The sequence below is a fragment of the Alnus glutinosa genome, chromosome 1, assembly GCF_958979055.1.
Source record: "Alnus glutinosa chromosome 1, dhAlnGlut1.1, whole genome shotgun sequence".
In the NCBI taxonomy this organism is placed as follows: domain Eukaryota; kingdom Viridiplantae; phylum Streptophyta; class Magnoliopsida; order Fagales; family Betulaceae; genus Alnus; species Alnus glutinosa.
The window spans coordinates 15385856-15456259 of record NC_084886.1 but is presented as its reverse complement, the minus strand read 5'-3'; the positions used below and the strand labels follow the sequence as shown (position 1 = coordinate 15456259).

Genomic DNA, 70404 nt, shown 5'->3' with positions numbered 1-70404 from the left:
TTATGGCATTAGGTTCCTTAGTTTGGCCAATCACTTATGGAATCCTCCCACTCAGATAAGAAATGTTTCACACGAATCATGGCGGTAAAACCATTATAAAATTAGGTCGTCCCTTCCATGTATCACGATGTAAAACACTCCTTACATGAGTACCTTATGGATAATCAAGCTTTATGAATGAACTTCCTATAAGTCATTCGGGTCCAACTTTATTTATCCTCATGGATAAAATAACAAAATGTGCACAAAAATCGTTATTACAATAACTTTATGTCTATAGACCAAAAAGAGACAAACCAAGCGAAAATGAATTAATGAGTCTCATATATTCCGCATGACTTTATTCTTTCTTTACCGGTAAACTTTAAGTCATGGAATCCGCAATCATTAATTCAGCACTTATATGCTCAATAGACCCTTTATGTCTCTTAATGTTATATCTCGTACTGAGATACTTGATGTCGATTTACTTCTGCTTCTACTCTTTATTCTTATAAAAGAAGATTATAGTAGAATTACCGCAGAGTATCTTTATGGTCTAACTGAAAAAATCGACAAGATTGAGACTTTCAACAAATGTCTCAACCATCATGCCTGTGTACTAAATTCATAGCACGCTAGACTTTTAGCTTTCTTGGTAGACGTAGCAACTATAATCTGCATACTGCATCTCTAGGATATATCCTTCAATAAAAAGATATATACCCTAAAGTAAACTGTCTACTATCTACACAATCAGCAGAACTTAAATCTGAACAACTAACCACTTTCAAATGGAAAGTGTATCCTTAGGTTAAGTTGTTCTTCTTGGTTCCTTGCATATACCGCAAAGCTTTATTTGCAGCACTTTATTGACTCAATATACTTATTGTCAGTCATATGGTTATGTATAATGCAGACCCTTAAAACTTTTCATCTGCCCTTATTCCAATACCTCTTGGGACATTGATCTGTATTTAATTGGTCCCTCTTAATTGCTACTGAAGGTTTCTAAATCTTCCCAAAACTTTTTCAATGTAGGCCTTCCGAGACAATGTTAATATTATTTATGTCTCTGTGAATCTCTATGTCAAAAGACATAAGAGGTTTCACCCAAATTCTTCATTTCAAAGTTTTGTGAACTTTATGTAGCAAACCTAAATCACCACTTGCAAATATAGGACTAGAAAGATTACTGTACTCCCACTGACCTTAAGGTATATATACTAATCAACAAGGTTTTCTATAAACAATAACCTTGTAAAAAGTATCTTACCATTGAGAGATCTATCACAGCCCATAAATAGAATTCTTTAATTTGCAAGCTTTCTGACTGTTATTTATAAAACCTTTTGATTGTTTCATGTAAACCTCGTCTTTAAGATCCCTATTCAGAAAAGTCGTTTTCGCATCCACTTGATGTAGCTCTAGATAAAAATGAGCTACTAATGCTATGATCATCTTGATGAACCATCCTTAGACACTGGAGAGAATGTTTCAATGCCTTCCTTTTGAGTAAAACCATTGGCTACGAGTCTAGCTAGACTGTTGAGCAATGGATTTAACTCTTACTTCATGGCACTGAATCTCAATGTGGAGTTTTCTCCACTCATAGCATGTGAAAACAAACTTGGATCATCTTTATGTCCAATGTCAACATCAGACTCTGGGAGATATACAACATGATCACTAAGACTTGTTGATCTCCTTATTCTATAGGATTTTCTTAATTCTACTTCCTCTGCATTTTTTGCAATGGGAGAATAGACTTTTGAACCTGTTCTGTATGAGTTGGTTGTTCTATAAGTGATTGTGGCTCAGGATAATCAATCTGATTTTCCCTGAATACAATCAATCATCCTCTATGAGGAGGAGATTTGGCCAACTCTAGTGCTTCCTCAAATTCCAATTTATGTTAATGAGCACTCCCACTAGGTTCCGTATCCTCTAGAAATTTTATAATCAACAACCCTAGGATTATATGAAGGATAATAAAACATTAAAACCCTTTAAAGTTTACTAGATAGCTTATAAAAGATCCGCTGGTTGTCCTTGAATCTAATTTTCTAAGGCGAGGATTATAAATCCTCTCTTTAGCAAGGTAACCCCATATGTGTAAATAATTTAAACTAAGCTTCCATCTATTTCATACTTTAAAAGGTGTCTTATGGACAACCTTAGATGAAATCCTGTTTAACATATACACAACGGTCTTTAAAGCTTTACTCTATAAGGGTAATAGCAGATTAGTATTACTAATCATTTCCCCTTTGTGTGTACCTATCTTAATACTCTATGCCTATATTAGATCTTATGATCTTCATATTGTTTCTCTTCTTCTTCCTTATAGATATTGAAAGCATTCAATACCCCAGCTTTAATATTTAGAAGATAGAGATACATAAACTTTATATGGTCATCACTAAAAGAGATAAAAATATCTCTGACCATTTAGGCAGTGAGTATGAAAAGGTCAACACCTTTCAATGTACATGATCTCAAAAATCTCAAAATGCTCTCTTTGGCACCTCTAATGGTCTTGTTGGTATGCTTTCCTTTATGCAGCCCACACAAGAACCAAAGTCAGTAAATTACCGACTTTTATTTACTGTATGGAGATATATTTCAATCTCCAAAGCCATAACCAGAGCATTCTAAATTCTCAAAGACTCTACTTTACGTCAACATCACTATGCAGAAATAAACAAATAATTTTGTTTAAAAAATTGGGACGTAAGTCAATTTTAAATAGACTTTAAATAAACCCCAACCAATATTCCACCAAAAATAAGAAAAATTTCAAGTTTAAAATAAAATTGAAATTTTTAATAAGCCAAACTAGAAAATGGATTTCAAAAAGATTATGGAATATAAATCATTTTTGAGGTCAAAATTATAACTGAATTTTAAAATTAACCTATAGATCCCAACAAACTCAAATTATAAACACGTGTTATTCATTTTAAAAAAAACTCTGCAATTGTGTTGACAACATGGATTGTTAAACCATAATCAATCCACAATATATTTGAATGAGTCACTAAAAGAGATTCACGACATACTAGATTTATGAGATTATCTTTATTTTAAGTCATTTCTTATACTTCATGCAATCTTTCTTTATATGCCCTTAATTTTCCTTATTGCATGAGAAATAGGTATCTTGATTGCCATAATACTTTATTGGCACTTTATTTACATGCTTTAAGTGTTGGACATGATTGCATTTATTGGTCCTTCCCTTGACATGAGTAATCATGTGAACACTTTATAAATTCTCTCATATCCTTGAACACACATGGTTAGAAGTTTATTTACTAACCATTTATCCTTACGTGTGTTACAAGATAAAAAATTCTACACTTAGAAGAGAGAATTCAAAAAAATTGAAATAGACCAATAATGACTTAAAAATCTCAATATTTAGGGACTTAAGCTAAACTACAATATCCTTCATTCCCATAATGGAATTAGAAACGCTCAAATGAAAAAGTATATTAATCTTTTTCCAGTCAGAAAAATATTACCATAATGTATTGGAATATAAAACCACCAAAGTAGAGTAATATGAACAGCTGCAATAACCAAGAAAATAAAAAATAAAAATACTATAATGCTATGAAGTAATTTTATTTCAAATTGGCCAATGCCAATTTAAATAGTAAATAGTAAATTTCAACCTACCTGTGGGCAAAGGTTGCATCACGCATGAAATTTACTCTTTATTAACAAGACTAAAGCAAATTTAAATATTAATAAATAAAATTCTTCGTACCTTTGGGCAACCGAAAGAAATTTTACTTTTAATACTAAATTTGTTATCTCATTCTAATTAAGCCATAAAAATAAAAACTTCCCTTTGGGGATAAGTAATTAAATTTATGAATTAACTACAAGACGATGTTAATTTTTCTATATGAAGTTCATGTGTATGATCCTTATGCAATTATTACAAAATTAGGATGTTTTGGCTCTCCCAAAATCATAATAATCACGCTGTAATTCATGAACATCTAATAAATCTTTATGAGGTTCATGCGTGTAATCCTGATGTAATTATCATACAAAGATGGGATGCTTTGGCTCTCCCATAATTATTATGATAATTACGTGTGTGTAATCTTGATGCAATTATTATTCAAAAATTGGGATGCTTTGGCTCTCCCAAAATCATAATAATAATTGCGACTTCATTAACATCTAACAACTTTATAGATGCCCTCTCAATAGCCCAGGAATATAACAAACTAATACTTAAATGGGGTAAACAACATTTTCCAAGGTGCATGCAGATGAGCTCCCAGGAAAGTGAGGGGGGTCACACCGGACACACTTAAATCCCAAGACTTTCCTTGCCAGAACTTTCCCCGACATTGAATTCTTAGATATTACTGTAAACACACCAATATTTATGGTATTGTTGATTATTCTTAGGTCTATAGGCATCAAACAATTTATATATAACAATATAAATTCAACAATTAAAATATATTCCTCAATATATGTATTAAAGAACCAATAATCTTAAAATACAACACTGTAAATAATAAGTGAAATAAAACTTCAATATGAGGACATAATAAATCACATGGCCTAATGGTTTAGTAAGTGGCCAAGGCCCTTTACACCTGGTGAACCCAGGTTCTAAACTCCATAAGGCCTAAATTCCCCTTTTTAAAAAGAACTTGATGGGTTACTAAAAAGGGTTGTTGTATTGGGCTAACCCAATTGGGTTAACCCACTTAATTGGGTTGGGTATCTGTATTGGGCTGACCAAAATAAATCAGCCCACTTTATGGGCCCTTTTTTTTTTCTTTTTTCTTTTTTAATTGCAAATACTGCAATTGGGCTGACCCATTTGGGTCTGCCCAGTGCCCAGACCGGTTCGAAAAAATAACCCGACCCGACCCGTATTCACCCATTCGGGTCGGCCCAGTGCCCTGCCCGGTTCAAAAATAACCCGACCCGGATTCACTTGATGGGCTGAAACCCTACCCATAACCCGAATGTCGACCCGACCCGTCATTTTCTTTTGGGTTGATGCCCTAGAACCCTAGCCACCACCACCCTTGCCGCCGCCCCTTTTTTTTTTTGCCGCCCCTTATGCGGCGGCCAAGAGAGGCCGCCACCCTGACGACCACGGCGACCCTTGTGGGTCGCCGTGAACTGAAGAAGCAGCGGCCAAAGGGCCGCTGCTGTCTGGGACAGCGGGAACGGCGACCCAAAGGTCGCCGTTCACTGCACAAGCAGCGGCCTTTCGGCCGCTGCACAGAATGCTGTAACGGCGACCCAAGGGTCGCCGTTTACCGCAGAGGCAGCGGCCAAGGGGCCGCTGCCCGGGTGCTGGAACGGCGACCCTTGGGTCGCCGTTTTCTGCAGAAGCAGCGGCCTTTCGGCCGCTGCTTGTAGCACCGAAACGGCGACCCCAGGGTCGCCGTTTACCCAGAAGCAGCGGCCAAGGGGCCGCTGCTTAGGTGCTGGAACGGCGACCCAAGGGTCGCCGTTCACTGCAGGAGCAGCGGCCTTTCGGCCGCTGCTTGTGGTGCCAGAACGGCGACCCAAGGGTCGCAGTTTTACTGCAGAAGCAGAGGCCTTTCGGCCGCTGCTTGTGGTACGCATCAGAACGGCAAGCATAGATTCTCGTGGGTTTGAAGGCATGGATCTTCTCCAATGGGTCTCACGGCAGTGCACAGTGGATTTCACAAGTGCAAACAATAAATATGAACAGAAAATACCCATATGTTTTTCATCCGTTTGTGAACGATAAATATAACATCAAATAAATTATGTTCACAAAAATATTAATCCAACAAAGACTTAATGCTAAACAAAATAGCATAGAGGTGGCTCTGATACCACATATTAGAAATAATCAACATATTATTTAATCTAACATGCGCAGCGGAAAACGAATAAACAGGATTCAGGCTTACCTCTAGCCATGTTTGCTCAAGCGTCTCCACGATCCATCTCAAGAACAAGAAAATATTATTTGGGGATCTTCTAACCTATGCCTATGACTGTATTGCCGTACTGATGGTGTACACAGGCTGTTTATTTATAGGCTAGGTCAGGGACCCTCAAATATGGTAAGTACCGTATTGTTCCTCCCATCAAGGAAACAATATTATTAATTGATTTTGAATCAATTAATCGATTTCATTACGGTAATTTAATTAATTAAATTACCTAACCGTAATACCGTATATACTATTTATTTATTAAATTATTAATAAATGCTTCCTTATGTGGCATATAGGCCATATATGGAGATAAAATCTTACAAAAAGGAGATCGAGAGAGAGAGAGAGGGAGACGCAGAAGAGAAAGAAAGGGAACGAAGAGGAAGAAAAGAGAAAGAATGTAATCAGTAGTTGTGAGTGTTTATTTAATTGTTTTACAGATATAGGGATTTTGAGTTCTATTCTTGTTGAACGTGATTTTTTTGGATGAAGGAAGATTTGTTGTTTACAATTTTAGAGAGAGACGAAATATGGAGTAAGTGGATGAGGTACGAGTTTTTCAGCAACTAGAAGTTTAGAAGAAAATGAAGGTGAAAGAGGGGGAAAGAGAGCTTACAGATAAAGAGATTCACGTGTGGGGAATGAGAAAGTAGAGAAGAAAAAGACAAAAACAAAGAAGAATGAGTTTAAAGTAAATTATTCTAGTGATTAATTAATTATACGTACTAGTGATGTTGAAATCATAAAGATTAGAAGCCATCCCTTGAATGCAACTCTCAACTCGCGTATAATATGTAAATTAAGGTGGAGGGAATAGAGGGGATTAATCATTAATGAGCCCTTTACCCACCCAATTTTCTAATATACTATACATATAAACTGTTTTGCCCATCTTAAGACAAAAACAATCACCCCATATGACTTGACTAGCTACTAACATTGTACAGTTATACAAAACTAAGCAAGTTTGATTTGGGTTATTAAAATTACCTTCTTCTTTTTTTTCTTTTTTCTTTTTTCTTTTTTTATATACAAAGAGTAATAGAAACTTGCCTAGCGTAATTGATGTTGATGTGAGTTTTATACAAAAGTAAAAGAAAATATGCCTAGCCTACTTTACGTGAGAGTATTAAATGTACTCTATATTGTCAAAAGTAAATTGTTTTGCTGCCGAGCCTGCCTCTGTGAGAATTTTTATTTTTTTCTTTTTTTTTTTTTTAAAAAGAAAAGGTTGCCACACAACCAAATCTAAAGGTTCCAATTCCTCACAAAATATCAAGCGTCGTTCTATAAGTTTTGGAAAATTTGATGCAACCTTATTCAGTTGCTTGACCGCACTAGATATCAAAATTAAAAGTTTTACAAGCAACCCAACTGTAATAAATATGAAGATTTTGTGAAATTCGATTGCGGCCCCCAATTTGTCATATACCATTAAAAAAAAACAAAAATCTTTTTTTTATCCCCTTAGCAGGCTAGGCAGTGTTTTTAAATCATCCATATATTGTCTCTTACCAAATAATTTTTTTTACTCTCAATTTTTCAATTTCACACTCCAATAACAAGGATGCTTTAATGAAATTAGTTTTTTTCTTTCTTAAAAATTTATGGCAATGAATACTGTTGAAAGGGCTTTACTATTGAGAGGCTCTTTTCAACAATAAATATTATTAAAAATTGTTTACATAACCGAATGAGAGATTAGTGGATTAATGATTGTTTGGTTACGAAAATTTAGAATGATACATTCAAGACTATTAGCAAAGAAGAAATCCTACAGTGATTTCAAAATATAAAAACTTATCGAGAACAACTAAATAAATTCACGCTAGGCATGACAAAATAAATTGCAAAAATTTATATGTTTTAAGAGACATGCATGCTATTTAGTACACTTGGGTCCTTCTCCGAAATTAACCATTTGATATATATGTAGGACCTATACAGGACTCACGTGTGGATCCTACAGATCTAGTGGTTGATTTTCAAAATTAGATGATAGGAGAAGGATAAGAGAATACAAGAAAGCTTTTCTCATGTTTTAAACGATAATTCAAGTTTGTTGAATTGTTTATTTATTTTGTTAGTTATATTCTTTAATATTTTAAGTTTTTAACTCAATTTTTGTTGAACTTTATTTTTTAATCTTGGCCCTTGTGAACCAAATTCTTGGCTCAACCACTAAGTACTCATTTCATACCAATGAGGCAACTTCCTTGGCTTAGTTTGTTTTGGTAGAATTAGTAGGTTGTTTACTTACTGTTTTGTTAAGTAGTTCTACCTAGCTTCACATCTTTAGTGATTTTTTGCTTTAATACTAGCTTAATGATATATTAACATGCAGCTTGATGAGTTTGACGTACTAAATTTTGCATGTAAGTGTTATTGTGGCCCATGACTCTATTAGGGATCATATTAAGACCTTAGGACGTTCCTAAGTAGAGCTTTGTGGCTTTTAGGTTTGAAAATGAGATTCTGCCAAGCACTGAATGTTCAACTCTTCACTAGACGAACGTTCGATATTGAGGCCGAACGTTCCACTATTGGATAGTGAATTTGTTTTGAGCCTATTTAAAGGTTAGGACTTGTTTAGCTTAGGTTTAGAGACGAATAACAGGTCTTCTCACAGATTTGGAGGTTGGAGAGTGCCCAGAAGATTAACCAGTAAAAAAACCTATGACTCAAGTGAGTAAAATTCACATGGATACTTGTTATTATTGTTTACGCATATCATATGATTATTTTGTGTACCAAACATACATGTTTGTGACTCACATGAAATAAACTTTTGATTACTACGAGCTCTTTTTTGTGAAAATGAGTGGTGAATAACAAGATAATGAAAATGATGAGTTTATTAAAGCATACATGTTAAAGACAGTGAATATTCAATTGTATCATATGACATGGTACACCGGTACTTACAAGAGAACGACCACGGACTTATAATTATACATGTTAACCCTATGGTCGAAGAGACCTACTTTTATGTTTGCTCTTAGATCCAATGGTTGTTTTGTGACGGGCACATCATGTATGAATGAGGTCATGGTTACGACTTTACTAGTAACGTGGGCCACCCAAGATTGGACTCAGTCGGGCTGCTAGTATATGATGGTATGGGTACAATATTCGGGGCACCGGTGTTATATTACAGGTTCATTGGGAAAGCAACAACCTTATCGAGAAGGAGTTAATGTCCTGGGTAGACCATATAGAGTTGAATTATGATATGATTATCCTACTATAACATATACTATATCTATATTGCATTCATTTGATAAAGGAAACTAGGTTATTAATTGCATGTGAATTATATCTTAAACATTTGAGTTCACTATATGATAATATGTGCATTGTGCGTATTTATGCTCACTAATTCGTGGACTTACACTTGTATCTTTTTCACCTATAAAACATGTGTTGTTCTATAGTTAATTTTGGAGATGACGGTTCCAGAGAGGATGGTGCGTTTAGAGGATCTGATATGGATTACCTTTGAGGATCTAGACCCAGTTTGGCTAAAGTCCATGTGGGATGGCAATGGAAATACTCGTCGTGACATGTTAGAGATCTTGCATCTACTTTACCTTCTTTAGACTAGGCCCTAAAGCTTTATATTATTTTATGGCTCTTAGATTTGATTTGTAATATTTAAACTCTGTTAGAGACTGGTTTTTGACCATAACATTTGGAAGATTATTTATGTTATGACGTTTTAGTTTTGCTCTAGCTGTTTTTATTATTGTGGGTTTAAAATATGTAAGCCATGCATCTTTGTATGTGTTGGTACAGTTTCCGGTATGATGACGTGTCGCCTTGTGATTCGTTGTCTCCCTTGATTGGCTCAACTGGGCTATCCTGCAAAAGAACAAACAACTAGTCGGGGGTGCCGACTACGCCAACTCCGATGCCTAAGTCAGTTCAAACTATTTTTCTGGAAAATATCCCCAGTCTCAGAGCTTAGAGAATCTAAGTAAATAACTGGTGTCGTAGTCTTATTTATAGGCTTGTAATTGCAGACCTACTGGAGTGCTCGAAGCACAATTGGACTAGGAATCTGAATCCTAGTTTGCTTGAGTCTCAGCCTTATCTTCAGGGAATTTGAATAAGGCAGTAGAGTCTAGATTGGAAAATATTTTCCCTTTTCGATCTTAATTTCACCTTATTAGTGATCTTATCTCACTTATGTTGGGATAAGGATCAATCCCGAAGATCTTGGGATTGGAGTCTTATCACTACTCTGATAGGAATTTGCAGGGGCGGAGCCAGGAATTAGTTTGTGGGGGGGCCGAACCTAAATAAATATATATAGTCCAATGTGCGCCCGCTTGTAAAATAAAAAATAAAAAATAAAATAAAAAGTCTTAATAAACAGTTAAACTTAACTTCATAGTAAACCATAAGTTATAACTGTATACAAAAGTTACATGTCTATAAAATCAAACTTCACATCTCCTTCGAATTGTGCTCAACGTTGGCGGTCTTTCATGGAATAAAACTCATCCATTATCATCTCTGTAGTGAAATCCTTAGTAATTTCTTTCTCGATATAAACTAACAAATTATCTGCTAGAAACTCATCTTCCATTCTACTACGTAATCTAGTTTTTACTAGTTTCATGGCAGAAAATGCTCGTTCAGTAGTAGCGGTAGAAACAGGGAGAGTCAACACTAGACGAATCAACCTGTCAATCAAATTATAAATCTTTGATTTTCCTGAAATTGCTAATCCTCTACACAACTCAGATAAAGTGGACATATTCTGAAAATCTGAATGTTTTGGCACATCAAGCTTATAATGATCCAATTGAAATCTCAAATGATTTTCTCTTGCTCGGTAAAATCTTGAGGATAGAACTTCTCAACTAAGCTGCATATATCATCGATCTTAAATGATTTGTATGCATCTTGAGGGCTTAAAGCGGCATTAAGACGAAGAAGTTCCACTGCATGCTCACTAAATCTATTATCCAGTTCTTGCAATTGGAAGTCTATTGCAGCAATAAATACATCAATTCTAAAATGATGCTCCATTGTCATGAAAGATTCTTCATTTTGGCAACATGATCTACTTCGAGCTCTAGTGTAACGAGCATTCATATCAGGAACATCAATTTCATTTTTTTCACAAAATGATTTAACAGTATCAAGGAAATGCTCCCACTTTTCCTTTCTCAAATTCTGAAAAAGTGATTTTGTAGTTGAAACCAATTTCATGGCATTTAAAATGTCTTAAGAATTTTGTTGCAAAGCTTGACAAAGACAATTAGTAAATCCCATAATCTCTTTCATCAAATGCAATATCAAAACAAATTCAAATGATGTTAATACCATATAAGCCGCTTCAGCATCACCGCGCTGAGAATAGTTGGTTCCCTCCTTTGAGATAGTGTCGAGAACTGAACAAGTAGCATGAAACATTCTTATCAAGCTACAAACAGAATTAAAATGAGAAGACCATCGAGTATCTCCAGGTCGTTGCAAAGTACCAATTTGGTTGGCCCCCCTTCCAGTTTCAATTTCATTAGAAGCAATCATACTTTCAATCTCAGCAACTTGAGCAGATTGCAATTCATCATTGCGTTTTGAAGAACCAACAACAATGTTGATAATAAAATTCAAATTCTCAAAGAATTGATGAACAGATTTTGCTTCTCTAGATGCTGCAACCAAAGCTAATTGTAGCTTATGAGCAAAGCAATGCACATAATATGCATATGGACATTCTCTAAGAAATAAAGCTTGTAGCCCATTCCATTCTCCACGCATATTACTACCTCCATCATATCCCTGACCTCGAATATTTTGAATTTTGAGGTCGTTACAAGAAAGGACATCACATATCTTCTTTTTTAAAGTTAATGCAGTAGTATCTTTGACATGGACAATATGAAAGAATCTCTCTTGAATAAAACTATCTTTATCAACAAATCTCAAAATGATTGCCATTTGCTCCCTTTTTGACTCATCCCGAGCTTCATCAACAAGAATGCAAAATTTAGCATCCCCAATTTCTTTGTGAATCACATCTCGTACTTTAGTTGCAAAGATATACAAAATTTCTTTTTGAATTTGGGGTGATCTATATTTGGCATTCCGTGGAGCATTTGTCAACACAACTCCATCAACTTTATCATTAAAAGTTGCTAAAAACTTTATCAATTCAATGAAGTTACCTTGATTTTTTGAGTCGGAGCTTTCATCATGACCTCTGAATGCATATGCTTGAAATGCTAGCCATCGAACACTATCTATTGAGGTTTTGAGCCGCAATCGATTATTCTCTATTTCTTGTGATGACTGTTTTTCAATCAACTTACCAATATGCCTTGAATAATTCTTCAGATCTTCACAACATTTCACAGCAATTTTATGTGGTGAATTTTGATCTGTCCCCACATGCCCCATTAAAGGACAATTCATTCCAACGTTCACCTTTTTTCAATTCTTAAAACCTTTCACTGTAAATGCATCTGATCCTGGACGGCCTGTTGATTTCTTAGCAAAAATGTAACATGGATGACAAAAGATAGCATCCTTTGATTCCGAATATTCCAACCAAGTTGAGTATGTCTGAAACCAAGAAGCTTGAAATCGACGACGATGATTCTCCGGTCCTGAAACTGGATATTCTGTAGGTTTAAGAATAGGTTGACATGGGCCAGCTCTAAGATAAGCACGTCGCATTTCATCTTGTTAGTTTACAGGAAATTCTCATATTTGCGGACGTTTTCCTGGATCACGTTGCAAAGAGGTGGCATCAATTTCTTCAGGAAGGATTCTTGGACATTTGGAAGGCCATTCATCAGTCACTGAAGCATTAAGATCCGTTGCTAACGGTCTATTTAAAGGTGTATCACTATTAACCTCTGAATGACTCGCATATTTTTTCTTAAAGAATGAATCGATTGTTTTTTGTCTGCTCATATTTTTCTAAGCTGTAAGAAAAATTTATAGATTAATAAATTAACCAAAAAGTACCTAGAAATATAAGATTTTTATTAGAATTTTTTTTACTTGTAATAGTTCTTATTAGCATTAACAACCAAAAAAGCAACCAAAAATTAACTAAATCAAAAAACCCATCAAATTATAAGGAAAAAAAAATTCAATAATCAAAGTAACTATTAAAAATCTTAATTTAGCTAAAATAGCAAACACAGCAAAAATATAAACCACTTGACAAAGAAACTAAGCACAATTAATAGGGTACGAGAAAAATGAGTATCTTTCAGTGAAGCAATGTTATCTTGAGCTTAAGGAGTTTCTTAAAAACAAATCAAAGACAATAATGTGCTAGCTGAATGCTGCAAACCAATAATAATAAAAATAAATAAATTAGAAAAATAAATTATGGAACACAATAAAAAAGAAAAAAGAAAAAAAAAAGGCATACTTAATTTTCTTTTTTTGTATATTTATTTTGTAAGCTTCTTAAGAATTCTATCTAGACTAAATATTGGAAAAAAAAAAAACAAATTAAATAATAAAAACAAATATAAAATTTTTTTATTAAATATTAACAAAGCATATTTGATTAATTGATTTTTTTTTTTACATTAATCACATAATCATATTTGAAATTTTAATCATTTGATTCCTAAAGAAATAAAAAAATAAAAAATCTCATATCTAAAATCAAACCTTCCAGAACGTCTAACAAATCTATTGGTCTTTTTTGAAAAAAATCTATTGGTCTCTTTTGAAAAAATCTCTCCCCAATCCCCAATCCTCACGGTCCCACCATGGACTTTCTAAACTCTATCCTTTTGGCTTCCACAAAAGACAAATCCACAATATTCCTCATTTGAGTCATTTCCTCAATTTCATTTCTCCCCTACGCCTCCCTCAAAGTCTCAGACTCTCAAACTGTCAAACACAACATTTCCTCATCTCACACCTCTCTCAAACACAGCATAGAAAAAAAAATGGCGTAGATACTAGAGCAGATAACTCACGTTTGTGACGTCTCAGTGTTTCACAGTGATAGAAGACAGTGTCTCGAGGCTAGAAGGACAGCCTGGACCACGCGCTGGACGCTGGTGGTGGTGCGGCGCAGCGTCAGGTTCGTGGAAGACGGTGGATGCACAGCCTCTCAGTCTCAGATCTCAGTTCTCTCCCCTCTAAGCCTCAGTATTTTCAGGAGTGAACCACAACATTTTTTTTTCCTTTTTTTTGGGGTTTGGGTGATACTTTTGAAAGAGGGTTAGTGAGAAAAATTTGAGGGAGTTAGAAAACTGAAAAGCAATTTGGTTTGCCGCCTTTTCTCTTGTTGAGTGTCAATTTTTTTTTTATTGACATTTCAGTGATTACACATTTGCCGTGTGGAGAGGATTTGATTGCTGTCTCATGTCTAATTATTTTTTTTCCCTAGGACCTATCTGCTGCGAACTGCATAGCTGTGGTTTTTTTTTTTTTTTTTTTTCCTTGTTTTTGGTATGGTTTGCTGCTGTTGCTGGTTTTTTTTTTTAATTATTATTATTATGATTTTTTTTTCTTTTAAGATTTAAGTGCCAGAACTACAGGCTTGAGGATAATTTTTTTTTTTTTAAGAAAAAAAAATTAGGGGGGGTTGAATTCATTTTTTTGCAGGGGCCAGTAGTGCATTAATAAAAAAATAATAATAATAAAAATAAAAAATTTAGAAGTCAATTTTTTTGGGGGGGAGGGGGGGGGGCCATGGCCCCCCCACTCTCCAACGTGCCTCCGCCCCTGGGAATTTGTGTTCATAAATCTTGAATATAGAATTCTAAGGATTCTCAAACGCTTGTTATACCTGAGAAAATAACCCTAAGGCGATCATCTCGTATCCTGACCAACTCTCTGAGATGGGAACCTCCGAGACATGTCTACTCCGTCCAAACTGGGAGATCTCGGAATACTCCGCACTACGTAAAGTCTAGCAGGTTAGAGGTGTTCTCTCACCGAGACAATCTAGCAAGTCCGAGGTGTTCTTTCATTGAGATAATCTCCTTATACGGGGTTTGAAAAATATCCGAGGTGACAACACCGAAATGACCCACGGGTCGGATCTGGGGTTCAAACCTTTGACTATCATATATTCCACATGTCTTCAGACTTGATTTTATCCCTAATAGTTACCTCCCTAATTCTCTAATTTCAAAAATAAATTGCAATTAAAGGAATTATTCATTGCCTGTAAACCCGTCCTTTTTGAAGGCTGTCACCGCTTTTGTCATAAATGCCACGCCTTTTTGAAAGTTTGAATGTTTGAATGTTTGAACATTGCCGCCTTTTCTCCTCATAATGACAGAAGTCTGCACACTCCTGACGACGCCGCCCCTTTTTAAATCATGACATGCTATTCTCGAGGTTGCGCCTTTTAATAAGCATTTAATTTCTGGATTCAAAACAGACGTCTCTTCAATTTTTGAAGATATTGAAATGAAGGCGCCTCTTAATATTTTGGACACGTGGGGAGTGCATTTTATGCTTCAACTGCTTCACTATTCGCCCCTTTTGTATTTTACCGCACTCTTTCACTTTTCACCATTGTCGCCACCTTCTCGAATCTTTGCTTCTCTGAAATTTCCTTTCTTACTTCCTCTTTCTGAAATGGCCCCCAAGAAAGCTGCCTCTAATATTCCGACCACTTCACGGGCCCGAACCAAAAAGTTCTACGGCCCTGTAGTCCTATCTCCCCTGGAGAACAAGGTGGAAACCGCCCTTTTTGAAAGGCACGAGGGTATTTTGCGGTTAAACTATGACATCCCTCCGACGATGAGGATGTTCTATCAAACTCCTGGGGCTCGGGTTATCGACGGTGGTGACGTCACTCTCTTCGAGAGGATGTTCATGGCTAGACTTCGACTACCCTTCCCAGAGATCGCCCAGGATTTCGTCCTTTTTCTAATGGTTGCTCCAAGCCAGATCATGCCCAACGCCTGGAGATACTTGTTCGCCTCCTATATCCTCTGGAGGGTAGTACTGAAGAAGGAGATAAAGATTCTTCAGTTCTTGAGTATCTATCGGCCAAGGCAGACTTCGGAGGGAACGATCGAGCTGTCTGTCTGTCACCCCCCCTATATTCATCAAGCTTAAGAGCGGGTTGACCAATAACAAGTTCTGGGAACAACAGTTCTTTCGAGTATCTGGGGAATGGGAATGTCCCGAAGTTACGATTTTGCCTGAAAACCGCAAGATGCCTCGGACCTGGCAATTGCTGCAACCTGACCAAAGCGAACCCCCATCAATTAGTATATTTGATCGAGAAGACGTTACGAGAATAAGCGACTGGTCTGTAGCTAGGGTTAAAGTCGAGAAATTCGAGGAAATCGATTTTGATAATCTTGTGACCGAGGAGAATCTGAGGCAATTTCTTGGATACAATATTCCTAGGAACAAGAAGACGATCAACAAAAGAGGAGCAGCCAAAAAGAAAAGTGATGCTCCTCCGTCCCCGAGGCCTGCCACCAAAAAGTGACCTTCTGAACGAGTCGAGGCCACTCCCGAGGATGTTCCTTTGAGGAAGAAGCAAAATATTCCTTTGGCCGCTTCAGGTGCGAAGAGAACACCTCCAAGGAGGCCTTCAGCTGAAACAAACATAGAAGAGAGCTCAGCAAGCTTTCGGGGCTTTGTACCGGAAGTCTCCCCAATCCGAGGAGCTGGATCCTTGCCCCCTTTCGACCTAAGAGATGAGACTAGCTCCGAGGCGTCACATCGAGGCTCGGACGCTCCTCATGAAGAGGCCAATGTCGAGGAGTCAGTGATAACAAGTCTAGTGCCAGCAAGATCAGAAGTGGAGGGCGAACCGACACCTGAGGCCAGTCCCGTGCCAACCACGCATCAGGTGAAGCATTTGGCGAAGAGGAAGAAATTCAGTTCCCGAGATCACCTGGCAGAAATAATTTCGAAGGCTGAACAGATGTGGGGTAGGCCAGTCATAAGGCCCTCTGATGCCGAGGAGGTTCGACAAGAACCTGCTTTTTCGGGTGACGAGTCTGCTGGAGAAAGTGACGAGGAGGCCATTACCCCCCAAGATCAAACTTTTGTTGAAAACCTAGAGGAGGAGAACACCCCTCGTACTCCTTCGACAGAACGGCCTGGTACTCCCCCACCGCCTAATTATGATTACGAAGCGGAGGATGCTACATCACCGAGGCCTTATATGGCTCCTGATCAAACCATAATAGCTGAAGGGGAAACTCACGATAGGGTAAGTGCCGAGAGGCCAGAAATTTCTCCCCAAGCGGGAGTTCAGAATAGCCCGAAAGCTGATATAGAAACAGGGGGTGCGAATAGGTCTGAGGCAACTCAACATCTCAAAGTGCCTGATAGGTCAGGAGCCAATACCGAGGCCAATACTTCCGAAGCAACTCAACACCCTGAAGTGCTTAATACGCACTCAACCAACACCGAGGCCAGCACACCTGGACCAAGACTTAATGAATCCGAGGCGGCTCCGAATGTTGAAGCTACTCCTCCTGAGGGACCTAGCTCTTCCAGGTTCAGGGCGGCCTTCGAGGTTTTAGGTAGAGGCCTTCTGGGACCCTCGATGGAGGCTATTAAAAACTTAATTCCAAAAGGTTTCTTGGGTAATGCAGGCACCGCTTCCCCTGAAAGGATTGCTCGAGGCATTCTTATCTCCCACTATCAAGTGAACTTCCCGAAACAAACCTTAGTTTGAGCCGAATCCATGTAAATTATTCTGAATTTTCCTTCCTTTCACTGTGCAGCTTTTGGTGAAAATGATGGCCCTCTGGCAATGGTATGAAAGCCGTCAAGAAGCTTTGCTGACTCCGACCCCGACCCCCGAAGTACAAGCTCGTCTCTCGGGGCTAGAGAAGGAAGCAGCAACTTTGAAAGCTCTCCTTCAATCCTGGGATGAAAAGCTTGCTTCCCGGGACATAATCATATCTGAGGAGCAGTCCGCCAACACTCGACTGAAGAAGGAAGCTTTTGAAGCTAATGAGTGTTATACTCGCTCTGTCGCGGGTCTTTTTGCTGAATTTGTTCGTGTGGATCAATTAGAGTCTCGTCTACGGGCCATTCAAAACGAATCCTCCGAAGCGTGCAGATTATCCATATCATTATCCTTATCCTTATCCTTATCTTTTCGGAAACCCCCAATCGAGGGGTTTCTTCCCTAGGTATCCCTTCCATAACCGTTTCGGATCGTCCAAGGAAGGAAGTCGGGCGGATTCTTCCCTGGGAATCCTTTCCATAACCGTTTCAAGTCGTCCGAGGAAGGGAGTCGAGCAGATTCTTCCCTGGGTATCCCTTCTATAACCCTTTCGGGTCGTCTAAGGAAGGAAGTCGGGCAAATTCTTCCCTGGGTATCCCTTCCATAACCCTTTCGAGTCATTTGAGGAAGGGAGTCGAGCGGATTCTTCCCTGGGTATCCTTTCCATAACCCATTTGAGTCGTCCGAGGAAGGGAGTCGGGCAGATTCTTAAACTTTCTACTGTTCTTGAAACGAATTGGCAAAGGATCTGCTTTATTGATGATAAAATTGTAGAAAAATAAAAATTACATATAATATTTATTCAAATGTTCGGCGTTCCATGATCTTGGGAGCATCTTCCCTGTTTCGGTCATTAGACGATAAGCCCCTTTTTGATGACATCTTACTACCTGATAGGGACCTTCCCATTTTGGTGTCATTTTTCCTTCTTCTGAATCTTTCGTCATTAAGCTCACTTTCCTGAGGACCCAATCTCTGACCTAAAATTTTCTAGGCACCACCATTTTATTGAAGTACCGAGCTGTCCGAATTTCATATGCCGCCCATGTAACTTGAGCGTCGTCCCTTTTCTCCTGCAAAAGATCTAGGTGTAGTTTGACTCTTTCATCATTGAACCCGGGATTGTAGTAAGCTACTCGAAAACTTGGGGAGCCCACTTCAGCTGGTATTACAACCTCGGTCCCATAGGTGAGTGAAAATGGCGTCTCGCCTGTCGGAGTTCTCCTTGTGGTTCGGTATGACCAGAACACCTCAGGAACATATTCAACCCAGGCTCCTTTCTTCTTCTCGAGCTTTTTCTTCAATGTTCTTACCAGTGTCTTGTTTGTTGCCTTCACTTGCCCATTTGCCTTTGGACACAATACCGAAGTATAATAGTTTCGGATACGAAGTTCGGAACACTACGTTCGGAATGGTCCGCAGTCGAATTGCTTTCCATTATCTATGACAAATGCATGTGGAATCCCGAACCGACACACCACCGACTTTCCATAGGAAACTTGTGAAATTCGTTGTGGTTATAGCTGCCAGTGCTTCTGCCTCTGCCCACTTGGTGAAATAATCTACAGCCACAACTAAGAACTTTCAATTCCCTTTCCCTACAGGCATTGGGCCAACAATATCCACCCCTCACTTCGCAAATGGCCATGGAGAAGTAAGGGGAGTAAGCTTTTCAGGTGTTGTCTTCATGATTCTTGAGAATCTCTGGGATTTGTCACAATGCTTCACAACTCAGGCTGAATCTTTACTTACCGTAGGCCAATAATAATCCGCTCGAATAGTCTTTTGCGCCAGCATTCGTCCTCCCAAATGGTTCCCGCACACACCTTCATGGATTTCTTTCAACACATACTCCGCCTCGACTTTGGAAAGGCATTTCAGTAGGGGTTCGGAGTATCCCCTTTTGTAGAGTACTTCTCCGAGGAAACAGAATCGAGTTGCTTGATTTTTGATCTTCCGAGCCGCAGTCTTATCTTGGGGTAATGACCCGTTTTTTAAAAACTGAATAATCTCAGTAGCACATTCTGGTTCATTTAATGTTGTACCTGCTTCCATAACGTTAACCTTCAAGGTTATGGACGGCTCAATCAGAATAATAATTTGTCGTTGTGAGGCCTCGATCTCCTCCTCTATTCCCGAAGCTATCTTTGAGAGCTCATCTGCTCGGGTATTTGCCTCCTGGGGTATCTTTGTGACAACGACCCTATCAAAATAAGATTGGAATTGGTGTACCTATTCCAAATATCTGGACATCCGATCTTCTTGTGTGTCAAACTGTCCTTGAACCTGGCCCACCACTACTTGAGAATCACTTCGGATTTCAACGTTTGTTGCTCCCATCTCTCGAGACAGTGCCAAACCTGCTATTACTGCTTCATATTCTACTTCGTTGTTGGTGGTGACAAAATCCAGTTTTATGGTGAAACCGAACTCTTGGCCTTCGGGGTTCCTAAGGATGACTCCCACCCCGCTTCTGCCTCGTGCCAAGGACCCATCTACATGCACAATACAGGTTGATTCTTTAGGAAGTTCTTCCACTTTGGGGAGGTTGTAGAATTCTACTAAGAAATCTGCCAGAACCTGCCCCTTAATAGCCGTCCTAGGATGAAACTCAATGTCGAACTGTCCGAGTTCCATTGCCCAGTTGACTAATCTTCCTGAAAAGTCGGGCTTTTGCAAAATCTTCCATATTCGGTTTAGACTCGGATAGCATGAGCCTGAAACTATAGCCTTAATCTTCGAGCCGAAACGATCAAAGCAAATGCTAACTTCTCGATTCGAGGATATCTCTCTTCTGCTCCATGAAGTGCCTTACTCGTAAAGTAAACGGGTTTTTGAATTCCTGCATCTTCTCTAACCAGGGCCGAGCTTACCGCCGAGGGAGATACAACCAAATAGAGATAGAGTATCTCCCCCTCGGTTGGGCGGCTCAGCAATGGAGTATTCATCAAGTATTCCTTCAACTTTCTGAACACTTCCTCACATTCCTCACTCCACGTAAAAGCTTTTCTCAAAATTTTAAGGAAGGGAAGGCACTTATCTGTTGATCGTGAAATGAATCGGTTCAAGGCCGCAATTCTTCCTGTTAACTGCTGGAGTTGTTTTGTTGTTTTCGGTGCCTGCGTATCGAGGACAGCCTTGACCTTCTCGGGATTTACTTCGATACCCCTCTGTGATACCATGAATCCCAAAAATTTACCCGAAGAAACACCGAAGGCACACTTCATGGAATTAAGCTTCATCATGTACCTCCTTAAAGTCTAGAAAGTCTCTCGAAGATCTTCTATATGTTTGATTGCCTGGATGCTCTTTACCAACATATCGTCTACGTACACCTTGACATTTCTTCCAATCTGACTCCGAAACATCTTGTTTACTAATCGCTGATAGGTAGCATCGGCGTTCTTCAACCCAAAAGGTATCATCTTATAACAGTAGAGTCCTCGGTCTGTGATGAAAAAAGTTTTTTCCTGATCTGTCTCTTCCATGTAAATCTGGTTGTATCTCGAGAAAGCATCCATAAAGCTTAGGAGCTCATGTCTGGACGTTAAGTCCACTAATAGATCGATTCGAGGTAAGGGGAAGCTATCCTCTGGGCACGCCTTATTCAAGTCAGTGAAGTCTACGCACATCGTCCACTTGCCATTAGACTTTTTTACCAGTACCACATTGGCCAGCCACTTGGGGTAATCTACCTCCTTGATAAATCCCGCTTTTAATAACTTCTCTACTTCTTCCGCAATAGCTTGATTTTGCTCAACGACAAAGGTTCTCCTCCTTTGTTTTACTGGTCGATGAGTCGGCTCCACATTCAGCTTGTGAACAATGACCAAGGGATCGATCCCTAGCATATCTTCGTGGCTCCAGACAAATACATCAATATTGCACCTCAAGAATGCCACCAGCTCTTCCTTCACATGTTGGGGGAGTTGTGAACCTATGTGAACCCTCTTCTCGGGATTACCCACTTCAAATTCCTTCAAGTCTTCCACGGGCTCTTCCAACGGTGATTGCTATTTCCCTTCCTCCTTAGTCTTCTCACCCAGGCTGTACTTCCTAGGGGTGCTTTTCAAAGATAAGTTATAGCAACGTCTAGCCTCTCTCTGATCCCCCTTTACCACTCCGACTCCCTCTTCTGTCGGGAACTTCATACTGAGATGCTGTGTTGAGGTGACAGCTTTCAAATCGTTGAGAGTTGTCCTTCCAATAATGGCGTTGTAGGTTGAAGTTCTTTCCTACTATTAGAAATCTTACCATGATAACCTTTTGCCTCGGATAAGTTCCTGTAGTGACAGGGAGTCCAATTGATCCGAGAGGCAACACCTTCTCTCTGGCGAAACCCAGTAAGTGGCATGAGACCGGGACCACCCTCTCCCGTGGAACCCCCATATAGTCAAAGGCTGATTTAAACAGGATATCAGCCAAGCTTCCTATGTCAACAAGGATCCACCGAGTCTGATGATTTGCTATTGTCAAAGAGACTACCAGAGCGTCGGTGTGTGGAAGAGAGACTCCAGCATAGTCTTCATCTAAAAACCCTATAATCATAGGATCATATTTTCAGGACTTAGGGGGCTTTTGGACCGAATATGCTTCAAAATCATCCAGTTGTCTGGCATAAGCGTTCCGAGCCGAGTTGGACTCTCCTCCACCTCCAAATCCTCCCAAGATGGTGTGAATGATAGGAAGGTTGTCTTGTTGCGCCTGTCGGGCCCTACTCCTGCTTCTTCCCCTTCTTTCTTCCTCTCGAGGCCGAGGTGCAGGTTCTCTAGTCCTACCTCTTCTTTCTTCTTGCCTCAGTTGATAATCTCTTCTTTCGTTTCGATCTCCTTCTCTCCTAGGCCTCTGATATTGGTCTTGCTCCTGTTGCTGCTGATTTCTTTCATCAACGAGAAATCGGACTAGCTTCCCATTCTCGATGAGCTTCTCAATCAATTGCCTCGGGGATACACACTGCTCGGTTAAATGACCATATGAATCATGGAAGACGCAGTATTTGTGAGCCAAGTGTGGAGGTGGATTTCCTGGGATGGGCTTCGGCTTCTGATAGTGAGGATCTTTTTAAAGTTCCATAAGTACCTCAGTGAGAGAGGCATTCAATGGAGTCGTCTTGTAATCTCCGAAATTCCTTTTTATTTTCTTATACTCCTCGGGACTGTCATCCTGCGCAGCCTCGGGCTTCTTCTTCTTGGGTTTCTCAAAAGAGGTCTCCTATTGCGGCTGAGAAGCATCGAGAAGGGCTCGAAGCGTCTCCTCCTGATTAATATACCTGTCCACCTTTATCATAAAGGTGTGAAGATCCTTCGGTGGTTTCAACGCCAAATCAGCGGTCCATCTTTTTTTAGTCCTTGGAAAATCGCACCATAAATGAAATCGTCTGGCGCACTTTCTGTCTCCAACTTCTCCTGTTTGAACCTCCATAAATAATCTTTCAAAGATTTGTTTGGTCCCTGTCGTACGGAGAGTAGATACCCTCGGGGTTTCCTCCTGGTTCTCCCGGACACAAACTGGGCCAGGAACTTCCTCCCAAGGGTATCGAAATTATCAATCGATTTTGGGAAAAGGTTCCTGAGCCAGTCTCGGGCCTTTCCTGACAAGGTGAGGGGAAACGCTCGGCACGCCACCGCGTCGGGTGTCTTGTGCAAAGACATGTGAGATCGAAAATTATCCAAGTGCTCGACTGGGTCTTCACTACCTGAAAAAACAGGGATATCAGGTACCTTAAACCTTCCAGGCAAGTCGAAGTTGGACACTTCATCGGTGAATATAGACTCCTTGTTTTGGAAGAGGTTGTCCACAAGAGACTATTTCCCATCGCGTTTCTGATCCATAGTTCTTGATAGTGCATCATACTTTGTGTCCAAGTCCAGGACCATCTGTTGTAGCCTTCTCTCAGCCTCCGTTGGTGGGGGTGGAGCCGGGTTTGCAGGCATACCATTGTTCTCAATCCGCGGCTCGGCTCTTTCCCCTGATCCTTCTGGGTATTCAGCTCGTCCATCTGCCTCGGGATTATTTTCCTCTCTCTCCAAATGTTGTAATGGTGGTGACGTCTGAGCAGCTTGCAGCAAGGCTTTGAGTCAACAAGTCCTCCACATTCTTCTGTGCTTGAGCCAATTGTTGGCTCAATTGGGCTATCCTAGCATCTGAACGGGCAGACTCTGCTTTTCCATGGGTATCGTCTTGACCCGGATTGGGGCGTCGTGCCTCTTCATGGGTGTCATCTTGAACCACGTTAGAGCGTCACGTAGTCACCATCACGGATTTTTATAAAAAATGAATTATCTCGTTCCCACAGACGGCACCAAACTGTTGGTACAATTTTCGGTATGATGACATGTCGCCTTGTGATTCGTGGTCTCCCTTAATTGGCTCAACTGGGCTATCCTGCAAAAGAACAAACAACTAGTCGGGGGTGCCGACTACGCCCACTCTGATGCCTAAGTCAGTTCAAACTATTTTTCTAGAAAATATCCACAATCTCAGAGCTTAGAGAATCTGAGTAAATACCTGGTGTCGTAGTCTTATTTATAGGCTTGTAATTGCAGACCTACTGGAGTTCTCGAAGCACAATTGGACTAGGAATCTGAGTCCTAGTTGCTTGAATCTCAACCTTATCTTCAGGGAATTTGAATAAGGCAGTAGAGTCCAGATTGTGAAGTATTTTCCCTTTTCGATCTTAATTCCACCTTATTAGCGATCTTATCTCATTTATGCTGGGATAAGGATCAATCCCGAAGATCTTGGGATTGGAGTCTTATCACTACTCTGATAGGAATCTGTGTCCATAAATCTTGAATATAGAATTCTAAGGATTCTCAAACGCTTGTTATACCTGAGAAAATAACCCCGAGGCGATCATCTCGTATCCTGACCAACTCTCCGAGATGGGAACCTCCGAGACATGTTCACTCCGTCCAAACTGGGAGATCTCAGAATACTCCGTACCGCGTAAAGTCTAGCAGGTCCGAGGTGTTCTTTCATTGAGATAATCTCCTTATACGGGGTTATGAAAAATATCCGAGGTGACAACACCGAAATGACCCACGGGTCGGATCTGGGGTTCAAACCTTTGACTGTCATATAATCCATGTGTCTTCGGACTTGATTTTATCCCTAACAGTATGTAAGTGAAAAGTATTTTGCTGCAAACTCTCTTCAGAGAGTGTGAGATCTCTAAGTCTTATTTCGTAGGGAATAGGGCTAGGAGGCGAATCTTGAAATTAACTATCGGTTAGTTTGTAACGCCCCAAACCACTAAGGGTTAGGTTCGTCACTTTCTCTTTTAAAACTGCAAAGATTCGTAAGGTCTGCCAAATATCTTAACTAGTATGCTGATTTAAATAAAAATAATAATGATTTTAAAACTCAGAGTTTTTAATAAATGCGGAAACGGTCATTTAATTGTAAAAGATACAATAACTGAAAATTTTAGGGTAACATAAATGCAATGTCCTAATGCAATTCCTAGATCCCATCCCGGCCACCTACGTCTCTCTGTTCATAACCTGAAAACAAAAACAAAATAAGGGGTGAGCACAAAAACATGCTCAGTAAGGAAATCCTCAACCATAAAACAGTTGAGTTAAATTCTTTTAAAAATCTCCAAAAACAATTGTCAAAACTCCTCCACACACGTGCCCTTTTCAAAAATTTCTCCTTTATATATCTCATAGAGTTTTCTCACAAAACTCTCATTCTTTACTTGTATATCCAGGGGTAACGTGTTGGAGGGTTTCACAAATGTATTTCTGGTTTTTCTCAAAATCACGATTTCCAAAAAATATTATTTTTACTCAATAATTTTCACATCAAAACCAATTAAAAACAAATCCTTTATATAAACAAAATAATTTAATAATTTGAAATACTGAATCAAAAAAATAAATTCTTCATGTAAACAAAATAATTTGAAATACCGAATCAAATCGAAATTATGCAAATAAAGGAATATTTAAAGTAATATAATAATTTGAGAAGGGGTAGAGGGTTCCCTTACACAAATAAAGGAATAATTAAAGTAATATAATTTGAGAAGGGGTAGAGGTTTCCCTTACGCAAATAAAGGAATAATTAAAGTAATATAATAATTTGAGAAGGGGTAGAGAATCCCTTACTTGGACTTTCCATTAACATCGGAATCGAGCTTTTATCAAAATACTTCCTTGCACACACTTCAAGCCTTAAACCACACAAAACTACACAAATCTCACAATTTTCTCTCTTGGCCTTAGGTGTGTGTGTGAGTGAAGCTTGATGGGTATTGTGTCTTCCATCTTGGTTCTATTTATAAGAGAATGAATGGTTAGGATCAAGTAGACACATTTTGATCCAATGGATGGGAATTAACCTTACCTACCACAATGCACTCAAAAATGCACTTAAACTTACCTACCACAATGCACTCAAAAATGCACTCAAACTTACCTACTACAATGCACTCAAAAATGCACTCAAACTTACCTACCATAATGCACTCAACCTTACCTACTTAGTTTCATCGGAGTGTAACAAAATTTGTGAAAGAAATTCTTCAATTGTGTCCCTCATTGTTATGGAAAGCTAATGACAAAGGTGAAACTCCTTGCACATTTCAGCAAGGTACATTCATGGTGACATAGTGGCAGTTCTAATCAAATATTGTGCCTGAAGTCTCTATCAAGACCTTGAAGATGAGAGTGGACCGATAAAGGAAATGTTCAGGACGAACAAAGAGAAAGACATGTCTTTGCATGATCGAGGTTGTACGTAATAAACACCTTAACGTGGTAAAATTGTGGATCAAAAGAAGACCTAGATTTTTCATATTCTGCTAATGATAATGATGAGACTCCACCTTACATAGCTGTCGAGAGAGGGTTTGAAAGTGTGCTGTTTGAAATTTTAGACATGCAAATTACCGAGGAATGGGGCCCTTTGGTAGAACAGCTTAGCATGCTGCAGTAATAAAGGTTAATACAAGTACTACCTACTTGCATGGTTAATTTAGTAATGAGTAATGCAGCTTTAATTCTTTAAAGTTTATTATAAATTTCATAAAAATAAAATAAAATTATATGGTGGACCAAAAATAATAAATCAATTCATGAAATATATAAGTATGACAATTCCACAATCTTATAAGTTTCTAACTAAATTATTTTTATAAACAATATTGAGATTAGTGTGCTTTATTATTTATATGGGTGTCTGGTTAGGAGATGATAAATGTGAGAAAAAAATGACGGTTTTTTTTTTAATCATTTCACTCTTATTGGTTCAATTTAAAATATCGCCCTTTTAATTCTAAGACTGGATGATAATTTGAGTATAAATTAAACCTATCTAACAGAGACTCCGTTTGTTTGAGCGTAAAATATTTTCTGAACAATGTTTTCTGTATTTTTCAGGGTTTGGTACAACCGAAAATGATGGTCAACATAAATTATTTTCAATTTGACTGAAAAAAGTTTCTTTAATTTTTAAACCGTAAATCATTTTCTGAATTTAAATTTCTCATTCTTGTAAGCACGTTTATGGAAATCCGTCACCGCCAGCCTAACTATACTGCCGAACGTCCCCAAATTTCAAGATCGGGTCGCCAGAATCTTACACAATGGTCGGATTCCATTGTCCAGATTGCTGCAACTAGTTAATAACAGAGGTCGAAATGCACTCCATTTTGCTATCAAAGGCCACTCCCAAGTTTCACCCAATGCATCTTGCTATGAATCGCGGGTTGCGCCTATTGGATTTGGAAATTATTAGCAAAGTTATCGTAGAAAATCCTTTATAAATGTAAGAAAAACTTTTAAAAAACCTAAGCAAACAGATTCTCAAAATCCAATAAAATTTTTAGATTCCCTTATTATTAATTTAACTTTTGTAAGATAAGGTTATGATAACCGAGTTTCCAAACACAGAGTCAAGGGTGCCCATTGTATCACTCCACAGCGGAAAATATCTAGGCTGCGTAGGGTGTTGCGTGGTCTACTCAGTGAAACAGAACCCTCAACCTTTCCCTTCGTTTGTTTCCACCACCACATCTTCCCCAACTTCTTCCAGGGTTTCTCCAAAATTTAAACCAGGTTCTTTTTCTTAAACCCTTCCCTGTACTTTGTTTACTTCTTATCAAAATTTGCTCCACTGGGTTGCTTTTCATTCCCTAAATGACATTTCTTTTATGCACTAGATAGATTATTGGATTATCTGAATCTTCTGGGTCGTAGTCTCTTTGGCTTAAAGTTGGTTGGTTTCAAGGGATGGGAAGCTTTCTGTGTATTGGTATTTTATATTTGGTAATTGACTTTGAAACTTTCTTTGTTCTCCAGATTTGAGTTGACAAGTTTTAATTGCTAATTCTAAGTGGGGGCGCAGTAACTGATACTACATACAGTTCCGTATGTATTTTTAATTACACGGGTCGAAATTAGATACAAACAGCAAATATCAGTTGAAGCATAGAAATGAAAATATTGAACGTTTAGTTCAAGGAAGCTCTACTAGCTAGAATTTTTAGATTTGGTTATCTGATAGAATCGGTTTCTTTGCCCAAAACCTTTTCGAAATGGGAGTTTGAAACTTTTAAATCCTTGTTTAAGCAAACAGAGCATGACAAATCTCTGTTGAAATTTTACTTTTCATGGTTGATAATTTGATTCCAGGTTCAAGGGTTCGTTGTTGTCAGTCTGGCATTCAGGCAACGGAACCCGGCAAAATCCTGGGCTGTTCGCATACTGGGATGCAGGAAGGGTACATAGTTGACCCATTGTTGGAATTTGGCCGGTTAATTCATTGTTGGATAGATCAATTTGCACTAAGAATAATTTGATTCCAAACAATGTAATTTTTTAGTACTCCCGAAAATCATAAAAGATTACCCCCATCCAAACTTCCTGTTAGCGTTTGTTACTTAATTAGTTTAGATTAGTTATACGTTGGCTTACGTATAAAACCTTGTTACGAAATTACGTTCCAAACAAAATAATAGTTATTAGGGTAAATGATACTTTGGCCCCATGAACTATTTTCCCTGAATGACTTAATCCAATAAATTTTAACTCAATGAAATCCGGATCCTATTTTAAAGTTTCAATTTTCAGTTTGTCCACCACCAAAAAAAATATGTGCAATAACTAAATTGCCCATTTTATGTGAAAAAAATAGTCTTAAACATGGAAAAAAAATAAATCTCATCAATTCCATTCTCAAATGCCCGTTATGTCGATTTTCAAATTAAAAATAGAACAATTTAGTCAGTTCACATATTTTTCCTTCCAACTCAACGGCTGATTTAGATATAGGGAACAAACTGACATCGGAACTTCAAAACAGGGTCCAAGTTGCATTGAGTTAAAGTTTTTAAGGGTAAGTGATATAAAAGTAGTTGTTCGATGAAAGGGGGAGGGGAATTGTCATTTTACCCCAGTTATTAAAAGAGTTGAATGTTTGAACAAAGTATAAGAAGAATGAACTTGTTTGCTACTTCAACATATTTTTTGATAAGTGATCGAAAATTTTGTTAAAGAGTAAGGCATTCCTATGTATACAAAAAGTATACAACAGAAAATACCTAACTAGAGCGAGCACAAATAACACATGCTTTGATAACCATTTCTAATCAAATATAAAACGTGTGGTATTTGATATCTTTTATTTTCATTTTGAATGTGGCGCATGTTTACTTTGTATTATCATCAATTCATTTCTAGATTAGGGTGTTCATTGGTCGGTTTATCCTGTTTTGAGGGAGACTTTCCACTGATTATGGTGTTCATTGTTGAACCAGCGGGGCAAGTTGGTTGTTTCTGTTGATTCCATAAAGTCCCCTACTCTGGATTAAGAATAGGGATATGGTTGAAGAAGTATGAAAACAAAATATGTGTAACTAGAGGAAATGGAGACATCGGGAGAAGGCAATTCATGTCATGCTACCTAGTCTAGTTGTTGACTTCTTAGTCCTAGATTTTGAAATTTTTCCTTCTGCAAGTTCAATGATGGAAACAATCTAGCGAGCTAGATTTAATGGTCCAATTAAGTATATGTCTAATATTAATGTGGGATCAAAATGACAAAAATCATTTCTCCTTTTCTTGACACATATTGGACTGTAAAACTGAAACAAAAAGAACCTCTCAGATTAAGTTTTCAGGTCAGTCCTTAAAAGCATCTAATTAACAAAAAGAGAACTAGGGTTGAGATGACATAATTAATATCTAATTCTCAATGTTAATTACTATTCATAGCTTGTCTGAAATCGTATGTGTTTTTTTATTATTATTTTGTAAGACATTTAACTTGTTGGTAATTAGTTTGGATAGTTCCAATAATGTATAAAGCCATAATCTAAACTGGTGATGAGATGCTATGGATTTTCTAACCATAAAGGAAACAAACAAATCAATTGGCTAGGCGTGGTCGGGTCCATTGATCCTGGTTGCACAAAATCAAGTTGCATACTCATGTAGATCTACCATATAACTGCATATCCATGCAGGAAGTGTATGCCTTGGTTAGTGGTATCACATTTGAGTTTCCATTTTGGGACTAAAATGACTGACTCACGTCCAAAACATTGCATGGTGTCATTAGGAACTTTATCCAAGCATGATTTGAAAGAGTGGTTTGGGCAGGATGTGATGCTCATGCAAGGCTAAAATTAAATAATTTCTTCTGCGTTGATTTTATTAGGAAGTCCCATGTATTTGGATTGAATAAAATATTCATATACAAACACACATATACACATACATTGCTAAAAATTTATTGCTCATGGGATGTAATGGGATATTTTGGAGTTTGTTTCTTCACATGAGTACCCAAAATATACTAAATATATGTGCGTGTACAGTCTCTACAACTCTGCTATGTTTGCTTGGCCTAGTAAATTTTATGCTCTCAACTCTAGCAACTTTATAACCGGGGATGATTGTGGCATCCATTAACATTTGCACTTTGAATGCTTTTTCCATTTCTAAACTTCGCCAATGCTTTTATTTGCATGTGAAAGAAGTATGAAATTGATTGACTTACGAAAATATAGTAGGGATAATGGTTGAAAAATTCCTGTGCAGGATGGATTTTTTTTTTTTTTTAAACTTTCATAGTTCCCATGAGCCTCAGATGGGGAAAACTTCTTTGTTACAACTACCTGACATATATTGTGTGTTACCTTTTGAGACCAACATGGTTACATGGTGGGTCCACATGGGAATTATGATCATATTTATTTCTTGTATGCATATTATTGGTGCAGTTTCATGCATAATCTTTATTTTTTGATACAAGTCATCTTGTAGTTCTATAGAAAAAGAAACAGGGGGGGGGGGGGGGGGGGGGGGGGGGGGTGGGGAAGGAGGGAAGGATGGGAGAGGTCATCATTGCACAGAGAGTTGAAGCATAATCTGTGCTAACTTTTTTATTTTTTTTTATATATTTATTTTAGTTGCAAATATCAAGTTAGGTTGTCTCAGGTGTATCGTGATTGATAATCATAAATATTAAAAAAAACAAAGCTTGAGAAGAAGTGAAATGAGTAGACTAGACACCATAATTTCCTTATCAACTGGGACCTAATTGTTTGCAACTTTCGTCACATTACATATTTCCATCAATTGACAATGAGATAGATGGCCATCTCAGTGTTGGCCTGTTGCTATTGCCCACCCCACAAGACTTCCTCTATATGTTTATGGAGAGATTCTTCTATTTCTTGCGTAAAGCAAGTTATCCATTTTAGTGACTTGGGTTATCCTAGTATGTTTTGTTTTAATGGTTTGGTTTATTGATTTTCTGGTTTGATCGCTTGAAACCTTTCTTTATGATGGGTTATCTAAAAGAATCCAGTTGATTAATTGTGCGAAACAATCTTTATAATCCTGTTTCTTTTGTTCATTTTGGACTAGATCTCGGCTATGTTCTGTGAAGTAGAACTGCTCAGGGATGTGGCTGTCCTCGCGGAAAACTTGGATAGAAATGGACATATTTCCCAGAGGTCCATCATTACACGCCTTTTGGAGGACTTGCTGGGTGAAAAGGCCAGCAAGGATCATGGTTACTTTCTTGCAGTAACCAGCTTAAAGAGCATAGGCAAAGGAGAGGTTGTGGATGAGTCGGGGGATGTTTTCTTCCCTGTAGTCTTTAATTGCCGTACCTTCTTACCTTTCAAGGGAGAGATTTTACAGGGAGTTGTTCACCGCATATTTAGGCATGGGGTCTTCTTGAGATGTGGACCTATTAAATATGCTTTTATCTCAGCCCGGAAAATGCCAAATTACCAGTATGTTGCCGGGGAAAATCCAGTCTTTTTGAGTAATGAGCTTGCAAAGATAGAGAACGACGTCGTGGTGTGTTTCATGGTGCTTGGAGTGAGATGGATAGAGAAAAGGGGGGACTTCACAAAAGAATTTGTGATGCTTGCCGGTATAGAAGGTGATTCCCTTGGACCTATTTCATTGTCTGGAGTAGTCGATGAATTGGACGTGTAAATAAATAAGAAAGACTGCATGAGCATGTTTCTTTGTAAATGATTTCAAAGGCAAAATGATATCGTTTTATGTTCTTTCATTTTTGGTGGAAGATATACTGCAAATGGGAAGCTGATGCATCTGTGAGATACACATGTTTACAGAGATATACATGCATTTCTCCCTTTACATATTTGATGCACATGTTTTCATTGATATCAAAATACAGCTAGTCAGCTGCCATTCAGATTGGCAATCTAGCTCTACTGAGTTGATGCAGTATCATACTTAAAAAGAGAAATGCTACACAAACTCACAAGAGCTCACTCTCTTATGTGACAATGAAAATCGTCATTAAATGTTACATATACTTTCATTTGTTATTTCATCAAATGATGATTTTCACTGTCACGTTAAGAAGTGACTATTTGAGAGTAAACACTTGGAAGTATTTATAGTACTCATCTTCTTCAAAACGTTGTTTAGTAGTTGATTGACACTGAATTTGTATGAAAAATCAGAGCCTAATACCCTCTGGGCCTTTCATGCTTACAGCTTCCATTTGGCATATTAGAATAGAGGATTGCTATTTAGCATATTAGATCTCTCTACGCCAAAACGTTTAGATTTTTTTCCGTCTTCAAACCACAATTTCATTTTTTTAAATCGTATTCTCAAATGATTTTTTTTTATTTTTGAAATTTTGTTTAAAATTATACTTTTAGCCTGAGAAATCACAAGACTAACAAACTCTTAAGATAACGAATTCATTACCCGAATAAATTTGAAGAATGGTATCCCTTGCTTCAAACCCTACTGAGGCAAATTAAAACTTGTTCTTGCCATTGTAAATTATTTTGTAGGTATATTACTATATTTACATAACCCAATGCACTCGAACTCAAAGGAATGCTTGCTAGTAATTGGAAGACCTCTTCGAAGAGACCTATCTCAAGATGTCAGATCCTCCATACCTTTTTCATATCCAATTTTAAAGCGAATATAATGAATGGATATCATGAGTATAATGAGTCATGAATTGAACCCTTTCAAACAATATTCATCAAAAAAAAAAAAAAAAAAAACCTTTGAAATAATTATGGAACAATAGTTTTATAATAACTTAAAAAATTTCAAGACGCAAAAGACAAAATAAAGACTTTATGATATGAAGACTTTATGAATCATTATCAGTTTTACTGTATCCGCCGACACAAAAGACAATGCTGCTCAAAAGACAAAATAATCAATGCTGCTCAGAAGACTCAAGAATTATTACTGCCTTTACTGTTCAGAAGATTCTTTAAAATAAGAAATGGATATAATCTTATATATGACTTAAAAGTGAAAAAAAAAAAAAAAAAAAAAAAAAAAAAGGGGGGGAAGGAGGAGAGACAAAAATATATCCCTATGCTGGTCTTGGGATATCCTAGCACGCATGGAGGGTGGATTCCCACGCATCCAAACGGACCGTAGATATTACTCCCCCGCCATAGATAACAATCAAGAAGCCGACACAGATTGAACCTCCAAAATCTCACAAAAATCTCAGTAGGCTCACAGGTCGATCGGGTAATTGATGATATAGTTCTGAGGAGGTACTGCTATGGCTCTTGTACCAACTCGTCAATTTCACCCAACGACAACGTTCTTTGATTCATTTCAAACCTCCTTCTCCAAGTTCCATGGCACGCCCATCCGGTTCTTCAGGTATTCCTCCATTACTTCCAAAAAGTACAATTTCCATACAAACCAGGCTTGTGTCACGTCTGCTTCAATCCCTGAGCAAGACCCACTTAGGAAATCAATTTTTTTGAGCACGAACCAACCCATATCTCGGTATAGTTCGCACAAGAATGTGTGTAGTAGTACCGGTAATCGTAGTAGTGGCAGTAGTAGTATTAGAAATAGTTGGATAGATAAATGGAACGAAACCCGCGGACAAAACAGCCTGAAACCACCTCGAGCCGCGTTGAATTACCGTAGTAGTGGGAGTGGGAGTGTGTTGAACTCGGGCTCTGGGAAGAATGATGGTAGTACTGGTAGTAGTACAATGGAGAAGATTGTAAAGAAGTTGAAGAAATTTGGGTACATTGAAGGTGGTGATGAGGGTAAAGAGAAAGGGCAGGAGATTGCTATTGAAAAAGGGTCTGTGGAGGACATATTTTATGTTGAGGAAGGAATGTTGCCTAATTCGCGAGGTGGTTTTTCGGTGGAATCACCATTGGGGGTAGAAAATGTGTTTGGAGGTGGAGAGGTGAGGTTCCCATGGGAGAAGCTGAAGGAGAAGGAGAAGGCGGAAGATGAGGGTTCGGTGAGGAGAAAGAGTAGGACTTCATTGGCGGAATTGACGCTGCCGGACTCAGAGTTAGGGAGGCTGAAGAATTTGACATTCCAGAAGAAGCACAAGACAAAAATTGGGGGTGGCGGCGTTACACAAGCAGTCGTTGACATGATTCACGAGAGGTGGAAGACGGAGGAGATTGTGAGGCTGAAAATCGAAGGTGCAGCTGCTCTTAATATGAAGAGGATGCATGAGATATTGGAGGTTTGCTTCTTATTATTTTCTTATAATTTTATGCTCTTGCAATTTTGTTCTTTTTTTTTTTATATAACTTTTTGGGGAAAAGGAAAGGAGAACAAGAAATAAAAGTTAAGAGGATGGAATAGGAGCTACACTTCAATTGTTATGAAGGATAGAGCAAAGAAATTTAATATCCAAGAAAGTTCAATATGCAAACCTCTTTGGATTCTTTTAAACTACTGCAACAAAATATTTTTAAACAGTTCCTACTAGAGAGAGGCATCGTCATCCTTTGATATTTTTTGGCTCCATGTCTTGCATATGGCTGCCGAATAGGAAAGAGGAGCAGATTTCAAGGCCTTCCCCGCCTTGTTCTTCATAGTCTGGCAAAAACTATATGCCTCACAAACCATTCTGGCCTGACCTGAAGCATACCAATCATAGAAAATAAAAGTGCATATATTGTATGCTAGCAGACTGTACAGCGGTTGAGAAGATGATATACCAGACGTGAAGCTCTGTTATGGTTAGAGAGACACTTAAATGAGTTTTTTTTTCAACCCAAAGTAGTCGTCCAGTGACAGAAGGCCATATAAGATAGGGCATGACGATTTCAAATGAGATTTTTTTGAGAGGTGTTTTTCCCCAAGCCCTGCTTTGAAGCCGATCAAAAATATTGAGTGAAGGGTCAGAATTTGCTAGGTTTATACATTTCTGTTGGAATGATAAAGGTAGAGGTCCTATACCTGATAGTTTTTAAGATCTAATTGTGTTTAGAGTAGTCCCATACTAATTTAAGAATCGTATTCGTACATTCTGTAATTCAAATATTTAGATCTTCCTTTATTTGCCTTCCTGTACGATTAGTCCACTCAGCTACTTTTTGGTCTTACAATTATTTGTTGTGAATATGTCATACAAAATATTTTCGAAAAATAATCAAGACAAAGTAGAATTATTCTTTTTGCAAGAATTTTGTCATTTGTACATTTCATTAATTTTATTTCCTTCATTTATTGGAACTACTTTCTTTTTTGTCTTCAGAGAAAGACTGGTGGACTGGTGATTTGGAGGTCTGGTACTTCTATTTCTCTATATAGAGGTGTAAGTTATGAGGTTCCTAAGGTGCAACTGAACAAACGAATATATAAGAAAAATGAGAATTCTTCTAATTCCTTACCAACAGCTACTGAAAAAACTATTAGGAATCCTGCTGAATCTCGTTCTGACAATAATGTGCATGCACCCCGATTAAACGCAAATTCTACTGCTGAGGAGAAGAAAGAGAGGGAATCATTGCCAGAAGTGAAGTATGAAGATGAAGTAGACAAACTTTTAGATGGTCTGGGTCCTAGGTACACTGATTGGCCTGGATGTGATCCATTGCCAGTAGATGCAGATATGCTCCCAGCAGTTGTTTCTGGATACCAACCTCCATTCAGAATACTTCCTTATGGAGTGAGATCAACGCTTGGAGGAAAGGAGGCAACAAATTTACGAAGGCTTGCCAGGGTTCTTCCTCCACATTTTGCATTAGGTTTGCCTCTTTTTGTGCTTTTTTTGCATGAACTTGAAAATGTTCTTGTGATTGTGTATTAAATATTCTGTCTCCAGGTAGAAACAGGCAGCTCCAAGGTCTAGCTGTGGCCATGGCTAAATTGTGGGAAAGAAGTTCAATTGCAAAGATTGCACTTAAACGTGGCGTGCAGCTGACTACCAGTGAGAGGATGGCTGAAGAGATCAAGGTAATAAAACATACCTGGTCAACCTTGCTTACTTTGGGGAGTAATTCTTTGTCAATATGCACCTCTTTACTTGCTAATGTTATTTTTCTCTCATCTTTATTTACTAACTCCAGAAATGGCATGCGCTGTGTCTAAGTGTTCTGGACTCGTATTTTGTATGCTAACATGAGAAATGAAACCAGTCAGATTGAGACCCTTAACTAACTATTTCCATCTAACGTCAAAAGGACTAATGGCTTGATCATGTAGAGAGGTACTGGTAAATTTATCACATCATATGCATTGAACTACTGGTAATAATATCTTGATCATTGGTTGCAGAAATTGACAGGGGGCATGCTGCTCTCAAGAAACAAGGACTTCTTGGTCTTCTATAGAGGAAAGAATTTTTTGTCACCAGATGTCACTGAAGCTTTACTAGAAAGGGAGAGATTGGCAAAGTCACTGCAAGATGAAGAGGAGCAGGCACGGTTGAGAGCTTCGGCCTTGGTCATGCCAAGATTTGAAATAACTGGGCAATCTGGAACTGCCGGTACACTTGGGGAAACTTTGGATGCAGATGCTAGGTGGGGTAAGACACTGGATGATCGTCATAAGGGAAAAATGATGAGGGAAGCAGAAATAATAAGGCGCTCCAACCTTGTTAGAAAGCTTGAAAAGAGGCTTGCCTTTGTGAGTTCCTTAAAACCCAGACTGAATGCCTTTAATATCAGAAATATCTCGTTATAAAAATGCTGTGTTTTTCAGTTCTTAAGTCGCTATGAATTATTTACATATCCCAAAAAAAGTGATCACTTGAGTTCTTTCTTTCTTTTTCTCTTTTTTGGGATAAGGACTTGAGTTCTTTCTTTAATATGAAATTCCCATATCATTTATGATGTGTGTTATTGATGCCCAAGCTTTGCAATATTTACTTTTATTTTTAACATTGTCACATGGTCTCTTTCCACATTCTCCTTCATTAAAACTCTTAGGATTGTCTGTCAGGCTGAAAGAAAGCTAATGAAAGCTGAACAAGCCCTATATAAAGTAGAGTTGTCTTTAAAACCAGCAGAGCGGCAAGCTGACCCAGATAGCATAACTGATGAGGAGAGGTTTATGTTTCGCAAACTAGGTTTGCGGATGAAAGCTTTCTTACTTCTTGGTAAATCTCTCTACGTACCAAATTTATCAAAGATTTTTCACGTAGAGTACGCATTGATAGAGCTATATTTAAGGAATGTGATTTCTTCTTACAGGTAGACGTGAAGTATTTGATGGCACAGTGGAGAACATGCACTTGCATTGGAAGTACCGTGAATTAGTTAAGATCTTGGTGAAGGCCAAATCTTTTGACCACGTAAAAAGAATTGCATTAGCACTAGAAGCTGAGAGTGGAGGTTTGTTGGTTTCAGTAGACAAAGTTTCCAAAGGATATGCTATTGTTGTATTTCGGGGAAAGGAATATAAACGACCGGCAACTTTGAGGCCAAAGAATCTCTTGACAAAGAGGAAGGCTTTGGCACGTTCAATTGAGCTACAGAGGCAGGAGGTACGCCTATGAATTTTCATATTATTTATCCAGATGTCCTGCTTTTTCAGATATGGAGCTAAATAGTACATCTCATATGCATTTGAGATCTTGTTAGAATCTCTCTTCACCAGTGACTAGTCCTGAGCAGTACTGGGTGGGGTTCTGATCTGTGCCGGCAAAGGGGCATGTGCTGACTAGCCCCACTTTAGTCTTGATTTTGGGGCTCCTTAGGCTGAATTATTGTGTAAGAACTGGGCCTGTTGGCATTGCTGGCATGGCAGGCAACTGATCCTGTTGGTGAACGTTATCATAGACAGTATAGATATTTATATGCCTACATATGTAAGGATGTATATCCATCATATTGAAATTATAATCCGTATAACAGCAAAAGAGGGGATTTGGGAGTTGTAAATACGGGATACTCTGCCATCATAATGAACTCCCTTTATGTATCAAAAGGTCTTTTATATTTTTTACTTAACATATGTACAGATATCAATGGCTGAACTTTCTCGCTATTTTGTGAAACAGGCTCTCCTAAAACATATTTCAGCTCTGCAGAGCAAAGTGGAGCAACTAAGATCTGAAATTGTACGCCCCCTCATATTCTAGTTCTTGCTCGCGCAAGCCAAGCTTCTAAGTTGGGAGAGAAATATATAACCATCATTTTTGCGGTCAAAGTCTGATTTGGTTCATATTTTGCATTGACAGGAACAAATGGAGGTTGTGGAAGACCAAGGAGATGAAGCATTTTATGACAAATTAGATTCTGCTTATCCTACCGATGATGAAGACACCGAGGTAGTGTTAATTTTCTTATTTCATTTTCTAGAACAACTAATTTTTCTGTTCAATAAGAGCCAATGTAACATCTTATATTGTATCCCATTTCTCCCCTTCTACAGGAGGAAGGAGATGAGCCTTATCTAGAGACGTATTACAGTGAAAATGATGGTGAAGATGGCGGTGATAGCACGACTTGCAATCTCCAATCTGAGACAATATTTTCTTATGATTTCCAAAATCTAGAGCCAGAAACGAAATCTGTGGTTCCTGAGCCACATGGATATACAGTTGCCAATTCATTGTGCATTGAAGCTTACAATGTAGACGAAGACAATAGCTTACCTAGATTGAGCCAATGAATAGGATAAGAATATCAGTCGGAAAGGCAGAACACTGGGAGATTGTCAAAGGGTTATTATGGCAATAAGATCTTAGATAGCCGATTACTCTGTACAAATCTTTTGGGCAAGACCATGTGTAGATAAATTTTTGTCACCTTTTCATCATGTAAGTTGGGTGTCTTGCTCTCTTCTCATTGTTAGATTTCTTTAGCTACAGATTTCTCATACGGCAATGAATTTGACTTCATTTGTGGGATGAGTTAGAGCTCATTACTGAGATGGCTTGCTAGTTTGCAGACAACGATGTACTCGGAATCCAAAATGTAAAAATTTGTGGTTATTTAACAAGCCTATTATGTGAACTTACATGTTTTAAAGCATGGGATTTTCACTTGCATTTCTTAGTAAACTTTTTCCTACTGATTTTGCATAGAACGCTTTATAGTGAATAATAGATGGGGCGTCTTATTTTCACGTCATAAATAGTTGTTTGTCGTTAAATTATCACTTATCTCAAAAGTTTAAGCTGATTGGCAAAAGTAAATTTAATTATTTAATCAATACTTTAGCACCTGTTAGAACAGTTTCTGATATGGTAGTTGATGAACCAGTTGAGCCTATCTTCGCTATCCTGCAAGTAAAACAAACTAGGTCGGGGGGAATCCGACAATCCCACTCCGATGCCTTTGTCAGTTTTTATCTTAAGTGTATATCACTCTTATAATCAGAATGAGCAATCTAAATTACCTGCCCAGTAGTGAGGTATTTATACATGTCGTGTTGCAAGCGATCTGGTTCTTTCGTTGGACCACGTGTCAGGTTTGGAGTGGGATCAGAGCACACGCTTAACAATCGTGGCCAGGTTGGTTTTTTAACCGTCTGGAGATCGTGGAGAATAATGCTTCACGACCACTACTGGAATCTGTTCTCAACCGCCGACGCGATCGTGGTCCAGTCGGTCTTCAACTGCTCTTAGATCGTGGGGACACCTTCCTAAGTAGTGGCGGTCGTGTAGGTAGTGGGGTTTCCTCCCTGGCTGGTACAAGGTCGGTAATTTACCGTCCTTAGCCATATCGTGGAAGTCGGCAAATTACCGCCTTAAATACGCAGACTCGGCTAATTAGCCGAGCATGATTCTGATGGGCCGTGAATCTGGCCCATTGGGCGAGATCGGGATTATTTCCCAACAGTTACCCCCCAATTCCTTTTGCACGACGTAGTTTCAGTAAAAGGAATTTTTCTGTACCTTTTTGCCTAGTTCGAAATTTGAAGTAAGCTGGAAGCCGTTAGAAAATCGGGACATTTTGAAAGAGAAGATTTTTTTTTTTTTTTTTCGAAATCCGTCGTGCAAAAGGAATTGGGGGGTAACTGTTGGGAAATAATCCCGATCTCGCCCAATGGGCCAGATTCACGGCCCATCAGAATCATGCTCGGCTAATTAGCCGAGTCTGCGTATTTAAGGCGGTAATTTGCCGACTTCCACGATATGGCTAAGGACGGTAAATTACCGACCTTGTACCAGCCAGGGAGGAAACCCCACTACCTACACGACCGCCACTACTTAGGAAGGTGTCCCCACGATCTAAGAGCAGTTGAAGACCGACTGGACCACGATCGCGTCGGCGGTTGAGAACAGATTCCAGTAGTGGTCGTGAAGCATTATTCTCCACGATCTCCAGACGGTTAAAAAACCAACCTGGCCACGATTGTTAAGCGTGTGCTCTGATCCCACTCCAAACCTGACACGTGGTCCAACGAAAGAACCAGATCGCTTGCAACACGACATGTATAAATACCTCACTACTGGGCAGGTAATTTAGATTGCTCATTCTGATTATAAGAGTGATATACACTTAAGATAAAAACTGACAAAGGCATCGGAGTGGAATTGTCGGATTCCCCCCGACCTAGTTTGTTTTACTTGCAGGATAGCGAAGATAGGCTCAACTGGTTCATCAACTACCATATCAGAAACTGTTCTAACAGCACTCTCCTGAAATGAGAGGTAAATGAAAGAGCCAGATCCAAATTCAAGACATCTGTTTTGATACCATGTTAAATTACCACTCATCTCAAAAGCTTAAGCTGATAGAAATAGGTAAATTTAATCATTTAATCAGTACTTGTATGCCACCTTTTTATCTCTCTCATAGGGTGGTTTTTAATGTGGTTTTCATTATATGAGAGAGGGTAGTATTAAAAAAAAAAAATTAAAGAAACAATTATGGTGTGAAAATACCGTTTTTGTTTTAAATAAAATAAAAAATAAAAATTGGCGTGTTGTATCCGTGTATGTAATTTGTATCCGTGTAAAATAGAGTGATAGGTTTGAATTTTTCCCATAATATCAACCACTCACTTTTTTTGGTTGAAGCTATTGAGTCCTTTCATTCATGGTTGAAATGGGTCAATCTTGCATGGCCTTATTTTGGGTCCCCACAACATTTGTACTATTAACACATTCACATCTTGGTTCAAATAAAATTGGAGCTACCATTAGAAATAATTATTGATAATCCCTTTTAAGATTAAGGGAATGCTATTATTTAAAAAAAAAATAAAAAAAACAAAACAAAAAACAAAACAAAAAACAAAAAACAAAAACAAAAAAACAAATAAATAACAAAAAACAAATAAATAAATCGTTTTTGTGATCTATTTGCGATTTTCTATGTAATCATCTTAACATAGTAATCATGGGTATGTTGTAATAAAACAAACGGCCAATTTCCAATTCAATAAACGTTAGATTAACATACATCTATGACCCACAAGTCTACTGATCCATTGATGTTCGTGAGAGAGAGGGTCACCCTCTCTTGTAAGTCATTATTATTTTCAAAGGAAAAATACAAATTTACGTAGGCCCGCCAAGTGGACGATGATCCATAAGTTGAGGCCGTGCAACAGGTGGCGTTGTCGTCAAATCTAACGGACATAATTTATTGTTCCCTTGGCCTGTATGTACAACGGGGTCCAATTTGATAGACTGTTCTTAGGATAGTCGAGCGTGAGAGCGAGACTATAAACTAAAACCTTTGACATTTGATACAAACTAGTATTCTTTGACCAAAACAAAAAGGTTGACCACGTGTTAAATGCGCTTCAACGAGTCCCCCATAAATACCTGTCCAAGTTTAAGAGGACCGTTACGATCAACTGGCAGAGCCGAAATTTGAAATTCCCGGGAGAAACAAGAGCGGAAGAGAAGAATGATGGATTTGTTTTTCCCACAGGATTTTCAGGGCGATATCTTCTGGCGCGAGGCTTATATAGCTTCTTCCCCGGTGAGCCAAAGCGCTTTTGCGGCGTACACAGAAAAACCCAGAACAGAATTTGGGTCGGGGAGCACAGGAGGTGACGATCGGCGGAATTATGCAAACGTGAACAAGAGAATGATGGAATTCTTGAGGAGGAGCTGGCATCCGAGAGTTGAAACAGAGGAGCCCGAGAAAGACCGGTGCTTTCGGCACATGATGAACGAGCGGGTGAGGAGGGAGAGGCAGAAGCAGAGTTACATGGCCTTGCATTCCATGCTGCCTTTTGGCACCAAGGTGCGTGGGTTTTGCAAATCGGCGTCTCTGTTTTCTTTTTCTTTTTCTTTTTGGTTTATGCATGATTCTTAGTTCTTACGAGCTTCTGTGTACAGAGTGATAAGAATTCGATTATTCAAATGGCGGCCAAGAAAATTGAAGAGATGCAAAGGCGTAGGGAGGAGTTGCAGAGGCGAAAGTTGGAGGTTGAAGCAAATTTGGCGGCGGTAGAAGGGGTAGCAACGATTAGAGTAAGAGTGGCTAATCCTACTTCTGGAGTTGATTCAATGGTGGAAGTTCTTAAGTGCTTGAAGGATTTGGGACTCGAAACCAGAACCATCAGATCAAATTTCTCTGCTCACGAGTTCTCTGCTGAATTGGAGATTGAAAGCCAGGTAAGGAGTACTCTACTGTTGCAAGTTCATACTATTTGGAGTGGTCTAATCATCGTGTCTTTTTTAAGGATTAAAAAATGAGAGTAGGAATAAGCACATGGGGTTAATCTAATAATATTATATGCAAACTAATTTGTCTCTTTCTATTTTTTAAAGATTGGGATTGCCGAAGTGGAAAAGGCTATACAAGAAACACTCTGCGAAGCTGAGAGGAAACTGCTTCACCGTTTCGAGGAAGGTTGGAAAAGCTAGAGAAAATGGGGGCCCCAAAGACTTTGTAGCGCTCTGCCCCCGGAAAGCAAACACTCTTAACCGTGGGATGTATTTATTTAGTTTATATATTATCTCACTTTTTGTAAGCAAAACTATTAGCACGTCAGTTGGTTCGAGAATTTAACCATGCAAAGTTGATTTTATGGATTTGAATTGACTAAAAGAATTTGAATTTACCCATGACTTTCTCTAATTCAGCACGAGGCAATTAATTTACTGCTGAGAATGGGATGCTTCCTTCCTTCCTTTTTTACACTCCAATGAGAATAAAATATAATTTAGCAGAGGAATTTGTCAATTGGACCCATAAAAGCCCATCCCATCACCTAAAACACATCTGATCTCGGTAGCATGGGCCTCTTCTTGGGTTCTTTAACAAGCCTAAACAAAAATTAAAGGTTAGAGAAAATAATTGCACCGAAAACTAACCAACCAATAACCATTCAGATGATGCCCACTTGCGAGGGGTATCTCAGGAGGTGACAGCTAAATAATTCTGATCCAAGGAAGAAAATCTAAAGTTCCAACAGCCCAGAGGTCCCTGGGTAGAGAAAGCATATATTGCCAAAATAATATCAATCCAGGACTACCGGATGATTTGATTGCCAAAATAATCTGAAGGAGACTTTCATTAATCACATCAATTGACACATAAGACAGATAATGTAATCAATTTCTGTTGGTTTAATTGATGACGAAAAGATTTCTAGGAGTGATTCTTATGCAACACACTTTATATAACAATTATACAACATACTCACATAGGGTGGGATTTATCACTCACATGAGTCCCACCTCATGTGAGTGTAGTGTAATAATTATGAATAATGATTCTCTATCACTTAAATATACAACTTTTTACTACCTTGTCTATGTGACAATGTGGTCCCTCACCTTAATGTATTTTTTAAAAAAAAAAAACTCAAAAAGTAATAAGGGGACTACCTTGCCACATAGGCAAGGTGGTAAAAAATTATATATTTAAGTGGTATTGAATCATTATTCAATAATTATGTAAAGTGTGTTGTGTAAATATCATTACTCTGTTCAAAATCACTGAAAAATCAAAATTCATCCAATTTTGACCGAGTTCCAACTTGAACGGGTCAAGCTTCCGAGGGTAGGTACTAGGCAGATCAAATTTTGAATTCTGAAAAGTCAGATCAAAAGTTGGGGTAGGATTTAAATTACTTCTAATTAGTCACTTTACAGAAGATTTCTAGGGGTGTTTGATCCCTGAAAACCCAAAATTCAACCGATTTTGGTCCTACAACTTCATCGGGTCAAGTACACAGATCAAATTTCTTCTCTTTTTTTTAATTCCGAAAAGTCAGATCCCAAGGTAGGGGTAGGAATATGATTTCCATCTTTTTCCAACCTGAGTCACCTGACCCAACTTTTAAAAAAATACATTTTTTTTTTATTGTTAAAACGGCATGGTTTTGGGAAGTATATATATATATATATATATGAATTATTGAATTACTGTTGAACCCTATCCGGCATCCGTCACTCTATGGTGTAGACTCCCTATCTCTCAAATTTTATTCTTCAGTTTCTCACTAATTTCTTCTCTTCTTCGTCTTATTTTTTTTTTTTATCAGGTTAATTGATTACCATTGCTCTTGCTTCACCGTTGAAAAGATGACACCTTCAATTCTTCGTCTTCATTCAAAACAAAGATCTCCGACAAAGAACTTCTCTTAAGAAGACAAAGGATCTGCTCCTCAAAAAAATTCATGATTTTTTTTTTTTACAAAATAAATGATTTTTCTGTTCAAAAATTCCGAGCTTATCCCAAGCTTCTACTTTCCAACCAACTCCAACTCCCAACATATCAAAGTCAGAAATCACCAAAACAAACTCCCACTCCAGCATTTCAGTCTGAAATCACTTACGGCATTGATGGAGTGAGGCTTTCCGATACTTTCAACTGGTGGCGGCAAAATGCCGGAAATAGTTCCACTCACGATTAGGGTTGACAATTTTTGACACGACCCGCGAACCCGGCACAATTACGACACGAAAAAAACCGGATTTGAATTTGTTATAATCAGGTTCGGGTCATAATCGGGTTGACCTAACTATAATCGTGTTTGACAGGTCAACCTGCGGGTTGACCCGCCAACACGATTATAACCCGATTACGCAGGTTGACCCGCTAACACGATTATAACCCGATTAAAAAAAAAATTGAAGGTAAAAACTAAAATTAAAGGTTGAAACATGTGAAAACAGTGAAATTGATGCCGTATCGGGTCGGGTCGAGTAAACGGGTGCCACGCTTATTAGTCGTGTTTGTCGGGTCGGTTCGTGTCATACCCATTTATGTAATCGGGTCAGCCGGGTTGACACGAACCCGACCCGTGAACCCGAATTGCCAACCCATCACGACCCTAACAATTCCCTATGACTAAATTGGAAAAGCAAAACGGCAGACGGGCATCAGTCTCGATTGCCAATCCAAATCTAGCAGGCTATAGACAGGCTTCTGACCAGGTTCTTTTAAAATAGCCTGATGAGTACAAGAACAAGGCTGTTATTTGATAAAAATTGAAACCAGTGCAACAAGAAGGGTAATGATTCATTGGGGCATTCACACAGGGCCTTGCATGTCCTAACAAAAGCAAGAGATCAAATGAAACCATATGAGAAAGAGAGCGTTGGGGTTAAAGTAGGAGTTGAGGAAAGTGATGCCAGGCATGGTGTAAAAAGCAATATAATCCGCATGCAGCCGAGAAACTTACTTCCAAAGCCAATGAATTGTGCCAAATTAACAAACCAGGAAAACTTATTTCCAATATTGGAACCATTTAAAGCAGAAAGAAATTGATGGACTACTGCAAGCACACGAAAAAAGTTCTAAAAACTATGAAAACAATCCCCATAGCATCAAAGGCACCAGCTTTGCAGAGTATAAGCTTGAGTTCTTTCATCTAATTAAAGGGTTCAACAGCATAGAAGCATTAAAACACAGCCGGAATAACAAACAAAATTTGATCAACATAAAGCTTCTCAAAAAATAAGACTAAAAATATAGACTTCCGGTAATGATTTCACTTGAGAGGAATGAACCTTGACGAGTGTGTGGCACCAATACCAGGTCTACCATGCTTGACAGGCTTGTAGGAGATTGAGAATTCTGCCAGATAGTGGCCAATCATTTCAGGCTTGATTTCAACCTGATTGAAGGTCTTGCCGTTGTAGACGCCAATAACGCTCCCAATCATCTCGGGAACTATGATCATGTTGCGAAGGTGGGTACGGACTGGTTCTGGCTTCTCACCAGGTGGTGCTTCCCTTTTCTGATCCAAAACATCATGATAAATGTGTTACTTGAGTATGGAATGAAGTTGGTGAAGGAATTAAAATTTCACAAAAAGCAGAAACAACGCTCCAAAATTGCACCAACTTATCATAATACTATATCAAATTCCAAGCAAAGAATATTTTAGCAAAAACATTAAAAAAAAAAAAAAAAAAAAAAAAAAAAAAAAAAAAGCATTTCAGGTGAAGAGATTCCCACCAAAACATTTCACTCAGCAAGATAAACATAGCTGAACCATAGTCAATTTAAAGTTTAATTGAGAGTCTTGAGATAAACAAATTGATAAGCCACTGCCAATAAAGGAAGAATAAAAAAAAAAAAAACCAACATGTTATTTAAGTGAACTGTGTGAATTACAGATATATAAAATTAATAACAGAAAGGGCAAAGCTAAGCAGTGCCCTTTTCGAAAAAAAAAAATTATTCGCAAGGAAAGAAAAAAAGGTTTCATTTTTCATATAAAATTTTAAAATTTTAAAATTATGTATTGCATTTTACACCAGAGAACAAAGGACCAGTCCCTACAGAACTCTACATTTCAAGTGAAATGGCATTTCTTGGTCTATATTTTGTTTTGTGCAATCTAACAGTGTACATGAAAACACATTATTTAAAAAAATTAAATGAAGTGACAACATATTCATCATATGGCAACATATACACCATTAGATCTATGAAGTCTAATTAGGACCATGAAATGGAGAGGATCCCAATCCAAGTCATTACTGCCCATGATTATATGAGATTTTATATTGAAATTCAATTTATTACAACTAAGAAAAATAATGAGAAATAGCTCAACATTGTCAAATGTGCAATTATTTTCCTCTTTCCAAACTGTCCACATAAGACAAAGGGGACTCCATTTTCTATGCAGACTAAATAACCATTGCCAACAAAATTACACGTATCGCCCGCTTATCGTCAAATACCAAAAAGATAAAAGACTTTGGTCATTAGCAACTATGCAATGAAGTAGCAAGTGATCAATACGCTCGCCATTAAATAACCAATAGCTAAGGCTTCCAGTTATGCAATCCATCTCAACAAGCCTCCGACAGTTTTTTTCCTTCCCCAAGAACTTGACAATGGACATTACAATCCCATAGTATAACAATTGTGACACACAAACATTTTTGTGCGGACTATTGAAGCACAATCCAAGCCAATATGAATGATAGCATATCTCATGAGAATTTATAGACTATCATCCTAAGCAACCCGGATAATGATGAAAAATCACAGATTCGACCTCAGCCACTGGTTTTACCTACACAAATCCTAGACAGGACCAAAACCCTCCAATGGGAAACAATGTAGTATCACTTTCTGACAGTTCCTATTCTGAAATCATCTTCACCTCTAGTAATAAGAATACGAGAGTAAACTTCAAAACCTCAACCCATGGTGTAACTCTACAATCTCATAACAAATACAAAGGCCTCCAAAGAAACAGATAACAAACAGAAATGACTGTAATGATTGCCCCAAAAAGCCACGCCTTCATCTTCCATAAGAAATAAACTTTAGTTTAAGCAATAAAAAAAATTAGACAAGTCTCATCATTCCACACCAAATCAATCAACTAGGAGCATAAATAAAATTATACTACCCAGTAACTAAATTTTAGAATAAATATAAAATCAATCATAAATAGCACACCGAGCACGCAACAAGTCTATTAACCTGTACGATACACATTTTTTTTTAAAAAAAAAAAGTACCCAAACAACAAGCACCATTTGGCAAACACACAGAAAACTCATTATAAAACATACGTCCACAACCAAAAGGGAAAAAAAAGAAAAACACTTACCGCCTTGCGAAGCTTCTTGATCAAGGCCATCGGCTTCCGCTTGAGGCCCCTTTGAAACCTATAACGCCACAATCAACAAAAACAAATCAAATTCATTTTCCACCGCAACACAATAACCAAGAATCATACTCTCAGATCCTCATCAAACGCCACAACCCCTACCTTCTGCGCGCACGGGCGTGGAAGAGCTTGACGAGCTCGTCCGTGGACATGTCGAGGAGAGCGTCCAAATCGACCCCTCTGAAGCTGAACTTCTTGAATGTCCTCTTCTTCGGTAGCCCTGGCGCCGCCACATCGGTTTCAACATCAGCCTGAACGAAACACACACAGACAAGGAAAGTGAGACGCACAGAACAGAGACAAAGAAGTCAGTGTGGGTTGGAAAGAGTGCAATTTGGGGCTTACCATGGTTGTAGCTTGGACTCTGAGAAACCCTAGTTGAACCAAAGCTTGTGTTGGATCTGTAGCCGCTAGGGTTTTGAGGAAGTGAAAAAGTTCCGCAGATGAGATATGTGTATATATATTGGGTAGTGAGTGAATGTAGCCCTAGATTGAGAGTGACAAAATGTTTGCATATCAGGACCTGTAAATGCCTTTAATTTATTTTTGAAGGTCGGTGGATTCTATTGGTAAAAAATTTTGTTTTAAGTCTTTTTTTTTTTTTCAAAAACGATTATTATTAAATAATTCAAATACTAAACACTCTTAAAACCACAAAATAATTTCACTTTTATATCACATTAAAATATTTTTTCAAATAAAAATATTTGTTAGTATTTTATGTTGGCTATATTCTGAATGACAAAAACACTTTATGTAATGGTTGTTATTTAAACAGAATTATCGGTGTTATTCAGAATCTTCAAGTTATATGGACAGTGTTTATTTCAAGCCATTTATCTTGTCACAAGTTTCTAGAAAATGTTTATGAAGATTCCATGCAAATTTCAAGTCAGTCAGCCGGTTTTTGTGCAACCGTCCAGACAAGCCTTTGAAGGTGTCCGGACGCCCCGTTGTGTCTAGAAGTTTCAGCGTTGAAGACATCCGGACGTCAGGGCAACACCGTCCGGACGCTAGGTTAAGCTTCTCCAATTTCTACTCGGAGTTGGATTTCAATTGACACTTGTTTAAGAAGTTTCTACAAGACATCCGAACGACGTGGCAACTTGTCCGGACGATATCCAACATTCAAGAATATTTCAGGTTTCCTTGACAAGCGCAGAAAAAGAGTTACAACAAAGACCATCCGGACGCTCGGCCAAGCCGTCCGAACGTGGTCCTGTTATAGGAAGAATCGAGCTATTCTAGGAATGCGGTTGCAAAAGACCATTCGGACAAGGCTATCTTATGTCTGGACGCTCCACAGCTAGAGTTCGAATTTGTCTAGAATTAGGTGTTTTGAAGCCTATATATAGATGGCTCTAGGCTTGTTATTTGTAAGAATTCACTATAGAATTTCATAGTGCTTAGAGAGGGTGTTTATGGAGAATTGAAGATCCGCTAGCTCTCTAGCCGTTGCCAGTGTGTGCTACCATTGTTTAAGTGAAGTCTATCTTAAGGGTCAGCCCTAAGGTAAAGGATTCCATCAAATACTCATTAAAGTAGGAGACTTGGTTGGGAAGCGTTCATGATGGATTTCGTGTTATAGTTAAAGGTATGATTACTGCCATAGGTTTTGTGAGTACGAGTGCTTTGTAACTTGTTTTGTCTTTCAATAGTAGATTTTCTAGGTTTGGCTGCCCCGGAGTGGTTTTTCTCTTCACAGAGTTTACACATCGTTAACAAATATCTTGTATCTTTTATTTTACACATTTAAGATATTTTGTTGCACACGAACACACATTTAGTAATTTAGAAGTCATTATTTATTTTCTGAGGTCGTCGTATAATTGACACTCATTACGCGCTCATATCATATATGTTGTGAAGATCCATGTGAGTTATTAAGCTTTTCATTGGTATGCGGTTTATATTAGATCATTACCTTAAGTTTTCTTTCATTTGCTTTCGTTTTCATTTACTTGTTATGTTTTAGTTTCAATACTAAAACTTCTTTTTCAAAGTTAGATTGGATATGTTTTTAGATATTCTATTACGCAAAACAACTCCCAATCTTTGTGATTCGATACCCTTACTATAGTACAAAGATTCATACTATTGCGAATGGTTTATAAATATTAAAATTCACTTAGTCGTTGAAACCGATTTAGTTTTCAAAATCAAAATCATCATTTTTAATCGTCGATGAAAACAGCTACTAGTAGAAATGCGAATAAGGTTGCTCATGCTTTGTCTAAGTTGGCTGTCCACCAGTCTATTATTTTTGTGTGGATTAATGAATGCCCTTCATTAATTCAACACCTTGTAATAGCCGATCAAGGCTTTTCTGCTTGATTCATGAAATTATCCTTCTTTGTCAAAAAAAAACTACAAACCAACTGAACCACAACGAAAATAGCAACAAAACACAAACACAAATAGAGAACAATAAGCAATGGTAATCATCTATGATTCCAGAAGAATCATAAACAAGCCGAGCATTTCCTAGGACCGCACAAGACAGTTTTAAATGGTAAAAGGGTTCAAAGATTAGTTCCAACCAGTAAAAACAACAACCACGATGAGCTGATTGTTGCTGAAGAAACCGTTGGCAACACTCTTCTAGGGTGCATGCATCAAATATATTTTTGACCAATTAGAGACCTCTAAATTCCGACTCTCTTTCCCAACATTTTCTTTTCATGACTATTGTTTTTTTTAAATCAAAATCTCTTAATCCGTTTGTTAAAATTTTTTATTTTTATTTTTATATTTTTTTTCTTTTCAAAATAAAAATATTAATAAACAATTTAAATACAAAACATTCTTAAAAACATAAAAGAATTTTCACTTCTATGTCATATCATAACACTTTTTCAAATAAAAATACCCTCATAAGACATTAACAAAAGAGCCTCTAAGTTTTGTATTTAAATTATTTCAAGATCTATTTTTCAAAAACATTAATTCCTTAAAAAATACAAAATAAAATGTGGAGATCTAGTACGGACAAAAGATAACAAAGGTTCTAATAGTAAAGAGCCAAAGATTATAAAAGATTTACATTTCGAAAAATAAAATAAAAGAAGAAGAGGCTATTTCTTTTATCTCACAATAGATGATGTGTTTTTATTTTAGAAAAAATCATATTTAACTCATAAGTTTTCGTATTATTTGAATTTAGTTATTGAGTTTTCAATTCTAAGAATAAAGTCCTTAAATTTACTCAAGTTTTAAATTGGTCAATTTATTACTTTATCGTCGAAGTTAACAATTTTTTATTTGTCACATGTGTTTCATTTGATACACCAATATCTATTTCAGCGTTAAAATTAACGGTTTTTTCTCTAACGCTACAAATCTAAAATAATAAGATGACAAATAAGATAGTTTTTGTTTTTAGAGTCAGACTCTTTAGTTTTTTTTTTTTTGTTTTTTTTTAATGGATGATTAATTGACGCTTAATGATATAATTATGATATAATTTTGATATTAAGTGTTGATAAGAACATTAGTGTGTCAATTGAAATACACGCAACGCATGACAAATCATTTATTTAGATGGAAAAGTGAGAGAGACCTATTTAAAATTTGGATAAAATTTAAAGAACATATTCTTAGAATTAAAATCCCAAATGACTAAATTCAAATATGATAAAAACTTGGACGCTAAATATAATCTCAAAATACATAGAAGTTTTAAAAGTTGAAAACATTCATCCGTTTAACTTTTCATATTTGATTTGATTGTTTGCAAACTTGTCCTCTTACACCCCAGACCACGAAGGAAACACAACATAGCATTTGGTTACGTATCCTTTTTTTTTTTTAATCTTTTTTTTTTAATCCTAATTCATTAGCAACACAATTTGCATCCCTGTTTAGATGAAAAAGATTTGCCAATGTTGGAGCCATTCCAAACATCTCTGATAATCTACAATTAATGTAACCAAATTTACTCCAATTTCTCTAATTTGCCTTTCCTGCATTTACAATCTGCACAACATCTCCTTGTACTATAATTTCCTAAAGGCCCAATTCTCAGTTGAACTCAACTACATGTAACGCTGTCAATGCTTTCGCTACTACTAGCTCTATAAATATGATTTTAGTGGTACTTCGTGCCGCTAATTCAAGACCTTCAAAATCCTTTACTATTAAGGCCTATACTTATACACCCACTTGTTTTATCTAGACCTACATATCCCAATTAACTTCAAAAACATATACCATTGAAGGATTCTACCATTTTATTTGCAATGCCTCTTATTTGTCTCTCCCTCTTGCTCACCTTCCTTGGAATCCCTCGTGCCCTGGCCTATTTGGGCTTGTTTGATAAATACATGTACAAAACATAACAGAACAGAGTAGTGAGTTATTAGTTTTAAAATTTGTAAAAAGTGATGATGTGATATAAAATAAAAAGAATTTGTATAAAAAGGTGAAAAAATTTTGTATTGTAGTGAATTTTTTTTATTTGAATAGTAATAAAAAATTATTGATGTGATATAAAAAGTGAAAAAAGTGGGAATGTTTTGATGTTGATTAGTGGTGAAAAATATAAAAAAAATGAAAAAAGAAAAACACATGAACAGTATTGTATTGTTTTGTATTCTATCAAACAAGGCCTTTGTTACCTTTTGAATTGCATAATTCCTCTTTCACCAAACAGAAGAAAAATTTACATATATCAATAAGTCAATAATTAAGGTGAAGATAGCCAAACTGAAATATATAAGGGAGCGGATTGTAGGAGCAGGGATTTGAGTTGTTTTACAAATGTGGTTAAATATGCGTTGGATTTTCAATTCTCTGCACACAATCCCTCAGCTCCAGTTGAAGGCTTGCCCTTGCCGGAGACAAAATGATGTCTTTCCAAATGGAACTGAGCTCCGACAATGAGGCTGAGTGGTTGTAAAGGTCGTATATGGATTCGGCTTCGGTGTTCAAACTGCTTACTCTTGTCAAACAATCGATTTCCTCAGGATCGACTAGCAGTTTGTTGTCTCCGTCTTTCCATGCTACCAACTGCACATTTATGCCGATCAAAGTCAGATGAATATATTTGTGCTATAATTATCTAAAAATATTCTTAAAAGAACTTTCCAACAGTTGTCTAAAAAGTGTTTTATATTTTAAAAAGTATTGTACGTGAGTTATTTGTTAATGTTTTTTTTTTTTTTTTTGTAAAAAGTGTCTTTTTATTTCTAAAAAACATAAAAGAGCAATTTTTCCACCATTTTCCTTATACGTAGGGAACAAAACCATTTTTTTATTCCATAAAAAAAAACACTCAACAACAGTTTTCCTTATATCATTAAAATATTGTTTTTTTAAATTAAAAGTAGGAAAGAAAATATAAAGTATGTGAGAGAAGATATATTTTTTCCCGTTACTTTAATTAAAAGTAGGAAATAAAAGATAAAGTATAAGAGAGAGATTATATTTTGTGCATAAACAAATGAATGAGAATGCTACAGTATTTTCCTATGCAATGGGAAGCACTGTAACATTCTAGGGAACAGAAAAATATAAGAAAGCTGTTTTGAATGACTTTTTGTAATTATCTTAAAATTTTTCATAAAATTTAGATAACATGACCCTATAAAAAAGCTACTCCGAATGCTCTAACTCTTCTTTTTCATTTTTGTTCTTTCGGGTTCTAGCTTGCCACTGCCAGGTTCATGGGCTTGCAAATCAAATGCTAATCATGAAAGAGTAATCTTATTTTTCACACTAGTTGACATTATAAATTTTAAGTTGATGAAAATTTACTTAAAACATATCACGTTAATTAATGTGACATGAGTGTCTTTGACGAATATGACGTCAGGGCCGAGCCTCCCAGGGGAATTGTGTGGGGCTATGAACATTGCCCAAAAATTTAGATCTACCAATCCATCCAGCCTGGTTATGACCAACCCTAAGCAAAGCCTAAAGTCCTTTTTTGTCCGTCCAGTCCAATAAAATTCAAGGCCCATCGATCAGGAGATGCATGCCAATCTAGACCTAACTTCATATGTCGACCCGTTGATTGAGATACCCAAGCCTATCTTCACTTTTTCTTTTTCTTTTTTGAACAAACGTGATTTTCACGTCTAATTTGTGCAGTACTTGAGGTCGATTGAAAGGAAAAAATGAGGATAAAAAGGTATTTGGCTTATACCGTAGGTGGGCCTCCCAGAGCATTGGTGCAATAGAGCCTGGCATTATCAACAAGTTGGCAGTATCCTGGAAACGCACTCGCAAATCTCTTGTGGGATTTCAGCTGTGCATTCACCCTCACTGCCCTTCCCATTATTATAGCTCTCCTGTACAAATTTCGGAATATATATATATGTATATGTATATGTATGTATTTGAGATCTAAACAGGCCATATATATATATATATATATATATATATAGGGGAAAAGAAAGCAACAATAACGTAATATATACCTGATGCCTCTGACAACAGCTAGATAAGCATCACAGACCACCCCAACCATCTCTATTCTGTAAGGTTTTCTCTTGGGAGCTTCTCCATTGCCATTTTCTTCTGGTTGCTCTTCTTCTCCTTCTTCTTCTTCTTTCACCTGCTCCCAGTAGTTTTCAGTAACAGTGCCGTCGTCGGCCACCTTGTAGCCTACCCCCATGCGGTAACGGCATTTGTGAACATTACGTGCCATAGCAATTGTCTGCTCAACAAAGGGCTCCCATGACAGCGTGCCATCCATTATCACATCCCGTCCTTCGTTAAGCGCCGTCACTAGTAGTGATGATGCAGCATCAGTCGAAGATTGGTGCACCTAATTTAATATAGTCTTGTCAAAAAACACTATTAAATATGCATTTGTCAGTTTAAAGAGAGAGATGTAGGTACCAGTTCAGCAGTCTGAAGCATGTCATGGTGATGGCCCCGAGAACTGAGGACTCTGTAGATAACGTCGGTCTCTTTGAAAGCATCTGCCTCTACTACCACGGCCTTCGCCGCTGCTCCCGACCAGAATGGTCTGCCAAATGCAAATCCAGCCTGACATCAATAAACACTAGCTAGCTATTCTACGACGACCCACCACTTTCAATATATTGTTTCAAACTGATCATTAATTTTGATTCTTGGAAGAGAAAATTATTGATAGTATTAGTGATGAAATTAATGCAAGCTTTTTACTCTTTGAGAATGTCTTTTAAGACAGTGCTCTTGCCAGCTCCCATGCCGCCACCCATGAGAAGCAGCAGCGGACTCCTCTCACTGTGGGCAACCGGCACCATGACCTCCGTACATTGTGGTTCATCACCCTTTGGCGTACCACTGCCAATTGCTTTCATCTCTTCCATCAATGTACAAAACACCCTTGTCACCTTCAAATCCTTCTGCAGCATCTCAAATCTCTGCTTCCTATCAGATCACTCAGCATGAAATTAAACTAATTAAAAATGTGTAGAAAGACTGAATTTTAAACTTTTAGGCTCATGAATTTCTTTAAAGTTGTCCTTGCTAACAAGTCCTTGCTACTGCATTAAAGAACTCCAACCACCCTTTTAATTAATTACAACACTTGAAGGCCTTATATTATATTGGCCAGTGATGTTTGATAACGTTTTTTTAGGAGATTTTTTTTTTTTTGGTTGAAAAATTATTTTAACGTGATATGAAGGTGAAAATAGATTTGATTTTTTTTAATTTGTAATTGCTTTGTGTTGAAAGTTGTTTGTTAATATTTTTATTTATTTTTTGTTAAAAAAAAATAGTTGAAAGAGCAATCAATACCAATTATATTTAAGCTAACAACAGTTATTAATTATATCTTATTTGTAAACTATATATATATATATAAAAGAAATGTTAGAATTCTTTTTACTGTTTTTCTGGAGTCTTTCTGCTACCATAATACTTTATATTTTTTAATAAAAACAAAAAAGATAAATTAAGCTGTATTTTTTTTTATTAAAAACAAAATATCATGTCGGCATAAAAAAAAAATTTAAAAAAAAAACACTAAAAATGAATTTCAGCATTTCTTCTCATATACAGTGATGTGTCGAAGTCGCACTACAAAAAATCTTGTTCACAGTACTTTTCGTCTGTATTATTGGCTTTGAATTAAAAGTCATAGAAATAACAATTAGAAGTCACGTGCTATACGAACAAAAAATGTCATTAAACAGTACTTATTTCGTTATTCATTTGTTAACAGTACAATAACAGGTATGCACAGGAGGTATGCAGGTTAACAATAAAGAAAGTCACCTTGTAGCTGCCAACAACAAGTCTTTCAGCTTTGTTTTCTGCTCAGATTCAACACTCAAAACCTGCCATTAAAAGGGAAATTAAAACACAAAAAATCAACCAACAAATTATATATATATAGATGAATAAGTTAAAAGGGGGAGATTGATAATAAATATTAAACATGGAAAGAGAGAACAGTACTCCTATAAATTAAATGCTCGTTTACCTCAGAAATCATAAGAGAAGCTTGACCCCAGTGAAATGCAAAATAACTGAGGATGCATTTATCAAACTCTTGAATCAACTTAACGTAGAGAGACTGTGGGTCTGCTTCATTACCAAAATATTCATAGATTCTCTCTTCACACCCTTTGGCTTTTCTCAAATAATCGTAAGCTAGCTTGCATAGCTGGGGACACTCTTTTTCATCTAGAAATCCCATTTGCCTAGCTGTACCATAATAAACAAATATAATGTAATTAACCTTAAGAAAAAAAAAAAAAAAAAAAAAAAAACCTTCATGGTTTGTGTGTTCTGTGTAGGTTTTGAGTAGATCTAGGATGGCAAAAAGTTAATTACCAACATAGTGGGAGAATCTTTCGAGCTTGCCAATACGGCCGGATTCTGTCCTTCCTATCCGTGGAATGATGTTTTGATCTCTCAGCGGCTTAGACTTCTGCCGGAAATAACGTGTGGCGACAGCCGCTGCTACGAATCCGAAGACGGAAGCAGCAAGGATGTGTGCGACGAAGACTTTGCCATGCCTACCATCTGAAGACAGTACGTGGGAAACTTATTAATTTGCCACTAGATTGAGAGAGAGAGAGAGAGAGAGAGATGCTTACCAGGCCGCATCTTGTTGAAACTCAGTGGAGGATACTAATTGCCCCAAAATGAAAAAACTTAGAGAAGCATATATATGCACTTTCAGTAGAAGTTTGGCTTGGCTTTAATGGAGAAGATAATGGAGAAGATCGATCAGCAGTATTTCATGGTCCCTGGGTCTTTAATTTTATGATAAGAAAATGACATTTTTTAAGCGTGCCTTGATAAAAGAAATTTTATATTACAAGCTCTTCCACCAAAGCAATATTTTATTAGAAAATATATTTGTACACACATTTTAGACACTTACAATGGGATTAGAATCCACTCAAATTTTTTGTCTGAATTCTCTCGAATTTAGACAATTTATTGTGAAAAATTGAATTGTCTAACTATTATCTGATCAAGTGGTATAGAAACGCATAATATTTGGCTTTGAAAACTTGCCCATCTAGTGAGTGTCTATTCAGAATATATAGAGCTTACATAGAATACAAGATAACTTCTAACTTCTAGCTTTCTGATCTAATACTATTTCTTAGAGATAAGTCTTATCTAATACAAAACTGTAATCAATAATCTAAACTAACTTAAATACAAGTCCTTGAAACAAGTGGCTTAGTAAGAACATCCGCAGTTTAATCGTCACGTGGAACAAATAGAATCTCTAAATCTTTGGAAGCAAGCAACTCTCGAACAAAATGGAAGTCAATGGCTACATGTTTGGTGCGAGCATGAAAAATAGGATTAACTGGCAAATAAGTTGCACCAATGTTGTCGCACCAATGTTGTCACACCATATCTTCGGTGGAGTAGAAAGTGTAAGACCAAGTTCTTTGAGTAGAGATCGGATCCAGATCACCTCAGCAGTCGTGTTAGTAATAGATTTGTATTCAAATTCTGTAGAAGACCTAAAAATAGTAGGCTGCTTACGAGAACTCTAGGAAATCAAGTTAGAGCCAAAGAAAACACAATAAGCACCGGTTGAACATCAATCATCCGAGCATCTTGCCCGATCAGCATCTAAGTATGCTTGAAGAGAATCTGTTGATGCCTTTGTAACAACAAACCATGAGTGATGGTATGTGTTAGGTATCTAAGGATCCGCTTGACAGCTTGCTAATGAAGTTTGGTTGGACGATGTATAAATTGGCACACACAATTAACCCACCTTCTCATCCGGTGGGTTCCATTCTCATCTTAACGATACGACTGGATGTTAAACCATCATCTTTTTTTTTTGTTATATTATTATTATTACAAAAAAAAATAAAAAAAAATAAAAAAAATTAACTGACTGTTATATTCAGTGTTCCTATTTGTGTTAAAGAGGCATATCAAATTTCATGTAGAACCCATGTTATTTACTATCATATCCGTGTGTATGTGTGTGATTGTTTGTTTCCGCGTATAGTTAATATCTTGCACATAAGTTACCCTTCATCATTACCATTTAGTGTCATGTTATTGTCACTCCATCAGTATATGCTTAAAAGTGTGCACGTTGCTTTTCTATTCTTTTTGGTAACACCCCCTCACATGGGTGGATCCCAGTGTGTAGGGCCATCATATGTGAAGGAGTGTTGTACCCTACTGTGGTCCTGGAATACAAATAACATTTTCTTTGTTATAGATATAACATTCGTAATATATATATATATATATATATATATATATATATATATATATATATATATATTTGTTATTAATCTTTTACCAGTGATGTGGAATCTGACGTGTTATTAAAAGATTAATAAAATTAAAAAAAAAATGATCCATACACTTATTTCTCACAACAGTCCCACAACAAGCTGACGTGGCTAATAATATTTTATTATTATTTTTTGTTTTGTTTTTGTAAAAAAATAATAAAATATTATCAGCCGTGTCAGCTTGTTGTGGAGCTGTTGTGAGAAATGAATGTAAGAATCATTTCTCAAATTAAAAAGGTATGTTGCGTAATGTGTAGACTGTCTTTGTTGTCTTTATTGTATTTTGGGACACGTGTTTGTCCCCACGGACCCTACCCTCTGTTAAAAACATGCAATGGCACCTCTCGTTTTCATACCTGCAGAGGGGAGTGATTCCTTTCGATGGGTCTGCCGCCGCTGGGGAGGCGCCGACGCTGGTGGGTCACGGCCGGCGCCGGCGACGGCAGGGGAGGGGGTTTTTCCGGCGATTTTTTTTTTCTGGTGCCCAAACAGTAGAAAACTCATTTTTTTTTCGGGTAAGTGAAAATCCTAGTTCTTTTTTTTTTTTTTTTTTTTTTTTTCATTTGGGATGATTTTCTGAAAGGTTTTGGGGGCAAATTCTTTGGGTAGACCGTATGAGTAGAGAGGTAAACTTCTGGGTTCGAGAGGAGTTTTGGTTTGGTGATCTTGAATGATTATGGGTTCTTATTTTTCTGTTCGGTATTTTTGGATTTTTTTTTTTTTCCTTTCTGAATAATGTTCCAGTAGATTTTGACAGAACTAGTTGGGTTGATGATGAAAATTCTGGATTATTGTAGTTAAAGAAACGAATGGGTAATTTTATGTAAAAAGCAAAATGGGTTTCTGTGATAATTGATTTATTTGGTTTGAGAAGTTTTGGTTGGGTAGTTTGCTGTGGACTGAATGGGTACGGGATTTTGAAGAAATTTCTGTTTGATTTTCAGCTTGTTGGATTTCTCTTCTTCTCTTGTAATTCCGATTGGAACTGACTTGTTGGGTTAGTTTAGTGATGATTCTACATCCATGATCATTCCTGAGTTTCTATTTTAGCTGCAATTCGGGTTCAAACAATAGTTATTGTTGTTTTAGTTTTGGGTTTTAATTTCTTAACTGGTTTGATTGATTGTTATGGAATTCTGGAAATTTTTGTAGCTAAAACCGGTTGGATATTCTCTATTTTAGGATGTTTACTTTTATTCCTTAGTCACTAAAAATGATGATTGTGCGAATGAAAATCAGGATGGATTTTGAAACACTGTTATTTCATGAAATTGGAATTGTCATATCACCTTTGTCCACAATATGTGCTTCTGTCAACATATAATTGCTCATAAGTTACACTAATTGCTGCCTATTCTATTGATTCATTTTTTTTTTTAATTATCTTTTGAGCGATCTCTAAATAAATTTTTATGATCTAATCTAAGTATTTAAGTGTGTACTCAAGAAATCGAGGTAAGGGAATCACAGCTTTAAAACCTCAACAAAATTTTAATAAAACTTTTTTCAAAAGAAAAAGTCGAAATTTTTCTAAAACCATTTTTACACCTTACATTATTTGTACTTAAAATTTCGTCATTAATTGTCCTATTACATAATTACATATTGTGGTTAGAATTTTATGAGATCATTGTGCATTATGTCGTATATGTTGCATGTGTTCCATGTGAGCGGAAAATGATGGCATCATCGTAAATATATATATATATATATATATATATATATATATATATATATATATATATATATATATATATATATATTGTTACACAAAGTTTTACCTTACGGCATCATCGTGTTTCGATCTGGATCCATATAAGTAGCATGACAACCACACCAAAAGTGTAGGCTATCGGTTCGGGGGGGGTCTTTGATGTGAATTTTAATTGTACTCGTAAGTGTACGAATCGTTTGCAATAAAGGGTTTTGCAAGTGCGAGGTCGACCCCACATAGAATTGTGTTCTTGAAAAACAATTTTGTTTCTAAACTAATTAAAACTTAACCTAGTTCCAAAAAAGTTTGATTTTAATAAATAAAAGAAAAACATAAATAAAATAAAACCAAAAGAAAACAAAAGAAAAATACTAAAGTTTTGAAATTAACACTCACCGAATCATAACAATATACTCCATGTTCATCAATATTAATTTGAAGTTCTCACAATTAAAATCTTAAGTATGTTTTACTATGCTTCAAACAGTTAATCAAAACATCCCATGTATCAATTCTTTACACAAATCATAAAAGATATCCAGTTTAAACCAAATCATCAAATTTATTTGTAGAATAAATTACAAGGGATATCCAATTGTTTTGAAAATAAAAACCAAGCAATCAATTATGTGAAATTATCTCAAATAATCAAATGTATATTTGAATCACAAAAGATATCGAAGAATCATTTCACACATTGAAAAGAAGTAAAACATTTGAAATATTAAACCAAATAAAATCGGATAATAAAAACTTACATGGAAGTATTGTTATTCTTTATTGATAATGCTTCATCCTCAACTTTAGTTGAAAAATTAGCTACACATAACTATAAAAAATAAATCTTAAACTAAAGAAAAACTAAACTAAAAAGAAGCAAATATATTTGGTCTCTAGCTTTCTCTAGCTTCCATTGTTTTCTCCTCTTCTTGAAGCTTAAAGATCTATTTATAAGAAGAAAACAAATCTTAGAAGCCCTAGAAAACAGAGAAAAATTGGAGGTTAGTTTTCTAATTTGAGTAGAATACTCAAAACTCAATATAAGAAGGAAAATGATTCCAAATTCGTCCAAATTTGCGGTGTTTTATTGCGGGACGATTTTGGTATAGCAGACATCTGAATTAAGAAAATCTTATTTCACAATGATCTGTAGTGTTTTGAGTTAGCTTTCCAACGCCACTTGATTCACCTTAATCTGATACTTGAGTGAAAAGTTATGGCCAAAATACTATGACATGGGCAGAATTTAAAATTTTATCCAATCCGATTTTGACTTTAATTAGAGAAATTTTGATTTAGTTCTCTCCTTGATTTGGTTGAACATAACCATATCATCTAGGTCTTCTCAAAATGTGCTTTCTTTCACCTTAAAGCTATTGTTTTTTCTCAATGACCTGCTACTAAAATACCAAAATTAACCAAAAACATTAGAAAATAACAAAGCTAAAGGTTTAGTAAATGCAAATTAAGGGGTGGGTCCACATGTGCAATATTTGGCACTGATCAGTCTTCACCTAGGGAAGTTCTTAACCCGTCAGCTCTCCCCTGTGACGACAAGATGAGCGATCAGGTCCTTCGAGATTGGTCCTTTTGGACGTGCCAAACGTAACGTGCGCAGCTCACGATTAAATAGTGGAGGTGGGCCGGTGGCAGTTAAGACTTTTACACTGCATAAATGATTCATGCATCATCATGCATTTTGGATATAAATGTCACTTATTCAATATTTAATACTCCTTTTAAAGTTTTGAAAATTTTTATATTTTTGCTTGTTGTGCTTTTCTTACTGAGTTGTCAAACTTACCCATTTCCCCTTAAATATTTTTTCAAATGGCGTTGTTTGTCATAGTGGTGAGGAAGTAGTGCCCGTGGGTCTGCTGTTTATTAAAGACCCGAACATATGGCCGTACGAGTAGGACTTTTGGACCCACTGTGACGTGGTGTTGCAATAGTAATAGAATAGTACTTGGAATTTCTATAGAAGATGAGATTGCTTAGAAAACAAAACTAACTTGTGCAGTTTTTATTTATTTTTGTATATTGTACACTTTTGCTAATTGTATACCTTATTGTCCCACGTCTAGGAGGACCCTAACAACCTTAGTTGTTTCTTTTTGTTTATACCTCCAAAAAGAACTTGTAATGAATTCTCAGGGTGTTAACTTTTAATGATATGAAGCATATTATCTTTTATCGATTTCTTGTATTACTACTAATTATTTCTACATTATGTGTCCACTAAATTCACGTTCCCCTTATATCCCAAAGCGGGGGCGTGACAGCATGGTATCAGAGCAAAGTTAAATGTTGTTTGCTTGCTAAAGAACCTAGGAAACATAGAAACCCATGTTTAGGTTAGGGTGCATCACTACGCTCGCAATTGATTAAGTAATTAATTAAATAGGCTCCGCCAGACCATGTGGACTGTCTTCACTAATTTACTCCAATTTCTCTAATTTGCCTTTCCTGCATTTACAATCTGCATAACATCTCCTTGTAATATAATTTCCTAACGCTCAATTCTCAGCTGAACTCAGCTGTATGTAACGCTGTCAATGCTTTCGCTACTACTAGCTCTATAAATATGATTTTAGTGGTACTTCGTGCCGCTAATTCAAGACCGTCAAAATCCTTTACTATTAATATTTAATACCTATACTTATACACCCACTTGTTTTATCCAGACCTACATATCCCAATTAACTTCAAAAACATATACCCATTGAAGGATTCTTCCATTTTATTTGCAATACCTCTTATTTGTCTCTCCCTCTTGCTCACCTTCCTTGGAATCCCTCGTGCCCTGGCCTTTTTGTTACCTTTTGAATTGCATAATTCCTCTTTCACCAAACAGAAGAAAAATTTATATATACATACACATTGCACGACTCTTGAACTGACATTTAATATTCCAGTTGGTTCCATTCACACACACACACAAAAAAAGGTAGCTATATACATTGGGCTAAGGTACCTTCTTCTAACAATAATTAAGGTGAAGATAGCCAAACTGAAATATATATGGGAGCGGAGTGTAGGAGCAGGGATTTGAGTTGTTTTACAAATGTCGTTAAATATTTGTTGGATTTTCAATTCTTTGCACACAATCCCTCAGCTCCAGTTGAAGGCTTGCCCTTGCCGGCGACAAAATGATGTCTTTCCAAATGGAATTGAGCTCCGGCAATGGGGTTGAGTGGTTGTAAAGGTCGTATATGGATTCGGCTTCGGCGTTCAAACTGCTTACTCTTGTCAAACAATCGTCCTCAGGATCGATCAGCAGTTTGTTGTCTCCGTCTTTCCATGCTACCAACTGTACATTTATGCCAATCAAAGTCATCAGATGAATATATTTGTGCTATAATTATCTAAAAATATTCTTAAAAGAACTTCCAATCAGTTGTCTAAAAAGTGTTTTCTATTTTAAAAAGTATTGTATGTGAGTTATTTGTTAACTTTTTTTTTTTTTTTTTGTAGAAAGTATCTTTATTTTTGAAAACAGATAGTACTTTCATCTTATATGATCACGATTTCCAACCATTTTTCTTATACGTAAGGAACAAAACTATTTTTCTTCTCCTAAAAAAATAAATACTCCACAGCAGCTTTCTTTTATTTTTATTTTTTCTATATCATTAAAATATCTTTTTTAATTTTTTTTTTTTGCCTTCTACTTTTACTTTAATTAAAAATAAGAAAGAAAAGATAAAGTATGAAAGATATAATATATTTTGTGAATAAATAAATGAATAGAATGTTACAGTGCTTCCCTATGCATTGGAAAGCACTGTAGCATTCCCGGTGTAAGTGACTTTTTTGAAATTTTTCTTAAAATATAAGGAACAAAATCCCTATAAAAAAACTGCTTTGAATGTTCTAAACTCTTCCTTTTCATTTTTGTTCTTTCGGGTTCTAGCCTACCAGGTTCATGGGCTTGCAAATCAAATGCTAATCATGAAAGAGTAATCCTATTTTTTACACGGGTTGACATCACGTATTTTAAATTGATGAAAATTTACTTAAAACACTTTACGTTAATCAATGTGAAATGAATGGCAGGAGTGTCTTTGATAAATGTGACGTCAGTGCCCGAGCCTCCCAGGAGAATTGTGTGGGGCTATGAACATTGCCCAAAAATTTAGATCTACCAATCCATCCAGCTTGTGGTTATGACCAACCCCTAAGCAAAGCCTAAAGTCCGTTTTTGTCCGTCCAGTCCAATAAAATTCAAGGCCCATCGATCAGGAGATGCATGCCAATCTAGACCTAACTTCATATGTCGACCCGTTGATTGAGATACCCAAGCCTATCTTCACTTTTTCTTTTTTCTTTTGTTGAACAAACATGATTTTCACGTCTAATTTGTGCAGTACTTGAGGTCGATTGAAAGGAAAAAATCAGGATAAAAAGGTATTCGGCTTTTACCGTAGGTGGGCCTCCCAGAGCATTGGTGCAATAGAGCCTGGCATTGTCAACAAGTTGGCAGTATCCTGGAAACGCACTCGCAAATCTCTTGTGGGATTTCAGCTGTGCATTCACCCTCACTGCCCTTCCCATTATTATAGCTCTCCTGTACAAATTTCGGAATATATATATGTATTTGAGATATAAACAGGCCATATTGATATATATATATATATAGGGGAAAAGAAAGCAACAATAACGTTATATATACCTGATGCCTCTGACAACAGCTAGATAAGCATCACAAACCACCCCAACCATCTCTATTCTGTAAGGTTTTCTCTTGGGAGCTTCTCCATTGCCATTTTCTTCTGGTTGCTCTTCTTCTTCATCTTCTTTCACCTGCTCCCAGTAGTTTTCAGTAACAGTGCCGTCGTCGGCCACCTTGTAGCCTACCCCCATGCGGTAACGGCATTTGTGAACATTACGTGCCATAGCAATTGTCTGCTCAACAAAGGGTTCCCATGATAGCGTGCCATCCATTATCACATCCCGTCCTTCGTTAAGCGCCGTCACTAGTAGTGATGATGCAGCATCAGTCGAAGATTGGTGCACCTAATTTAATATAGTCTTGTCAAAAAACACTATTAAATATGCATTTGTCAGTTTAAAGAGAGAGATGCATGTAGGTACCAGTTCAGCAGTCTGAAGCATGTCATGGTGATGGCCCCGAGAACTGAGGACTCTGTAGATAACGTCGGTCTCTTTGAAAGCATCTGCCTCTACTACCACGGCCTTCGCCGCTGCTCCCGACCAGAATGGTCTGCAAAATGCAAATCCAGCCTGGCATCAATAAACACAAGATAGCTATTCCACGACGACCCACCACTTCCAATATTGTTTCAAACTGATCATTTTGATTCTTGGAATTAAGAGAAAATTTTTGATAGTATTAGTAATGAAATTAATGCAAGCTTTTTACTCTTTGAGAATGTCTTTTAAGACAGTGCTCTTGCCAGCTCCCATGCCGCCACCCATGAGAAGCAGCACCGGACTCCTCTCACTGTGGGCAACCGGCACCATGACCTCCGTACATTGTGGTTCATCACCCTTTGGCGTACCGCTGCCAATTGCTTTCATCTCTTCCATCAATGTACAAAACACCCTTGTCACCTTCAAATCCTTCTGCAGCCTCTCAAATCTCTGTTTCCTATCAGATCACTCAGCATGAAATTAAACTAAAAATGTAGAATGACTGAAAATGTATTTTAAACTTTTAGGCTCATGAATTGTGTGCATAAATTTGTGAAAGGAAAGATAATGTAACCAACAAATAAATATAAAAATAAATAAATAAAGACAAAGAATTACGTACATTGTTTACTCTATAACTTATGTCCATAAAGCCCAAAAGACTATATTTTACTCTTGTTTATTTGATACAGTATAACATGCTTCTATGCATACGAGAATTAAAGTAAAAGAGAATAAAACACTCCATAATATACTCTAACCATTTGTTCTCTCTTTTTCTTTAATTTGGTTTAAAATCTTTAAAATTAATGTCCTTGCTAATTAACAACTCCTTGCTACTGCATTAAAGCTGAACTCCAACCTCCCTTTTAATTAATTACAATTGAAGGCCTTATATAATGTTAGAACTCTTTCTAATGTCTTTTTAGGGTCCTTTTGCTGACATAAGAGTTTGTATTTTTTAATAAAAACAAATGAGATAAATCAATCTATAGTTTTTCTTTATTAAAAACAAGGCATCGTGTCAACATATAAAGACATAGAAAAAATACTAGAATGAATTCTAGCATTTCTCATATATAGTGACGCTTAGAAGTCACGCTAAAAAAAAAATCTTGTTCACGGTACTTTTCGTCAGTATTATTGGCTTTGAAATAAAAGTAATAGAAATAATAATTCGACGTTATTGATTTGTTAACAGTACAATAGCAGGTATATATGCACAGGAGGTATGCAGATTAACAATAAAAAAAGTCACCTTGTAGCTGCCAACAAGAAGTCTTTCAGCTTTGTTTTCTGCTCAGATTCAACGCTCAAAACCTGCCATTCAAAGGGAAATTAAAACACAAAATATCAACCAACAAATTATATATATATATAGATGAATAAGTTAAAAGGGGGAGATTAATAATAAATATTAAACATGGAAAGACAGAACAGTACTCCTATAAATTAAATGCTCGTTTACCTCAGAAATCATAAGAGAAGCTTGACCCCAGTGAAATGCAAAATAACTGAGGATGCATTTATCAAACTCTTCAATCAACTTAACGTAGAGAGACTGTGGGTCTGCTTCATTACCAAAATATTCATAGATTCTCTCTTCACACCCTTTGGCTTTTCTCAAATAATCGTAAGCTAACTTGCATAGCTGGGGACACTTTTTTTCATCTAGAAATCCCAGTTGCCTAGCTGAATAAGCAAATATAATGTAATTAATCTTCAGAAAAAAAAAAAAAAAACCTTCATGGTTTGTGTGTAGGTTTTGAGTAGATCAAGGATGGCAAAAAGATAATTACCAACATAGTGGGAAAATCTTTCGAGCTTGCCAAGGCGGCCGGATTCTGTCCTTCCTATCCGTGGAATGATGTTTTGATCTCTCAGCGGCTTAGACTTCTGCCGGTAAAAACGTGTGGCGGCGGCCGCTGCTACGAATCCGAAGACGGACGCAGCAAGGATGTGTGCGACGAGGACTTTGCCATGCCTACCGTCTGAAGGCAGTTTGAGGGAAACTAATTAATTTGCCACTAGAGAGAGAGAGAGAGAGAGAGAGAGAGAGAGAGAGAGAGAGACTCAGAGAGAGAGAGAGATGGCTTACCAGGCCGCATCTTGTTGAAACTCAGAGAAGGAGAGAGAGATGGCTTACCAGGCCGCATCTTGTTGAAACTCAAAGGAGGATAATGATTGCCCAAAAATGGAAAAACTCAGAGGAGGATATGTACTTTCAGTAGAAGTTTTGCTTGGCTTTATTGGGTTGATAATGGAGAAGATCACCGATCAGCAGTATTTCATGGACCCAAGAATCAAGATGGTGACTTTTGTGGGTCCTTAATTTTATGATAAGAAAATGACATTTGTTAAGCGTGCCTTGATAAAAGAAATTTTATATTACAAGCTCTTCCACCATAGCAATACTTTATTAGGAAATGATATTTGTACTCCTAATCACAATTCCTTTAAATTTTCTGTTTGAACTTCGATCACCTAACTCCACTTTTTTTACATTCCATTTTAATAAATAAATCATTTTTCATGAGTTAGTTTAACAAAAATTAAAAAATTAAAAAAAAGGAAAAAGAAGAAGAGAGAGAGACATTTGGATCAATTTGCTCCATTTTACATGGACATAATTCTCAGTTGACTTATTACTGCCGGCCTGGCTTCCACCTCAAATATAATTATGTGTTTAATTACAAATTTTGCTTTCTTTTTTGTAATTGAAAGTCAAGGAGAATTAGAGGAGAACCTCTCAACTTTATAGAGAGGGAGTGAGAGCGCGCTTTTAGAGATTTGCTTGCTGGGGAGGGAGATTTCACGCCTCCCTCCTCACGGTCTTTTGTCCTCTAAGCGTTTAAAGCATTAGAGATTTTGTCCCTCCTTGGCTTTACTAGTGGAGAATGACTTTTATTTCTACCACTAGGGTTGGGAGCTTTAGTCCCTACGGATCAGATTCGGTGGTTGTTTTTGTCTCTTGACTCTTCGAGGTTGTGGAGTTTTTTATTTTTTTATTTTTTTTGTTGGATTGGATCCGGTTGTTTCCTTGAGTCCCCAGGGTTTATCATCTCATCTGGCAATGCGTGTAAATTCTTTATTTGAGAGCCAGATTTGTGCGTTTTCACCGGAGATCTCCTGTCACGCGCCCCCTAGTTGCTTTCGCCGTCGTCTTCCGGTCCGACTGTCTCATGCTGTGGTCGCGTCGTTATTCCCTGACCGGCACGTGGCCTGCATGCACCGGGGAACTAATTTCCTGAATTAGCGCGTGAGGGCTATGCTTCGTTACTCAGGCCTGGTTTGTGGCAGTTCGTGGTGGTTGGGTGCTGTAGGGGGTCTCGGGAGAGCACACGCCGACTCAAGCAATGGCCGGCTCTTTTCCGGCAATGATAGTTGATGTATTTTTTCTGTTTGCATTTGTATATTATTGTCTTTTTACAGTGTATCTTTGCAATGGGTTGATATTATATGAGCTTTTAGGTGGCTTTTAGCTAGACTAGACCTTTTTATCATTAGTTTGGTTGTGCTTTATTGTATTGAGATGCCAAAATGTATGTTCATGTAATGTTAGTTTGTTGTATTTGATAGCTGCTTTAAGTCAGGTTTTATCCTGAATTAGTGGGTGGAGATTTTTTATCTCTGATCATTGCGTTGGCTTCGGGCAGAACTTTCACCTTTAGGCGGTAGAATCGCCTTCTATTTACTCTTGTAATTGTGTTGACTTGTAGTCCCTTTTTGGCACACTTTTTAGTAATGAACGTGATGTTAAAAAAAAAAAAAAAGTTTAAGGAGAATTCTTTGTAATCATAGTAAAAAAGAAGATGATAAACATTGGTAATAAATGGAATATTATAATCCAACAAGGGTAGTGCCATAATAAACGTCGACATATTCTAAGATCAGCATCATTTGTAATAAAAAAACATGAAGCCATCTCCAATCTTTATAATATTTTAAGAAAATAAATCCTGGAAAGATGGCGACCATCCAACCAAAACATGATTTGGCTTGGTTAAAGCAGTAGCTGGGATATTAAATAAAGTTGGAAAACTGACCAAGAACATGTGATGCTTGGTATGCTCCATGCTTTAGCAAACATAAAGGCCAAGTCTATTCTTATCGGATGATTTTCATTTTATTTTTTCTTTTAAAAATAAAAAAATAAAAATAGTAGGGCCCTCAGGAATGCATGTACAGTTCTTCATACAGCCATAGCCCATAGGTTGGTCATAGAACCATTAATTGCTTGGGATGTGTCGCGTTCACACGTGATAGGCTTTCGATAATTACTATTTGAAAAAACTTTACTTACACCTCGTGCTTTAGGCGCTTTTGCAATCATTTTTTAAAAATTTAATAATTTATAATGTCGAGTTTTCATGTTTTCAGCCTTCATTTTTTTCTT

General features: G+C 37.2%; 7 protein-coding genes across 8 annotated transcripts; 3 read left to right on the top strand and 4 right to left on the bottom strand.

Annotated features, from left to right (window-relative positions):
- Window positions 1-10760: 10760 nt before the first annotated feature.
- On the bottom strand, window positions 10761-12353 carry LOC133876845 (uncharacterized). The gene is made up of 3 exons (XM_062315113.1): window positions 11435-12353; window positions 11277-11344; window positions 10761-11126 (listed from the first exon to the last, which is right to left on the bottom strand). Exons 1-3 carry the CDS (start codon window positions 12351-12353, stop codon window positions 10761-10763), a joined length of 1353 nt encoding a protein of 450 aa, XP_062171097.1.
- A 15199-nt stretch (window positions 12354-27552) lies between these two features.
- LOC133874456 (DNA-directed RNA polymerase V subunit 7-like) lies at window positions 27553-32190 on the top strand. Its single transcript, XM_062312306.1, has 2 exons — window positions 27553-27713; window positions 31530-32190. The coding sequence occupies exon 2, from the start codon at window positions 31539-31541 to the stop codon at window positions 32109-32111; it is 573 nt and encodes a 190-aa protein (XP_062168290.1). The 5' UTR covers window positions 27553-27713; window positions 31530-31538; the 3' UTR covers window positions 32112-32190.
- A 1345-nt stretch (window positions 32191-33535) lies between these two features.
- Window positions 33536-39364, top strand: LOC133874440 (CRM-domain containing factor CFM3A, chloroplastic/mitochondrial). Its single transcript, XM_062312305.1, has 9 exons — window positions 33536-34638; window positions 35659-36151; window positions 36229-36359; window positions 36681-37031; window positions 37347-37503; window positions 37598-37890; window positions 38407-38466; window positions 38587-38676; window positions 38781-39364. Exons 1-9 carry the CDS (start codon window positions 33697-33699, stop codon window positions 39018-39020), a joined length of 2757 nt encoding a protein of 918 aa, XP_062168289.1. The 5' UTR covers window positions 33536-33696; the 3' UTR covers window positions 39021-39364.
- Window positions 39365-42137: 2773 nt separating this feature from the next.
- LOC133858580 (transcription factor bHLH92) lies at window positions 42138-43383 on the top strand. Its single transcript, XM_062294060.1, has 3 exons — window positions 42138-42556; window positions 42652-42930; window positions 43087-43383. The coding sequence occupies exons 1-3, from the start codon at window positions 42215-42217 to the stop codon at window positions 43180-43182; spliced, it is 717 nt and encodes a 238-aa protein (XP_062150044.1). The 5' UTR covers window positions 42138-42214; the 3' UTR covers window positions 43183-43383.
- Window positions 43384-46063: 2680 nt separating this feature from the next.
- Window positions 46064-48903, bottom strand: LOC133874424 (small ribosomal subunit protein uS19x). Its single transcript, XM_062312304.1, has 4 exons — window positions 48753-48903; window positions 48510-48658; window positions 48348-48405; window positions 46064-46508 (listed from the first exon to the last, which is right to left on the bottom strand). The coding sequence occupies exons 1-4, from the start codon at window positions 48753-48755 to the stop codon at window positions 46260-46262; spliced, it is 459 nt and encodes a 152-aa protein (XP_062168288.1). The 5' UTR covers window positions 48756-48903; the 3' UTR covers window positions 46064-46259.
- Window positions 48904-52981: 4078 nt separating this feature from the next.
- Window positions 52982-57606, bottom strand: LOC133874408 (calmodulin calcium-dependent NAD kinase-like). Its single transcript, XM_062312303.1, has 9 exons — window positions 57449-57606; window positions 57183-57374; window positions 56830-57053; window positions 56622-56683; window positions 55542-55769; window positions 55251-55380; window positions 54827-55176; window positions 54553-54697; window positions 52982-53414 (listed from the first exon to the last, which is right to left on the bottom strand). Exons 1-9 carry the CDS (start codon window positions 57456-57458, stop codon window positions 53172-53174), a joined length of 1584 nt encoding a protein of 527 aa, XP_062168287.1. The 5' UTR covers window positions 57459-57606; the 3' UTR covers window positions 52982-53171.
- Window positions 57607-63751: 6145 nt separating this feature from the next.
- On the bottom strand, window positions 63752-68293 carry LOC133874389 (calmodulin calcium-dependent NAD kinase-like). 2 transcript variants are annotated; one of them, XM_062312301.1, is made up of 9 exons: window positions 68155-68293; window positions 67808-67999; window positions 67477-67700; window positions 67267-67328; window positions 66238-66465; window positions 65949-66078; window positions 65527-65870; window positions 65277-65421; window positions 63752-64164 (listed from the first exon to the last, which is right to left on the bottom strand). In XM_062312301.1, the coding sequence occupies exons 1-9, from the start codon at window positions 68162-68164 to the stop codon at window positions 63925-63927; spliced, it is 1575 nt and encodes a 524-aa protein (XP_062168285.1). In that variant the 5' UTR covers window positions 68165-68293; the 3' UTR covers window positions 63752-63924. The 2 variants fall into 2 exon arrangements, with proteins under 2 accessions (XP_062168285.1, XP_062168278.1); XM_062312294.1 differs by having other exon boundaries at window positions 68107-68267.
- Window positions 68294-70404: the final 2111 nt, after the last annotated feature.

What these genes read in the sequence shown, in the direction of transcription:
- LOC133876845 (XM_062315113.1), bottom strand. Translation starts at nt 12,353, where the DNA reads ATGGGGCATGTGGGGACAGATCAAAATTCACCACATAAAATTGCTGTG. An exon ending in AAGGGGGGCCAACCAAATTG is followed by an intron (nt 11,345 to 11,434) that starts GTACTTTGCAAC and finishes CTACTTGTTCAG; the next exon opens with TTCTCGACACTATCTCAAAG. An exon ending in ATGCTGAAGCGGCTTATATG is followed by an intron (nt 11,127 to 11,276) that starts GTATTAACATCA and finishes TCACTTTTTCAG; the next exon opens with AATTTGAGAAAGGAAAAGTG.
- LOC133874456 (XM_062312306.1), top strand. Translation starts at nt 31,539, where the DNA reads ATGTTCTGTGAAGTAGAACTGCTCAGGGATGTGGCTGTCCTCGCGGAA.
- LOC133874440 (XM_062312305.1), top strand. Translation starts at nt 33,697, where the DNA reads ATGGCTCTTGTACCAACTCGTCAATTTCACCCAACGACAACGTTCTTT. An exon ending in GGATGCATGAGATATTGGAG is followed by an intron (nt 34,639 to 35,658) that starts GTTTGCTTCTTA and finishes TTTTGTCTTCAG; the next exon opens with AGAAAGACTGGTGGACTGGT. An exon ending in TTGAGCTACAGAGGCAGGAG is followed by an intron (nt 37,891 to 38,406) that starts GTACGCCTATGA and finishes TTTGTGAAACAG; the next exon opens with GCTCTCCTAAAACATATTTC.
- LOC133858580 (XM_062294060.1), top strand. Translation starts at nt 42,215, where the DNA reads ATGATGGATTTGTTTTTCCCACAGGATTTTCAGGGCGATATCTTCTGG. An exon ending in TGCTGCCTTTTGGCACCAAG is followed by an intron (nt 42,557 to 42,651) that starts GTGCGTGGGTTT and finishes TTCTGTGTACAG; the next exon opens with AGTGATAAGAATTCGATTAT. An exon ending in AATTGGAGATTGAAAGCCAG is followed by an intron (nt 42,931 to 43,086) that starts GTAAGGAGTACT and finishes TATTTTTTAAAG; the next exon opens with ATTGGGATTGCCGAAGTGGA.
- LOC133874424 (XM_062312304.1), bottom strand. An exon ending in CACGCCCGTGCGCGCAGAAG is followed by an intron (nt 48,406 to 48,509) that starts GTAGGGGTTGTG and finishes GTGGCGTTATAG; the next exon opens with GTTTCAAAGGGGCCTCAAGC. An exon ending in TCAAGAAGCTTCGCAAGGCG is followed by an intron (nt 46,509 to 48,347) that starts GTAAGTGTTTTT and finishes GTTTTGGATCAG; the next exon opens with AAAAGGGAAGCACCACCTGG.
- LOC133874408 (XM_062312303.1), bottom strand. An exon ending in AAGATTCTCCCACTATGTTG is followed by an intron (nt 57,054 to 57,182) that starts GTAATTAACTTT and finishes ATTATGGTACAG; the next exon opens with CTAGGCAAATGGGATTTCTA. An exon ending in TGCTTCAGACTGCTGAACTG is followed by an intron (nt 55,177 to 55,250) that starts GTACCTACATCT and finishes ATATTAAATTAG; the next exon opens with GTGCACCAATCTTCGACTGA.
- LOC133874389 (XM_062312294.1), bottom strand. Translation starts at nt 68,164, where the DNA reads ATGCGGCCTGGTAAGCCATCTCTCTCTCCTTCTCTGAGTTTCAACAAG. An exon ending in AAGATTTTCCCACTATGTTG is followed by an intron (nt 67,701 to 67,807) that starts GTAATTATCTTT and finishes TTGCTTATTCAG; the next exon opens with CTAGGCAACTGGGATTTCTA. An exon ending in CTCTGGGAGGCCCACCTACG is followed by an intron (nt 64,165 to 65,276) that starts GTAAAAGCCGAA and finishes ATAAATGTACAG; the next exon opens with TTGGTAGCATGGAAAGACGG.